Source organism: Coenobita brevimanus, chromosome 76 (genome assembly GCF_032717465.1).
Source record: "Coenobita brevimanus isolate Jiangsu-jjx chromosome 76, ASM3271746v2, whole genome shotgun sequence".
Taxonomy (NCBI): domain Eukaryota; kingdom Metazoa; phylum Arthropoda; class Malacostraca; order Decapoda; family Coenobitidae; genus Coenobita; species Coenobita brevimanus.
The window spans coordinates 5,721,280-5,793,368 of NC_137029.1; the positions used below are offsets into that span (position 1 = coordinate 5,721,280).

The following is a 72,089-nucleotide window of genomic DNA, read 5'->3' on the forward strand; positions in this document are numbered from 1 at the left end:
TGAAGCATTCGTTCATCAATATATGTGTTGTATATGTGTATCTGCGTGTACTTTGTCGCTTATTTCTCTTCTCCAGCGATTCAAAAGGTAAATTATAGAAGAACTAGTTTACCAAGATAGTGGACCACCATTCTCGTGCCAGTGCCTCATGCCACCACACAACATAACACATCACATTATTATCAAAGCCGCTGTGAAAGTGCGTCCATCTCATGAGATCTCTGTGCACCTTCCTACAGCAGTATATTATGGTTCTCTTCCTGGCTTCACATCATCACATCACATAAACAGGAACATATTCGCATGAACTATCTGGTCTATTCCGGTAATGTGAAAAAGTGAGCGGTGCTCAGATCTTCTTGTCTCAATGGCTTAGTTTACCAAGATCATATAATTCTGTTGGTGATGGAAATTTGGGATATATTGTCGAACAAGTGTGGTATATGGACGTACGGATATCCTAAGAGATTTTTTGAAATAATGATATATAACTGCTAGTTACATACTTAGTCTCTCACAGATCACAACCATGTTCGCTGACGACCGGTGTTAAATTGCTCTATAAATTACCTGGTACTCAGTTAATAGCAAGTCATATTTCTCGAAATTACTAACTTCCATTTCAGCTTAACCTAGAATTTTGAAATGCTGTGAAGAGAATACGGTCTGTTTCTACGTATTTCCGTAATTTCCCCAGTGTACAGCGGAGAAGATAACGTCAGGGTGTAGGACGTATTCAGTAACATGACGAGAATATAGCGTGAGGATGAAATTTTGCACTTCGTGGAAAGGATACGGTTTATTCCTGCTGGATAGCGACGCCATGTATTATTCCTTAAATAAAGCCCTTCTCCCTCAGCATTCTCACTTACAGTATATTCATCCAATGCATCACCACCTACCCTTTCATAATGTGACCCAGTTTAAGTTGGCATTATTTAACCTAGCTTACAGCGTAACGTTCAGGGTACGTGGAAATAACTTTGGTGGAGCCATTGTCCTGTCACCGTTAATCCTGCACTGGAGGCACCAACAGCCTTCATGTGGGTGCCAAAACGGATAGCAGGAGGTGGGAAGGAGTGTGTTGAGCAGGTGCAATGGTATCAATGCGAAGCGGACGCTGGAGAAGCACGACCTGGCGAATAAACAAAAGAAGGTTTCAGGAGTTGTAATGATAAATTATACAAATCTTGGGCTGTTTATAAGATCGCATTCTATATACTTTTGTCCTTTATGATACAGCTGTTAAATATAGCTATCAAGCTAGAGAGTATATTAATGTGACAGATGCGAAAAACAAAATGATCTGTGAAAACAGTGAATGTTATGGTTACTTGCTTATCCAGTTAACTGGATGATATCGTTACAAATTTCTCTACAGAAATGCTGAACACAATTATGTAAAAGTTGGAATGTGCCAACTAGGAGAGCGAAGGGTACAAGGTTTCGGAAGAGGGGTGTTTGTATCTGTGGAGATATTACAATGTCGCGTAGAAGCTGGCAATGAACGAACTGAAAATGTAACGCAGGAAATTGATATGGCTGGAAAATGAGGAGCAGAATCGTGCAAGGACTGAAGTATGATAAAATGACGATGCTAGGACGAGAAGTGATTATATGAGGAAGAATAAAGGAGGGGGGAGGGGAAACAAATCGAATTTCTCAGCGAAGCCGCAATATTATACATATACCAGTGTTTCTGGGACCCCGGAAAAGCACGGCCTGAAAAAATATTCGGGACACGCGCCACGAATGGACAATGAAGAAGAGGGTTATGCAAGGACTGAATAAGACAATATGAGAGTACCAAGAGAAAAATGGAGGAGTGTGTGTGTGTGTGTGTGTGTGTGTGTGTGTGTGTGTGTGTGTGTGTGTGTGTGTGTGTGTGTGTGTGTGTGTGTGTGTGTGTGTGTGTGTGTGTGTGTGTGTGTGTGTGTGTGTGTGTGTTTCAGAGGAGTGAGAAAGGTTGGAACAAGCAAAGTGCTATGGCTTCATGTCACTGGGATGGGTACGCTGAAATAGTATGACCTGAAGAAGTAAAAGAATATGTCAGGTGTGGAAAATGCTCGACAGAAGTATGAACAGCCAGGAATAAGATACTTGAGAGTACGAAGGCAGGGAGGAAACAAGGAAAGGGCAGGACACGGGGGGAAGATCTGACCAGGCACAATCGTAAAACTGAGATGGGAGTACAAAAAAGCATGCTCTGACAAAGGAACGCAGGAGGATGCCAAGAGTGGAAAATGGCAGACAGGATTATGCAAGACTATAATATGATACAATGAGGGTGCCAATAGAAGGAGGAGACGGGTGAGGTGTTGGTTAAAGGGGAACTGAACAGCCGGAGTAAAAAGATGGAGTGGGGACACTTAAAATGTATTGCCTGTAGGAGCTATGGAGCAAGGCAAAAGGAATGGAATATGATAGACAGGATTTGGAACAGGATAAAGTGTGAGTTCTAGAAAGGGAAACGGGGGAAGGAAGGGGGATAGAGCATGCAGAGTCGTTCCAGAATAACATTTTTCATATTACATTTTTGTGTCCGATTGCGGGAGCAAATCTGACAGCCCGTGTCTTTAGGCGTAGCAGTCCTTCCACATTTCACACACATTCATAAGGCACCACTTCTGCAGTAATACTATCTATCTATCTATTGCCAGACGCCTCAATCCCGTTTGGGGTGGCCACAAACAAAACGCCTCCACGTCGCCCTGTCCCCCGCCATTTCACTGCCCTGCTCCCAACTCACACACCCCTCTCTCATATACCTCTCCACCTCATCCCTCAATCTCATCATCGGCCTCCCCCTCCCTCTTCCCCCCTCCACCTCACTCACATACACTCTCTTCGTCAGTCTTTCACCCTTCATCCTCTCCACATGGCCAAACCACCTCAGTGTGTTTCTCATAACGCTTCCTATCACATCCACATCCACACCACAACTCTCCTTTATATCTTCATTCGTCAGCCTGTCTCTCCATGTGACTCCACAGGCTCCTCTTAAATAACTCATTTCCACTGCTCTCACTCTTGACTTGTGTCTTTCCAACAACGTCCAAGCTTCACTTCCATACGTTACAGTTGGTATCACAATACTGTCATGTAGTAACTTTTTCACTTCCATGCTCATTTCCCTGTTTCTTATCACTGCTTTCAAGGAACCAGCAACCTTTCTTCCCTGCTGTACCCTTTCAAGCACTTCACCTTCCAAACCTCCATCCTTACTCATCACACTAACCAAGTACCTAAACGTACTCACATTTTCCAATTCCACACCATCCAACCTCGCTGTACATTCACTGATTTCACCTCTCTCAAAGACCATCACTTTACTCTTCCCTACATTCACCTTTAGATTCCGTTTCTTACACACTCTCCCAAACTCATCCACCAAGCCTTGCAGCTCCCCTTCGTCTTCACTCAACAACACAGTATCATCTGAAAACAACAGTACAGGGAGTTTCCAAACACTATCCTCTCTCACCAGGGCCACTCCAACATCCACCACCCTTCCTTGTACCTCTTTTATTACCCCATCCATGTACTGATTGAACAACCATGGAGACATGACACATCCCTGTTTCAACCCAACCTTCAAGGAGAAAAATTCACTTAGTTCACCATTCACACACACTGCAGCCTTAGCACCATCATACATACTCTTCACAGCATTCAACAACTTCCCATCTACTCCATATATTCTTAATACTTTCCACAATCCTTGTCTATCCACCCTGTCATATGTTTTCTCCAAATCCATGAAACCCGCATACAACTTCTTTCCCTTCTCTAGAAACTTTTCCTCTAAAGATCTAAGAAAGAATATGTGATCTACACAACCTCTTCCCTTCCTAAAGCCTCCCTGTTCTTCTCCAACTAATTTCTCTGTTCTTTCTCTAACTCTGTCAATAAGTATCCTACCATACACTTTTCCTATTATACTAAAAAGACAAATGCCCCTATGATTACCACACACTTCTTTTTTCCTTTTAACTTTATACAAGGGAATAATTATACCTGACTTCCAATCCTCCGGGACTCTACCTTCCTCCCAGGCCAATCTGCACATCTTCCACATCCATTCTACCACAATCTCTCCCCCATGCTTCAGCATTTCACCACACACTCCATCAATTCCTGGGGCTTTCCCCGATATAACATTCTTCATTGCTTCCACAACTTCTATCCTACTGATTTCTTCCTGTCTTCTCACCTCCCTCCTTCTCCCAGCCATTCCCCAGCCACTTATACTCGCATTACTTCCATCCTGTATGTTCAACAATTCCTTAAAGTGTTCTCTCCGTCTGCTCACTTTTTCTCCCTTCTCCACTAGTCATCTACCATTTTTATCTTTCACTCCCCTGCTAACCTCACTTCCACCCTGTCTTACTCTCTTCACCTCTTTCCAGAACATTTTCTTACAGTCCCTCCACTTTACACTCAAATTCCTTCCAAATTCCTCATCCACCTTCCATATTTAGTGCAAGCTAGAGATGTCCACACAGGCCTGATATGATGATATTACCTGGAATATCATAACTGGTGGTTCTCTGGAAGTAAAGTAATGTCTGTTATAAAGATTTTCAAGTAACCAAAATGTCATTGCCCAAGTCTGAGACTGAACTAGAATCCTTTCAGGCAACAGAAAATTTCTTTAACCACTAAACCACTATGATAGAAAGACAACAGAAGAAAGTCCAGAGACGAGAAACTACTGAGCAGGCTACTATTAGACGTGGGATTTGAGAGGTAGCAAGGAGAGTAGGCAAAGAGTGGAAAGTATTTAGCTGATTAAAAGGCGACAGTGGAGTCGTCATAACAAATTCATAAATGTGATGGGGACACGGGAAAAGTTTGACCTAAGACTGCAATATGGGAAGCTGAAAGGGTTGAAAATTGATGATAGGATTGAGTAAAGACTGAAATATAATATGCAGATCAAGCAAACACTGAAAACTGACACGGAGGAATGGAGGCGCTGAAAAGTGTAAAGTATGTAAGTGCAGGGAAAATAAAAGCAAAACCATGCATGGAAGGAAAACAGAAGTAAATAAGGACAAGAAAATAATAGGGCATTTATATAACGACTTGAAGATAATATAGTAAATGTATATACGGGCTGGAAAAATAGACAAGGCAATGATAAAACAATGGCTGCAAAGCTTAGACTGTAGATGGTGTGTGCAAAATTAAACAGGTGGAGTAGTGACAGTAGCCCAAAATTGCAGTGCTCAAAGCAGCTGTAACAGGCCAACAAACCTAAGCATGCGCGCGCGCGCGCGCGCGCACGCACACACACACACACACACACACACACACACACACACACACACACACACACACACACACACACACACACACACACACACACACACACACACACTCTCTCTCTCTCTCTCTCTCTCTCTCTCTCTCTCTCATTATTATTATTCTTACTAACTACTCCCTCCCCTCTCTGATTTTTTTCTCATTATTATCCTCAATAAATTCTCTCTCTCTCTCTCTCTCTCTCTCTCTCTCTGTTTTTCCTCATTATTATTCTCACTAAATTTACTCTCTCTCTCTCTCTCTCTCTCTCTCTCTCTCTCTCTCTCTCTCTCTCTCTCTCTCTCTCGGCCTTGTTTATGGAGGAGGAACGCCTCGGGGGAGCTGTGCAGACACTGTCCCGCTCAGATTTATATTTTTTCATATCCAGGAAGTTGTAGCGACAGCCAGAGGGAGGCAGGTTTCTGGCGTCACTGAACCTCAAGCTCCCTCACTCCAGCTTGATTATTGTTCTTCATATTTTGAGAGACGAATTTTTTCTTTCTGTTACATATTTTTTCTGGGTGCTATTCTTTCGTTTTTTTTCTCAGCTATGATATTTTCTGGCAGTATTTCTTTTGTTTGTTTTTTTCTTGTTATATGTCTTTCCTGATTCCTCTTGTTCACTGTTATTCCTGGCTCTGGATAGCCACTTTTCTTTAAAGTTCCTTCTGGATTTTTTGTTATTTAATATTCTTTCGGGATTATGTTTTTCTCCCTGTAATTGTTCTTCAGTTTTTTATATTGTTCCATGAATTCTCTCTGCTATAATGGTTCATGTTTTAAAGATGGAATTTCTCTTTCTGATTTATAATTCTTTTGGATTTTTTTCTAATATTGTTTTCTTTCTAAATTATGATTTTATCCTGCTAATTGTTATTTTCATTTTTCCTTTTTTTTAGGATGTTCTGTTGCATACTTACTATCTATTGGCGTCTGATACATTCTCTGTTAGTTATAAATTAATTCTTTATATGGAGAGAGAGAGAGAGAGAGAGAGAGAGAGAGAGGGAGAGAGAGAGAGAGAGAGAGAGAGAGAGAGAGAGAGAGAGTGTGTGTGTGTGTGTGTGTGTGCATGCGCGCCTATCCCTGATTTACATTTCTTTCAGGGTTATATTCATAATTTGTATTTGATTCCCGTTTCTGTATGATATACTGTCCTCAGTAGTTTGTAAACGATAACAGTGAAATGTTGTTTCCCACTTCGTATTGCGATTTGTGCCCCATGCTCTCTAGACTGATTTTTATTGTTTCTAATTGTATTTCTTTCTGAGCAATGATCTTTTCCAATATAGTTCCTATTTTTTCATTGCTTACTGATTATTATGCCTCCGCCCACATGTGGTTGCGGAGGTATTAGGTAATTGGTGTATACATCAGAGAGGGACAATGGCATAAAATTGTGTAGTGTGCTGCAGCTGATGACTGACGATAATGATTTCCTTTAGGCCCTCCATTACATTGGCATCTTTTTTTTATGTCCTTCCTGCTACTCGTATATCCAAGCAATCTTATTAAGTTCGGGATGGACATTTCGAACAAGAGGTATTAGAAACAGCCTTCATTTATACCTTTACTATTGTGGTGCTCTCCTAAGCGAGATAATATCCCCTGGTACCAGCAAGAGTATAAGAATGGCGACATCAAGCTGACGGGATGAACGACCTAACTAAAATACTAGGCACGGGACAGAAATAGTGTTGCAGTTAAAGGCCAAAATTGGTCGACTATTCATATACACTTTAAAGTTAGGACAAGGCCGCCATTTTTCTTCCTGACGCATCATATAATAATGTTTCACCTGTATACAAAGAACCATACCAAACATCTCTGACTTTAGGAATATAAGACAAGAGAGGGAAGTAAGGATCAGATGCAGTGAAGTAATGGACGAACTTTGTAGGCGACAGTACAAACAACAAAACAATAATCTGTTTTTATTTATTTATTTTCTCCATTAGCACATGAAGGATTAACTCTTGCACACTGGTAGCATTATCTGTGTTTATCTTGCTATGACAGAATAATTTCACGATGCCTAACAGAGACTTTACGAATTAATGGAGTTAGTTACAGTCTTCATTATTTATAGCCTTCATTTACTCAGTTTATATGGCAGACTGTTCCAGAGTTAAATTAAATCGTAAGGTTGTACAAATAAAATAAAAGACGTAATCGTAAAAGAAGTAATAAATAATCTGACGGCAGGGCGTACAGTACATAATAAAAATAGATGAATGAATTTATTAATGAATAAATAAATATAACAAGTGACATATAATGCTTTAATAAACCTGGTATTACAGTAGTGATTATCTGCAGGTAACAGTTGCGTAATACCCTTTGACAACAATTGACACAAAGGTATCGAGTTGCTGTAAGTAAAAATAATAAATCAGCACTGCACTGAAAGGTTTAATCAGTCCACTGACACATTCTTTATTTCATTCTTGTTACCCCTAAATGGTTGTATCTGTTTAGGAGAGGCTCCGAACCGAACCAGAAAGGGAGGAGGGGTTAAATATAGTTCATACTCATTCCCAGTCCACCTCTCGCCCCGGGCAGACGTCTCCATGCCTGACGAACGAGCTACTGTTTCTACTACTGCTCACGCCTACGACCCGTTGAGGGGGGCATCCAGCAGTAGTTCTAAGCCGCAGGGAGCCACGAAGATCACGGGTGCGGTGGTTTGGTTCAACGTGAAATCTGGGTACGGGTTCATCAAGTGCCGGGACACTGGTGCTGATGTTTTCGTACACAGACTTGGGATCGTTGCACCGAATCCCCGGCACTTTCGGCGCTCTCTCGGCGAAGGTGAGACAGTGGAGTTTCGTCTCCATCAGTCTACTAAGGGTCCTGAGGTTGGGGATGTCACTGGGCCAGGGGGTGTTGCTGTGCAGGGCTCTGCCCATGCACGGCGGCACCCTACGGCCCAGAGAAGCCGGCCTCACGGTCCTGTGTGTTCTGGGGAGACGAATCTTGTTTCGATGTGTGTCGCTACGGCACAGGCTTTTAGTGGGGATGACAAGGCTGTTTTGTGCGTTCTCCTTCCTCAGATTTTCGAGGAGAACGGGCTACCTAGCCTTGCCATCCTCCGGAGCTTTGCAGGCGATTCACGTTTAGCCCTTCGTCAGGAGCGTTGTCTCCGGCGGCCACAGCCACAGCAGCAGCCACGGCCACGTCCACCTCGGCCTCGCAGTACACCGCGGAAAAGGCTGCGACTGGATGGTCCCCTCAACAGGGCGACTGGCTCTACTGGCTCCACGATCATCGATCCGGCTCCGACCACGGATATGGAATTGGAAATTATCACCACCGCTGCTGAGGTCCACCTCCTGCCGCCCGCAGCCGACGGGGAAAGGGCTGCCTCACCCATCCCATCCGACCTTTTGGACGTTCAGGGCCCTTCCTCCCCGGTTTCTCCATCTGCTGCTGAGGGTGTGGGCCTCACGCCTGCTGCCGTGCCTTCTGCTTCTCCCCCTACACCTGAAGCTGTCCTTGATCCTTCGCCTCTGCGCCCTGAGCTCGTAACGATCTTGCCTCCTCATCTTGCAGAGGCAGCTGTCGTTGATCCTGCTGCTGCTCGTGAGTTCCTCGCTGCCGAACTCGGACGTGGCTTGTTCAAGATCATAGATCAAATGAAGGAGGCCACTGATCTTGGCTGTCCATCTCGCCTACGTGACTCGGGGGATTTAGAAATCTACGAGGATCTAGATCAGGACTCTGACTATACACATCTTGACGATTCCGATGAGGTCACTTGAGCGGCTTCCATCGTTCTCTAGTCGTTGCGGCTTGTGACCTTGCCCTCTGCCTCCTTTACGCTCGTCCTTCTCTGTCTTGCCGCCTCCTGTTTTTTTTTTTTTTTTTTTTTTACTGTTGTCATTTTAGCTCCGCTTTTCTCTGACGGGCTCTCTGTTTGGCCGTGCCCCACCACGTCGTGGGGTAAATATCAACAACAAAAGCTTTTACTGACCCTTCCACTTCATAAGAGCTCCACTCATGTGACTTAAATTCTCTGGAGAAATCAAGTCTAAACCAAGTGGATGTCACGTTGTTCAAAGAGTTAATAGAGATTTTAACTTCCTCTCTACTACAGAGCTCCATAGGCTCAATAAGATCGTCTTGAGGTTGCCAACTCATCATGTAAAATAGGATATCATTGTAATATGCATAATATGATTTTGTAGTGTGATGAAGTAATTAAGCACTCTAAAGAAAACCTTTTAACCATTATCATCACTCTTGGGAAAAAGTGATGATAATGATGATTATGGTGATGATGAAAAATGGGAAGAAGTACTGTTTACACTTACGATGGACACAGAGAGGTGGGTTTAACAGATAAAAACAGTAAAGCTGAGGACGGAAGATAATGGACAAAAATTCAATACTGTGGGATGTACAGGACGTCTAGTAATGGCGGTGGGAAATGTGGTGGTGGGAGCGACTACAGATAAATGGATACCAGTTGTAACCGGTTGCAAAGAGATCAGAATGAAAAGAATCTGGGTCTGAATAGATCCAGGAGACATGATTTATATGAGCAATATGTGAGAGAGAGAGAGAGAGAGAGAGAGAGAGAGAAAGAGAGAGAGAAGAGAGAAGAGAGAGAGAGAGAGAGAGAGAGAGAGAGAGAGAGAGAGAGCACGATTGCGGAGGAGGTTTTAACAAAAAGTCCCAACAAACTGTCAGAATAAGGCAGACAAGGAGTAACAAGGTAAGATATTAAAGCCAGGAGCTCGTGTGAGAAACAAGCAGGTGTGTTGTCTGGGTTTAGTGTCCTTCAACATAGCGACGTCTTTTATAAACTGTTTTTATTATCGTCTGTCAGTATTACCACTAATGCTACTATGATTCATTCGGTTGAAGAAAGTCATCCGGCGTCAACTACAATGAAATACTATAGAGGACACATGTATGAGAGGGTTAAAGGTGACTATTTATATTCTCAGACTCCTGTGAGACTCACACCTGCATTAAATTGTCTACCATCAGCTGAAATAAACACTAGAAAAGACAACCATTCATTGAACTGAAATTGAATTCATCAAAATTATGGATAAGATAACTTACCTTTGCTCCGTGTAAAATATACATAATTGGCCTCTCTCTCTCTCTCTCTCTCTCTGGAGTATTGTCTTCACTTCTCACTTTCCGGACCATAATTTCAGATTGCAAAAGGATATATCTCGTTTTATTTATTTATTTCCAAATTTCAGACTTACTGAATGGCTTAAGACTCTTTAATGCATATCGTAGCCAGGGATAGTTCGGGCACTGACGAACCATCCCCCTCCTTAACTGTCCGAATCATCCCGAATCTATATAATTAACTGAAAGGGACCCTCAAAATTCACACGAGAGAGTATAACATTCTTTTTTTATAGCAGTATCTTCTACATGTGACACAGATTCACCATAATGATGAATAGTTCGCTGCTTGACACATTCATGGAGGTAGAGCTTTACACTCAAATTACATAGAGGGTAAAAAAAAAAAAATAAATAAAAATAAAATATGACCTGCATCGAAAAGTGTGGCGTATGTAGCTTGAAGGGTCCGTGTGGTCGAAGCAAACAAACTCTTGCAAAAATATATTACCATTGTGCTGGGAATCGAACCCGGGACTCATAGGTGAGAGCCAGGCAGCAATCCACACTGCCACGACAAGGTAAAAGTTATTCCATATAGTCACGATCTTATAGCCAATGTCCATCCGTCCCCACTGAGGGCCAGGCAAGGATGAGATAACCCCATGACACTCGGACAAGTAGATGTTTTAAGCTATCCCAAGTACTTACGGCAAGTCAGCATGAAGAGAGAAACATGTACTTTACACAAGAAAAATCATTCAGTATATTACACTATGCCGAATCCAGGTCTCGCACTTGAGAGCCAGGCAGCAATCCCCTATGCCACGACCAAGTAAAAGTTATCTCACATTGTCACAGTCTTGTAACCAATGTCCTTCCGGCCCCACTGTGAGCCTGACGAGGATGAGATAACCCCCTGGCTCTCGGCCAAGTCCGTCTTTATACCTAGTCTGCATACCCCAAAGAAAGAGGGGTAGCCGAAACAGGACGACACACTCCCAATTTACTCATCCACACACACACACACACACACACACACACACACACACACACACACACACACACACACACATTTATTCGTATTTTTGTCCCAAGGGGAGAAAGGACAGATCCTCACCACACCACACCGCATGAGGGTCAACTGCGCAGTGCAATCAGCGACATCCGCAGCATGGCCAGACAGTAGAGCAGGTTTACCCCTGCCACATCATAATGGAGCCCCCCTACCCGAATGCCAGGGTATTTTCTCGTCCTCTTCAGGCCCGCGGTGGGGACGGAGAGAAATTGGTTACAAGATTGTGACAATGTGGGATAACTTTTACCTGGTCATGGCGTAATGGATTGCTAGTGAGTCCCGGGTTTGATTCCCGATATAGTAGTAATATACTGGATAATTTTTCCCGTGTAAAGTATAGGTTTCTCTCTTCAAACTCTTACACTTTCACACAAGACCTTGTGACCCTAGGTCCCATACCTTTCTCAGGAAATGAACTGTCCGAACCATCCCACTGTCCGAACCATCACCCCTCTGCCCTACGGGAAGAGGGAAAAAATTCATAACTGGTGTGAGTTTGGGAGGAGAATATGTGTAACGCGACAATAAAAGGTGGCAGAAGTACAAAAAAAAACAAAATTTTGAATGATGGAAAAAAAACTACAAAGAAGAGGATATATGTGAAAAAAAAAATCACTCTAATGTACTCGGTGTTATATAAGTAAATACTCATGAATAAGGATTTCAGTCTGGACTGAGAAGGTGTCATGGTTGGATACCCAAGGTGGGCAGTCATTTCCCTGCCACACAATATGTGGTAACCGTAGTTGAAAATTTCTGTCATGTGGAAAGAAAAAAACAGGTTGAGCCTAGCACTGCTAATAAATATAATACTGATACATTACAATGCAACCTACCACCAGTGGATGGGAGACTGACGGATACTTACCTCGAGTACAGGATACTCCCCAGCCCAGATTTTACTGATATATCGAGTTTATTGATTGAGCTCTCTCTCAGGATTACCAAAGAGGATGTGAAACACACCCATGGAAGAAATCAATCACGTTACGTTTGCCAGTGAGACTGCTAGTACAATATTTCAAGCCATGCAATTATACATTTATACTTGAGTGGAACGCCTGGTAAAGGTCAACTGTAACAAGCGATCAAAATATATATTAAACTTATGAAACTGATCCCCAGAAAAGCAAAGAGTTTGAAAAGAGTTTGTGTTTTCCACGAAGATAATTTTCATCTAAAAAGATGCTATGCCTGGAAAATCATTTCGATGACACAACCCCCTCGAAGGCACCCATTTTTTAACGGATTAAGGAAAAATTCTTTTATGTAATATTCCCTTTGCTCGTTGATCTATCAGCCTGCAAAAGTTATTTACTCAGTAACCTCGATATGACACTTGGACTGCAATTAACTGGCCGGAAACTTTTCCTGCAGCCAGCTAACACCGATAGCAAATTTCGGTGTCAAATAAACACCGCCAAATTATGGATCATGTGAATTAAACCCCACAGTTCAGCACTCCTCTCCTTAGGATTTTTTTTAGATATCCTTGTCTGGAAGATGTAGTATTTGAGTTACATTATAAGACAGAAACAGACCAACATGGTGATGGAAAATGTGTGTGTGTGTGGGGGGGGGGGGGGACAATTTTACCAGAGATCTATATGGTAATGATAGATCTACAGGCATCTCAGTCAGAACACTTTAGTTCCAGCACCTTAATCTCTGTGATATCGGCATTCATGTTGGAACTCTGTGCACATCATATAATCAGAGTTCCCGCATATAATCACACAGGTATGCTACACCACATTATAAAGCCTGAAACTCAAAAATGACTTTAATACTGTTGAAGATTTTGCACTGTGGAGGACTGTGTGTACATTCTCCTCTGTACGCGAAAAGTTGCGTGACACTGTGTCCTTACAGAGAGATGCAAACATAGAAAATGAGCTGTCTCCCAGCCCGACCTCAATAACATCAATATTCATTTATTTGGGGACTCACAGTGAAAAAAAAAAAAAAAGAGTGAGCTACAATTGATTCATTCAGGTTGTAAGGGCTTAAAAGTTAAATTATTAATTTCTATAACATTATGAACATTCTGAGAGAGACTATGGGTGGTGAAGTTAAGTTTTGGGATGGTATTTAGCGCAAATGAGGTTGGTGGAATGGACTTAAATACAACCATCGCTGACAAACTGGTACTATTCATAGCTGCTATCTTTCCCAACAACATTTTCTGCTTGGGACATCGGATAGTTTTCTACGTAGATACAAAATTCGAGCAAATCTATGTCTTCCACTCGTATGGGTTGGATCCTCGAGTGTATACGCCTTTCTTTAGATCTTTCGTACATCGTCATCGAAGCTTCAGTCTGTACTATAATTCAAAAAGACTGCAGCAAGAGGACTTGTATATGTGTGGAGGGTATGCAGTGTATGACACGCATGTTTTTACACTCAATGAACTAAGCAATTTTGTATGAGAAATTATGATAAACTATTCATCAAAAAACTTTGGACATAATGATAAAAGGATAGTGAAACTGGGAAATATCCATGTACCTCCTTCATACTGTCACAAAACTGTTTGCCGACACTTTACATTCCGCAATTGCAAGCACTTATCTTGCTAGAGGTTGTCCAGAAGTTACTCCCCACAGGGTGTCTGGAGGTCACACCCACCATTCACTCCACACCAAGCCACACTACTTTCCCCCATATTCTGCCTCCCCGATCTCCTACATCCCAACACGGTGTTTTCCCCACTCTCCTCCCTTCCCATTACCCACTCCCCTGATGATCCGCTATAAATGCAAAGCATGAGGCATCGATGCACGCCAGGGGCCTCAGGTGTCCCCGCCGAGGCACCTCAACTTCAGGCAAGGAAGTAAAGTGATAATTCCTCACAAATGAAAGAGAAAATACCGAGCGTGATGAGAGAACTATTATATAAGCATAAACTCGCAATTCTCTTTTAAATTCGCTTGTGAGCGAGTAATGGTTGCCAGCCTGTGTGTGTGTGTGTGTGTGTGTGTGTGTGTGTGTGTGTGTGTGTGTGTGTGTGTGTGTGTGTGTGTGTGTGTATATATGTGTATGTGTGTGTGTGTGTGTGTGTGTGTGTGTGTGTGTGTGTAGCATAGCCTAAACTGAAAAAAAAAGATTATGATATAACTTGGCTGGATGGTTGCAGTTGAATCAAAGAAAGACCCGTTTCAATCTCATGTCGACTGAAAATTTATGAAGGGTGAATTGGCTCCTAATTGTTTCCATTCGTTTTATATTTGAGCGGCCTGATAAGGCCGTGAAGCACTTGTGTCCTTCCAACAACGTCCAAGCTTCACTTCCACACGTTATCACAATACTGTCAAGTAATAACGTTTTCACTTCCATGCTCACTTCCCTGTTTCTTACCACTGCCTTCAAGGAACCTGCAACCTTTCTTCCTTGTTGTACCCTTTCAAGCACTTCACCCTCCAAACTTCCATCCTTACTCATCACACTCCCCAAGTACTTAAACGTACTCACATTTTCCATATTCTCATCATCCATCCTCACTGTACATTCACTGACTTCACCTCTCTCAAAGACCATAACTTTACTCTTCCCTTCATTCACCTTTAGATTCCTTTTCTTACACACTCTCTCAAACTCATCCACCAAGCCTTTGCTGCTCCCCTTCGTCTTCAGTTAACAACACAGTATCATCTGCAAACAACGGTACAGGGAGTTTCCAAACACTATCCTCTCTCACTAGAGCCACTCCAACATCCACTGCCTTACCTTGTATCTCTTTTATTACTCCATCCATATACAGATTGAACAACCATGGAGACATGACACATCCCTGTTTCAATCCAACCTTCAAATAGAAAAACTCACTCAGTTCACTATCTACACGCACTGCAGTCTTAGCACCCTCATACATACTCTTCACGGTATTCAGCAACTTCCCATCTACTCCATATATTCTTAATACTTTCCACAATCCTTGTCTATCCACCCTGTCGTATGCTTTCTACAAATCCATGAAGGCCGCATACAACTTCTTTCCCTTCTCTAGAAACTTTTCCACTAAAGATCTAAGAATGAATATCTTACCTACACAACCTCTTCCCTTCCTAAAGCCTCCCTGTTTTTCTCCAATAGATTCCTCTGTTACTTCCCTAAGTCTGTCAATAAGTATCCTACTATATACTTTTCCTATTACACTAAGAAGACAAATGCCCCTGTGATTACCACACACTACTTTTTCCCCTTTCCCTTTGTACAAGAGAATAATTATACCTGACTTCCAATCTTCCGGGACTCTACCTTCCTCCCAGGCCAATCTGCACATCTTCCACATCCATTCTACTACTATCTTTCCCCCATGCTTCAGTATTTCACCACACACTCCATCAGTTCCCGGGGCTTTCCCCATTTTGACTTTCTTCAGTGCTTCCACATCTTCCATCCTACTGATTTCTTCCCGTCTTCTCACCTCGCTCATTCTCCCAGCCATTTCCCAGCCACTAATACTCGCATTACTTTCATTCTCTATGTTCAACAGTTCATTAAAGTGTTCTCTCCATCTGCTCACTTTTTCTCCCTTCTCAACTACTAATCTACCATTTTTGTCTTTCACTCCCCTACTAACTTCACTGCCACCCTGTCTGACTCTCTTTACCTCATTCCAAAACACTTTCTTACATTCCCTCCACTTGACACTCAAATTCCTTCCAAATTCCTCGTCCACTTTCTTCTTACTCTCTCATACTAATCTTTTCACCTCTCTCTTCCTTTCTACATATAACTCTCTCTTCCGTCTCTCAACTTCTTCCAGGCCCCTATTTCTCATCCATTCATTATATGCTTTTTTTTCTTTTGTGCCACAGCCTGTCTCAACTCTGCATTCCACCATGCTGTTCCTTGCACCCTTTTTTGTCTTCTTTTCACCCCACACACCACCTCACATGCTACACATATTTCTTCTGTGAATATCTTGCACACACTTTCCACGTCCCCCATCTGCTCCAGTTCATATTTACCCAATCGTTCCTCCACTTCTCTCTTATATTCTGCCTTTTTCTCATCCTGTTGTAACCTTTCCACTCTCACTGAAGTAAATGCAGGCATGTACTGTAGTGCAACATGCAAACGTAGATGTACACCGTGGATGGATATTATAATGCAACATGCGGACGTGGGTGTACACCGTGGTTGGATAATTCACTTCAAACGTCACTCATCGTTTTATAAATCTTTATAATCAATTTTAATTTTCTTTTATAACAGGAAGCTTCTTCAGCTAATTTTGACCCATTTAGCGTCGGAAATTATTTCATATTTAAACTGGCTGCTTATATTGCAGGCATTTTAAAAATAGAAATATACATGTATCAAAATTAGAAGAGCTGTAGATTTACACCATCGGCAGCCAATCAGCAGCCAGGAATCAAACATACCCAACTCTCCCCATACATCTCAGCTGCACAGGTCAATCAAATAGGGTATAGTATTGCGGCCGTAAGAGGGATTGTGTAATACTGCTTCTTCATTCCTTGCAACATAGCCTGAGTATTGAGCTCTGATTTGAATCTACTATAGATGTTGGCTTGTTTCGGGAACCTTAGGATAATTCTGAAAGAAAAGAAGGTGAACTTCAAAAACCATTTACTGTGAAACTGCCTCAAGCTCAGCCTCATTAGCGAGCAGTGGTTGAAAAGCTTTAGAGAAACGGAGTGAAAAGAATTTTGCAAGAGACGAGAGGGTGAAAAGGCGGAATTTACTCCCTCACATGTCATGTTGCTGTGTGACCAACACAGTGGCAATACTGACGGATGCCAGGGACGGGATATAGGGGCACACAAGTGTCACAAGGATGAAGGAATACTGCATGGTAATATTTTGACCGGCAGTGAATATAAGATGTACTATGTTCATTTTTAACCTATTGTTTATATATATATATATATATATATATATATATATATATATATATATATATATATATATATATATATATATATATATATATATATATATATGCTTTACATACTTAGTACCTCTTGCCATTAAGGTCGACAATGCAGTGACCTGGTTCACGTATTCCTCGACAAAGGTGTACACTAGAATAGCAGACTCTTGTGTCTTTGAAAGTATAAGCGGAAAAGTTCCCTTATACAGGAAAGAATTACTGCTTAGCTCCAAAATATTCGACTCTCCACCTTCTGCCAAGGTGTTTTCAGTCATCAGCTGACCGGGGTGTTTGTTTACATTGGCCAGTTGGGCTCAAGAGTGTTTTTACGGGACCAGTTTGGCTTAAGCCAATGAACGAAGCCCGGCTTGAGCCTCAGGCCTCACAAAATCGAGCCTTTATCGCTGATGTACTTCTGTTCAGGGACGAGCATCTGGTCCTTTTTCTCATAAGTATCTGGACTGAACAGCCTAGTCGATGGTTCCTATGTTTCTGATGAGGCAGTACAAAATTAGACGATCAATGGGTAGGATAATCAGCTTTGATTTGGCCGGGTTGGCTAACCTGCATTCGTGTTTCTTACTGCACTATTGTTAGTTCTACAAAGAAATTTTATTCGTCCAAGCATGGATTCCATCTCTGCTGCTGCTGCTGCTGCTGCTCTCTCTCTCTCTCTCTCTCTCTCTCTCTCTCTTTCTGTCTCACACACACACACACACACACACACACACACACACACACACACACACACACACACACACGTTGCATCAATTTACATTTATAGATTATCATTTGAACTCGTTCTTGCGATATTGTGTCTGTCGTATGCAAAGGAGAGAACACAGAAACGGGTAGGCGACTCAGGCAAGAAAGAAATATTCTTGCTGGAAAGTCTCTTGAGTGTGTGGAGGAGCTTTGGTGTCTGGGGGACATGATATATGTTGGAGATGGGGCTCGAGCGAGCTCAGCAGCATTAAGGTTAAGAGTGGCTGAAAAAAAAAAAAATCGGGACGTTGTTACCCCCTTCGACATCGAGAAGGCTCTTAGTCCATGCTAGAGGGTTCTTATGTGTATCATTATTTGGAGTCTAATGCTGTACGGTGGTGAGGTTTGGGCAGCGACGGAGGAGGACATTCGTATGCTCAAACATAAAGAAATAAACATGATTAAATGGAGGTGTAGTGCGTCTTTGAATGACAGGCCTCAGGTGGTTAGGATTGCGAACAAGGAACAGAGAGGTTGGATGGGACTTGAATGTAACAGGGTTGTGATTAGAAGAGGTTGAGTGAGATGGTGTGGACATGTGGAGAGGATGCGGGATGGCAGATCGGTGAGGAGGGTGAGAGGTGTGAACGTGAGGGTAGAGTTGCTAGAGACAGACCGGTAAGACTTTGGACAAAGTCATAGAGTGTGATCTCACAGATAAGGGAGTGAAAAGAGAGGCTGCTATTAATCGAGCAGCGTTGACAGCCTCCATTAGGTTACCAAGGCCGGCGCATGCAATCATGTATGATCTTTTAAACGAACGAAAGAACTAACTACTCAATATTTTTTTTATGTTACAAAACTGGTCGATCTGCATTTTCCATTCTATATGATTAGGAACATTGACCTGCGAAGGTACACAAGCCTAGCTGCTTAACATGTGTAACTTTTTTTTTATATGCTCGGTCTCACTTGCTACAGCAGTGTGGCGTCCCAAAACAGGAGACAGCCGCCTCATTCACTTAGTCCCTTACCTGTCATTTTTAACGGTATACAACAGGACAAGGTTGTATTCACAGTTTTCACAACCAGACCCTGTGGTTATTTTTCAGTTTACCATGATCACTACAGTTCCTGCCTGTTATAAAATAAAGACAGAATGTCATCCAACAACACACCGTTTCATTCCTGTGTGGTCTGTAACATCACGTACCTTTTATTCAAAATCTTCACAGAATCCTTCCACATCATCTTTGGCCTCCCTCTCCCTCCCTCTGCTTTCGATCTGTAGGATGCATCATCTTGATCAGTCTTCCATCACCCATTCCTTAATACAATCTACTGTAGTTGGCCCATTCTACCCTTCTGCGCCTACATCCACACTTTTCTATTACCGTGCCATCTCTCGTCAAACCACATTGTCACATCATCCCGCCTTCGTATTCAGTAGACATTTCATTTCTTTTACTTCCATCCTCTTCCAGTCCTAGGGCATATGTGCTTATCTGTAACCCAAGAGCCCAGGCGACACTGCTGTAATTTCATACATACCCAATCATGTCTGATCAGACATTGTTATTTTTTTTATGTATTTGTTTTATAATTTGCCTGATGAGTTATGGACCTTACATTGTTTGAATATGACGGAGCTGTAGACATTCGTGAACTCCCACTGTCAGTTACTTATTTCCATGCGTACTCTACATAAATGTAAAGTTTCGTCATATGATAATGATATACTGTACTTTGTCATCAACACGGGTATTTTAAACAACAAAAATGAATTACAAGCTTCCCTTTCTTAATCTGTAATACTTCTTATCTTGTCCCATCCATTCCTTGGAGAAGTTCATCTGAGCGACATAACCACTATGAAACAAAACATGATGTCCACTAACTGCTTCTATGTTCAGTTGGACGAAGAGTAAGTGATATGTGAGAGGAAGTGAGGATGTGAGGAAGGGTGTTTGTAACCAGAAACAGTTCCCAAGCAGTGTCAGTTGGGTGGGATAAAGAGTCACTGAATATACAGGGATGCTCACAGTGGAGTTTGAGCTGCCACCTAGTTTGATCACGAACTCTGTACAGATCTCACCACTCGTACAGAATTACCACTTAGAATCTTAACCTGTCACTTGCTACCCTAATAATTACCAAAAGATCACTGCAAAGGGAATATCATACAGATCAGATCAGCACCTTAAGTGATGTGTGATAATATTAGTCATGGACGAAAAACCACGTTAGTCAGCTTATATTTAGACGTCAGAAAGTTTCATATTAACAAATTAGACCATCTAGCGAGTATGACAGATAAATCGTCATCTGGTACGATAGCACGAGGAGTCTTTTTTTATATATTTTTTTTAAATAACAGAACAGGGGAGGGAAAAACAAATGAATAGAACAAATAATAATCCATACACCAGATTACTGGCGTCCTCCATTCATAAAATATCTGTAACAGTTGGACTTAAACAGCTGCAAGTTGAAGTTTGGGGGGAAACAACTCCGGGGAGGCGAGCTCTAGAGAGATGCATTTCGGGGAATAAAAGAATTCTGATAGGCAGAAGTTCTACAATATGGCTGTGTGCCATTCCAGTCATTAGCGCTGCCAGATGCCCGTGTAGCACGAGGGAAGGCATGGAAAGGTGGCACAATGGACGCAACTTCGTCTGAGCATTTGCCATAAAAATATCTGTAAAATAATGCAAGGGATGCAACATTCCTTCTTATTTGTAGGGGAGATAGTTTATTCATAATAGCAGGGTTATTAATAATTCCAACAGTTTTTTTTCTGAATTTTGTTTCAGAGATGGCCTGTTGCGTACATGAAGGACTGGGAGAAACGGTTAACGCTTGTATCAGAGAGCTGGACAGAAAAAGGATGAGGATTTGTTGCCTGACCGGTGCTACGCTCCCGCCGCAGTAGTGAAGTTGTACAAGCGCAGTTCAGAGGAGCAGTGACAATATATATATATATATATATATATATATATATATATATATATATTCTAATCCAATGCTGTCCATGAGGAGCGAAGGAGTCCAGGGCTAGGCAAGTTTATCCTGACATTGAAGATGAGAGTGACCAGCTTTACGCATCCCTGAGTGGCATTACGTGGACAGTGAACCCCAACCACTCCTTGGATATAACCTGCACAGACTCAATCCGACAGGAGCGCCTTAATTGCCCACTAAACCACAAGGCGCCATAATTTGGTTATATGGTTACAACTCAGGATAGTAAATGGCTTCTTGGAGAACAGGAATCCTTTTGGCATGTTCCTCAGTGTAGGGTCACCCGTAGACAGAAGGAGGAGGAAAGAATTAAGAAAAGAAAGACAGAAGAACTAGAATGCAACGATGGAAGTGAGGAAAGGGCAGGCACCCGAGAGCAGCACTACTGTACATCGAGTGAGTAAATGCTGAGTTCCCCCACCTACCAATTAATATATATATATATATATATATATATATATATATATATATATATATATATATATATATATATATATATATATATATATATATATATATATATATATATATATAACTCTGTTCTTGCTTTATCTACAGTAGTTTAAAGAAACTAATGACTTGTTTAACGAAGTCTGTATCTATGCCTTCAAGTAAAAAAAACAAAAAGTCTCAGATCTTACTAAATCATCTGTTGACAGGAAGAATTTATTGAAAATAATCATCGTACTGAAAGACTTACTGTAATCATGGTACCCCAGTAATGTACAGTATTCCTTTTTCCGTTCATGCTATCTCCAGACGATTTACTTCCGTTCAAGAGAGACTTCAACTGCAGTGTTTCAAATAGCATTCGCTGCCCCCATCACTACAAAAGGTCTCACCCAGGATGAAGACAATCGGCTGGAGCCAGCACGCATAAACCAGTAGAATACATCACAACATGTTAATCTCATCAGTCCAACGACATATATTAACTTCATTCTTGCTGCCTCTGAACGATTTAATTCAGGTTTGGAAACACGTCTCACACTAAATGGTTTAAGGAAAGCTATATCCGTCCCATTTCGAAACATTTCTCCGGAGTGGAATAAAATTGTCCAACGATAGCAGGAATAAAAAATTGAAGCAGTCACTTGGTAATTCGGCGAGGATGAGGTGTTTTGAAATCGGCCAGGCCAGCATGAATGCAGCCCTAAGCCTCACTTCCAAAGTTTCCGTAACTCCTCGAGGAATTAAGTGACTTTAGTCTTACCAAACTTTTGTAATACCATTAGCGGCTTCCTTGCCTTCCTGGTCTTGCTTTTCTGTCCTAACCTGCTTAATTCCATCCCTACAGTGCAGTGTTCTTCATTTAACCACTTTACTCTGACGACGTACTTTGCTTAGTATTCTCGCGCTATTCAAATGTTAATCATCTTAGGAGACACTTTTAAAACTAAAGAAGTTAAATATAGCCTTCATTAACCCCAGAACTTCTACTATTGGGTATAAAGTTGAATAAAGTCATTTGTATCAGTGGCGTAGCCATTGGGGGGGTAGGGGGGATAGTTTGCCCCCCTGGGAAAATTTGGGGCAAATGCTGAAAGGGATTTTTGGCATAGTTCTTGTATGACAGTACAGTTTTCGTCATAAGGTGATCCACCGGTATACATGGAGAGTAATGAGGAGGATGGATGGTGAACTTGTTGAACGAAAGGCAATGATAGACTACGTGTGTGTGGATGAGCGAATGAGAAGACAAGTGTTGGATGCAAGGGTGTGGAGAGGGTGGGGGAATGGAGTCTCGGACCATCACTTAGTGATGGCCAAGGTAGAGCTGCAAAGAAAGTGGTTGAGGAGGCGAAGGGGAAGACAGGAGGAAGCAGCTCCTGTGAGAAGAGTGGAGAAATTGCAAGATAGTGAGAAGAGGACAGAGTATAAGAGCATAGTGGAAGAAAGATTGGGAAGGTATGAGCTAGAGCAGATGGAAGGGGTGGAAGACGTATGTAAGATATTCACGGAAGAGATAAGCGCAGCATGTGAGGCGGTTTGTGGAGTGAGGAGGAGATGCAAGGGTGTGCAAGGGACAGCATGGTGGAATGATGAGGTGAAACGAGCTGTGGAACAAAAGAAGAAGGCATATGGTGAATGGTTGGCGAGTAGAGGTAGGGGAGAAGATGAGAGAGAGAAGAGAGAGGTATATGTGAGCAGGAGAAGGGACGTTAAGAGACTGGTGAAGGAGAGTAAGAAGAAAGTGGATGAAGAGTTTGGGAGGAATCTGAGTGTGAAATGGAGGGAGAGTAAGAAATTGTTTTGGAAGGAGGTAAAGAAAGTAAGGCAGTGTGAAAGGGGAAATAGTAGGGGAGTGAAAGATAGGAATAACAGATTGTTGGTGGAGAAGAGAGAGAAATTGAGGAGATGGAAGGAGCACTTTGAGGATTTGTTGAATGTAGAGAGTGAGAGCAGTGTGAGTATAAGTGGTTGGGGAATGGCTGGGAGAAGAAGAGATGAGAGGAGGGAGGAAGAGATCAGTAGGTCGGAAGTAGTGGAAGCAATGAAGAAGATTAAGCTGGGAAAGGCCCCAGGAATTGATGGAGTGTGTGGTGAAATGCTTAGGTATGGGGGTGAGATTGTTGTGGAGTGGATATGGAAGTTGTGTAGATTGGCTTGGGAAGAGGGAAGGGTTCCAGAGGACTGGAAATCAGGTATAATTGTTCCTCTGTACAAAGGAAAAGGGGAGAGAGAAGTATGTGGTAACCATAGGGGTATTTGCCTTCTTAGTGTGACTGGTAAAATATATGGTAGAATACTCATTGATAGGGTTAGGCATATGACAGAGGAGCTAGTTGGAGAAGAACAAGGGGGATTTAGGAAGGGAAAAGGGTGTGTAGATCAGATATTTGTTCTAAGATGTTTAGTGGAGAAGTATCTAGAGAAGGGAAGGAAAGTGTACGCTGCCTTCATGGACTTGGAGAAAGCTTATGACAGAATAGATAGGAAAGGTATGTGGAAGGTACTAAGAATATATGGAGTGGAGGGGAAATTGTTGAGTGCTGTGAAGAGTATGTACGAGGGAGCTAGGGCTACGGTGCGAGTGGATGGTGAGTTGAGTGAGTTCTTTGATCTCAATGTGGGACTGAAACAGGGGTGTGTAATGTCTCCATGGCTGTTTAATATATATATGGATGGGGTCGTAAAGGAGGTACAAGGTAGGGCAGTGGATGTGGGGGGGGCCCTAATGAATGAGGGTGAGATTTGGAAGCTTCCGGTGTTGCTGTTTGCTGATGATACAGTATTGTTGAGTGAAGATGAATGGGAGTTGCAAGGTTTGGTGAATGAATTTGGGACAGTGTGTAGGAGGAGGAAGCTGAAAGTTAATGTAAACAAAAGTAAAGTTATGGTGTTTGAGAGGAATGAAGTCACAGAGTGTGCAGTGAGGTTGGATGGTGAGGATATGGAGAATGTGAGTGCATTCAAGTACTTGGGGTAGTGTGATGAGTAAGGATGGAACTTTGGGGGATGAAGTACGTGAAAGGGTACAGCAGGGAAGGAAGGTTGTTGACACACTGAAAGCAGTGATGAGAAATAGGGAGGTGAGTATGGAAGTTAAGAAGTCACTGCATGATGGTATTGTGATCCCTACCCTGACGTATGGAAGCGAGGCGTGGACCTTGCAAGAGGGGAACAAGTCAAGAGTGAGAGCAGTGGAAATGAGTTACTTGAGAGGAGCATGTGGAGTGACATGGAGGGACAGGTTGACGAATGAAGAAGTGAAGGAACGTTGTGGGGTAGATGTGGATGTGGTTGAAAAGATTAGGAGAAATACACTGAGGTGGTTTGGACATGTGGAGAGGATGGAGAATGAAAGACTGACTAAGAGGGTGTATGTAGGTGAGGTGGAGGGAGGGAGAGGGAGGGGTAGACCGAGGATGAGGTGGAGGGATGGAGTTGAGAGGTATATGAGAGAGGGGGGGTGAGTTGGGGGGAGGGGAGTCAAATGGTGGGTGACAGAGTGACTTGGAGGCGTTTTGTCTGCGGCCACCCTTTGCGGGATTAGGGCGTCGGGCTATAGATAGATAGATAGATAGTATATTAAACAATATTATCCATTTCCAAAAATATTTATTTGGGAGAAATATTTTCCTTTGAAACTGAGCGCTAGACTATATATAAAACCCTTGAGAAAAAATGACCGGTTATAACTAACGATTTCCCCTATCACCGTAGATTATGTGGTTAATATTAGAGCTCTAATGATGTTTTGCATTTGAATCCTGATGAGGTGTAAAAATGGCCTTCCTTTCCCCTCAGCCACATCCTCTCACCCTGCAGCCATATCCTCTCACCCTGCAGCCAGTTGCAAACAAACACTGCACAATTATTGTTACAAACAACTGAAACAAGCAGAATATTTGAAGACTGCATGAAACCATTTTGATCATCTGACTACATTTTAGAAGGTCAGCAGATATAGATATGTGCGCCAGGGGCCTCGTTTGGGTGGGGGACAGGGGGACGTGTCACCCCTACTTTTTGGAGCCTGGGGGACAGGGTATCTTTTGTTCCTCCCACTTTTCCAGATGAAAATTTTCAGGATGAATAGCTTTACGCCGTTTTTCATTTTTTTTTCTTCTCCTTAATGGAAAAGTCCTTTCTATACAGTACATACAGTTCAGCCCCGCTGAGCGGGGCAGGTCGAGTGATAACCTGAGTCAAGGATTAAGAGAGGTTAATCCCACCAAATGTATTTACTCCTACTTACTATGCGTTTCAGGGGCCTTGACCCATCGTTTTTCGCAAATATCTGCGAAACAAACAGTCGGATCAGTATGGCATATTACCACGGCCTGTTTCACACCCTGCCCTAATTTTAGACACTATAGTGCATTGCCAAATGTACTTGATTACGGCGTTTACTCTTGACTGTGATAACGTCGTATCCTTCAGCCGACACGGCATTCGAACAGGTGAGGCGTGACTCTGTTGTGACGTCACCAAATACACTACCCCTCCTTCCCCACCGTCCCCCCTCCCTCCCCTCTCTCTCTCTCTCTCTCTCTCTCTCTCTCTCTCTCTCTCTCTCTCTCTCTCTCTCTCTCTCTCTCTCTCAATTGCGGTTTTACAACCACAACGACAACGTAACATGTTGGACATGGCAGTGACGAGGCAAGTTTCTTCATAGAATGCGGGAATAAGCCTAATGCTGCCCACTGCCCGTGGCTCACCATGTTAATGTATACCGTACGTGGAGGGAAGAGGGAGGAGGGTGAGGAAGGAGGGGTAGTGTATTTGACGATATATATATATATATGTATATGTAAATATCGTCAAAGAATAATGGTATTATCCGCAGTTGCAATCAATAACGTTTGCATGTTGGCAGTAATTAACCGGAGCTTCCGTCTACCGAACCAGTAGATGCAGTTTACTGATCCCACCAGCACATATGCCTGTCTCCGGCTACAACCTCTATGTGCCATCTGGTCTACCAATTTTCCACGTATTTTCACCTCATTGACTCATGTTTCTCTGTGGATTTATTTTCCTCCTTAGACCACCTTTCCCCATTGCACCTATATCCTTTGTGGACTTTTTTTTTTTTTTACCCAATGAGCCTATATTCCTCCAGTGATGTGTTTTCCCTCATAGACTTTTTGTTCTAATGGACCTACTCTCTCCCACGGATCTTTCTCCCACTGATCCTTATTACCCCTACCTTCTTCTTTTTCCTATGGACCTAGTTTCCCCAATGACTTATTTTCCTCATGGACTTATTTAATTCCATGGCCCTACGTTCTTCCATGGACCTATCGTCTGGAAGAGACTCATTTTTTCCTCAATGGACTTTGCATCTCGGATATGACTAGTTTCCTCATGGATCAGTTTAACCTTTCAAGTCCCTATATTCTTCACGGGCCTTTATTTTATTTATTTTTTTTTACTGACCTACTTACCCTTCAAGAAGATATAGGTACACCAGATCCCCAGATGAATGTATTTTCATCCACGGACATACTTCATTCATGGATCAATTATAATAGTTGAACCTATGTTTCCACTTGGACCCACTTCCTTCAAGGACACATCCCTGTGGAGTCATTTTAACTATGGGCCAATTTACCCCATAGATATTTTCTCCAGTAGAACTATTTTCGCCCAATTACTCACCCACCAACTCAACAACCATCCCACACATATACCTGCTCATTTTCCAAGTGTAAGAAGGCCATCTCCTGGTTTCTCCTCTGGAAACCTACACGCGCAGTCACCAACCCGCCTCACACTACTGGGCACCACACCCCCTTTGCCCAAGCCACCCACTTCGTTCACCACACCCACCAGTCCCACCTATCCACTCCATCAACACCACCTGCCCACCTAACCAACGCACCCATGCCACCAACCCCTGTCCACCAAGCTACACACCCGGCTACCAAGCTCGGATCACCACAAGATGACTTGCAGCTCATCCCTTTCCTCCCACATACACACACAGGGACGCTCGCGCAAACAGGAAAAGCGGCTTTTATGGTACAGAGCTTGTGAATCGATCAAATGATATGAAAGAGTAGGACTGGACAATCGGGGCGCTACTATAGTTAGCATTACCCATGCACTACAGAATATCATACTGTGCACCGCTATCAATATTTTGAAAAGGATATGGAGCTTCATACCTCAAGGTGCATGGCAAGATTCAGAACAGCTGGTGCGCACACGATACTGTGCTGCCAATCAAAGGTTACTTATAACCCTACACGATACGTCAGGTTCCAGTTCACTTCATACATCGAGGTGTTTCAAAGCAGTAAACTGGCAATGAGAAAATGCAAATACCAGCCATTCACTGTCACACACAACCCCCCCTCCCCACACACACACACACACCGGTGGCTCAGTTGATAGTAAGGTGGCCTGCAGTTCTACCGGACCCAGGTTCAAGTCCCCAACGGGGCAGGGAACAGTTTAAGGATTTTGAATTTCATAATAACAGACTTTCCTGATCTACCAGAAGTCCCGCCATGTCGTAAAAATACCTCCGCTAATACCAACACACCAGTCCTGTATGAGACGGCCCTAGCACGTATTCAGTATGGATGGTGGGTGTTAGTGCCGAAGTGGTGACATGTAAAGGTGTATGGTATGTAGGAGGACTACTGGGCCTTGGGAGCAGGCTGTGAAGTCTATGCCCAGAGTCGGACACATAAAACACACACACACACACACACACACACACACACACACACACACACACACACACACACACACACACACACACACACACACACAAAAGCACACACTCGCGCATGCTCGCCAATTAATACATTAAACGTTCACCGATGTTAGTCTGTTTTCGAACAATAAATTCATTAGTGGTACATGGCAAAGGAGACATTCACCACTCATGTAAAAGAGCTCCTCCCTACAACTAATTAAATAGTCGAGTCATAACAAGAATTAATTAATACTACAAAAACAACAGGAAGGCATATATTCAAAATCCCAATCTAATGAGCTGAAGCGTCATGGAGGGCAACTATGGCGGATAGTGATCTGGGGTGTGAAGCGGAGTGTAAAGAGTGAGAGGAATAATACACCGTAAGAGTAGAAAACAAAGGAAAAATAAAGAGACCCAAGGAATGTACCGCGAATATTTATTAAATAGACTAAACTATTTAGGTTTGGCACATGTACGGTGTAGATGGTAAGCTGCTAGGTGCCATCAAGAGTTTCTATGATGGTAGCGAAGCAGTGTAAAGGCAAATGGGCATCTAAGTGAATGGTTCACGATCGGTGTGGGCAAGCCACAAGGTTGTATGATGTCCCCATGTTGCTCAATACACTCGTGTGTGTATATAGATAGATTGATAGATTTATATATATTTATCTATCTATGTATCTATATCTATGTCTATCTATCTATCTATCTATCGATATATATATACGGATGGGATGATGAGAGAAGTAAGAATACAAGTAATGGAGAGGGAGATGGCGTTCGTAATGAATGGTGATGGATGGAATACCTCAAATTTGTTTTATGCTGATGATGCAATGCTACTTGCAAATACTGGACAGGAACTTGGTAGGCTAGCGCAGAGTTTTGCTGATGTCTGTGAGCGTCGTGCCTTGAGAACAAATGTAGAAAAGAGTAAAGTGATAGTTACTGAGAGAGACGGTGGCTCCCAGTGTGATGTTACTGTGAATTGAGAGAGACAGGAATTGGTGAGAGAATTGAAATGCCAGGGTACCGTGATAGAAAAGAGAGGAAAATGTGCAAAAGAAGTGGAAAACAGAGTGACACAAGGAAGGAAAGTAGCTGGTGAAGGAAAGTAGCTGGTACAATGAAGGCCTTGATAAGAAACAGCGGCTTTAGTGTTTTAGCTGCCCGAGGCTTGCATGAAGGAGTGTTAGTGCCAACTTTAACAGATGGATGTCAGACCATGGCGTGGCATGGAACTGAAAAGTCAAGAGTGAGAGCAGTGGATATGGGATTGCTGAGGAATGTATGTGGATTACAGAGAGTGGATAGGATACGAAATAATGCGATTCGTGAATCATGTGGAGTGAGGAAGTCTGTGACACAAGAATCAAAGAGAGTGTACTGAGATGGTATGATCATGTGAGGAGAATGGACAACAACCGAGTGGTAAAAAAGATATATCTGAGCGAATTTGAAGGAGAGAGAAGGCGAGGTAGGCCAGAGAGAAGATGTAGGGATATGGTGAATGAGTATGTGAGGAAGAGAGGTTTGGAAGTTGGTGAGGCTAGGGGACTGACAAGAGATCGAGCTGCCTGGATTTATTTTGTAAGAAGCGCATGATCAGGGATTTGGCATCCCTTTTTAACGTGACATCGTCCGGACTGAGTCTATAGGATACGTTTAGGTAAAGCTACAGAACGTGGTGAATGTTTTTGGCGTATCAGATAGAGCCAGGATTCCGAGGGCTTGAATAGTAAGTGAATGGAAGCGTGGTCTATTGGACTGGGCAAGTCTGGGCTGTCTGGACGTTGCTACTCCTTACCCTGCCCTAGGTGGGAAAGGAGGTCCTGATGATGATGATAATGAACAGAATATTGAGTAACGCTTGACCGACGCACTTAACAGAATATTGCATAATACTTGACCGACAGACAGCACAAGTCAGGGTGTCTTCACTAACGACAGTGTTACATTTACTTAAAAATACACAATGTCCTCGGCAATCAAATAGCTTTATTCAAAATACGTTGGTATAAAGACTGTTGTCGATTAACCTGAGAAAAACTTGTTTGTAGAATTATGTGTGTGTGTGTGTGTGTGTGTGTGTGTGTAGATGGGGATCATCGCTAGGAAATTTTAAATGCACTGTGTCGTCCTCACAGGAGATTTTTGTGGTGGCTGTCTTGATGGTGGATAGTCACGTATTTGGCAGTGTTTGGTTTCAGGGATAAGAAATAAAATTCAGTAAATTTTCAAATGTATGGTTTATATGATACGGAAAAAAAGGTAAAAAACACAAATTTATCGACAAGAAACAAGTTATACAGTGGGTTTTCTGCCTCATACTCACCACAATAGTGCCCCTCTTATGAACTCCTTCACTAAGATGAAGCATTAGTTCGTTTGTTACCTGCAGACGGTTCTATTCACCTCAAGGGAGATCTATTGAAGTGAAAGGACTATTGATGGCTGCACCAAACCCCTCCATTTCGAAAAGCCTCCCTTAACCTGAATAAAGTCGCCCAAAGGAAGAAAGAAAACTACGTCATCAGGCTGAAGTAGTTAAACCTAAGTGCATGAGGTAGCAGGCAAGCCCCTGTGTTTACTCGTATATGGGTCAGTTTTTAAAACACGTGTGAAAAGTGGAATACTTAGCTTGCATCACACCTGGTTTATACAACCCAAGTACCAATGGTGTAGGAAAGTCTTGCCTTTAAATACTATGTCAGCAACAGGGACTAACTTTGACCTTCGCGATCTCAGGTTTAATAATGTGCTTTTTGGTTTTCCTGGTTCTCTTGCTAGGTAACGATATTCAACTGATACCCAGCTTGATGGCTCGTGAGGTGCTTTCAATGCTATGGGAAAGAACACAAATTAATTAAAAATATTCAAGTCTTGCACCAGGCATTAGGTTTTTTCACTGACATATTATGGTAGCATTGGTGTATTTGGCGTTTTGGGGTATTCCTCATTCATTTACCAAGTAAGACTATTTACCTCAACACCAACTGCATGATTCTCCATGGGCAAGAAATTAAACATAACGAGACTTAGAGTTAGGCGCACTTCTCTTGCTGACTGTTGTGATTATGAGATGATGTCTTGGCTGTAGAGAGTTAAGGTCTACAAGAACAAACATATGATCATTTCCTTCTTTATTATAAGACGATTTTTTTTTCCAGGAAAAAGGAGAGACACACCAAATTCCTGTAGACTGCGTTCCTTGTACTTACTGCAAAGTAATACAATAGTTTTTTTTTTTTTCTCCTTTTCCTTTTTTTTTTTTTTGTCTCCTTTTCCTTTTTTTTTTTTTTTTTTTTTTTTTTTTTTTTTTTTTACCTGGATCCAGGTCTTTGTCTTTCATTGCACGGTCCTCTTTGTAGGTGATGATGTTCAGTTGTGTGGATCCAAATGGTTTTCTCAGTTAACCAAGCCTTGCTTTTCTGAATTTATATTGCTTACATTCGCCACTGCTTAAAACTGAAGAAATCATGTTTTTTTGTCTTAATCTCTACAGTATATCTTAAGTTAATACTTATACACAGAATACACACATACTGTTTATTTGGGGATATATATATAGCGTGTTATCCGTTTATTTTTAACTGGATCGATTAATATCGTACAAAATTTATTCTTACTTAACTTCGAAACATTAATATTAGGGTAAACTTGAGCGTTGCATTATGAAGTCATCCTATGTACCTTATCCAACGTGTTCTCTCTGTTCAAAAGCAAGTTCTTGAACTCCTTCGTTACAGCAGTTAGCCACTTACGTGTATTGTGAAGAAATGTTTGTAACCGATGGATCACTCCTTTTTCAAACAGTTCACCTCACAAAATATACACTTATCACCGGAACATATAAGGACTCAGTGTCCCCGCAAGTTAGTGACACAGTGAGGACGCGAGGTCAAGTCCTGGTGTTGGGCTCACTGTAGCAGTTTGTACTCCGCGTGACTCCACTCAGATGGGAGAAGCAGGGTGTGGAGACGGAACAGTGAGTGAGACAGCACGTTACTCAGCCAGATATCTACATCATCAAGTTCCTAAGCATTCCAATAAGTATTGAACGCTAAACAGAAGTAGCTGCGTCCACATCATGTGCAAAAACGTGACCCCACTGACATTTCCAAGACAGCTGCTGCCGGAACCCAGCCTTCGGATGGCCTCAGTTTTATCACCTGTGTGTAGAAGAAACGTATTTCTAAGGGCCTTGTCACACTAAGGTCGGAATCGAACATGCTTTGATGTTGAGATAGAAGCTGGAAGAAGAATACCTCCTCTAATATACCCACGTTCCAGCCATTCCGTTTCTCACTGTCTCCTAAATTATGTCTGGGACTGAAAGGTGGAATGGCCAGAATGTGGTCCAGTGAAGCTGGGTGTTCTTCCAGCGTTTACCCCGATCTACACTATCGAATAGTTTGCGTCAAAATATATCCGTTTCCGATATCAGTTAACAATACACCAGATATACAGTACACATACAATGCACCAAAGCAACCTATTTATCAGCATCAATTAACAGTACACTAGATATACGCATACAGTGCATCAAAGCAACCTATCTATTATCAATCCGAAACAGTGGTACTGTAAAATGTAGTGACAAACATTTGCTTCTTTCTATTTAATTATTACAACATTTTTGGCACATCCGATTGCTTCACATTTCAGTATGAAACACATATGAGAGATACCTTGAGAGACAAAGACTGTGACGGAATCCGGCTGAGTGTTTACGGCACTGCAAGTGTAGTTGCCCGAGTCCCTGCTGGTGGTGCCGTTGATGGTCAGGCGGGAGGTGGTGGGGTCCTGGTTGTCCATGGTGACCGTGGTGCCGCCGCGGCTCTGGTCGTAGTTCACCATGTGGTTGTTGTGGTACCAAAAAATGATCTGTGGCAACTCCAGTCCCTAAATAGCAAAGAAAAATATTTTGTGTGTGTTATAGAGCGTTTATAAAAAAAAAAAATGATCAGTGGCATCACCAACACCAGAACAGTGAAAGAATATTTTTTGTGTGAAAGAAAATGTTGCTAGTAGTTGCTCTTTTTGTACCAATGATAAATTGCGGAAACTCCAGGCCTTGAGCACTGAGAGAATAGTTTTATGCGTAAGAGTGTGTTGGTAGCATTCAGAGTGTGTTTCATGGGTATTTCACTGCACGCTATCCTTATTATGTCAGGCATGTCTACCAAAATTTCGCAACAATATCCACACATCTGGTATTGTACGCTGAGAAACTGGCAAAGAAGGTTTCAAGGTTGAAAGGGATACTAATAGACAATAATTCTTATATAATTTACAGAAAAAAACAACGACCTTTAAACATTAGTGGGTACTCCTGTGGAAGATTTTGTTGGGTTGATAGATGTAAGAACGGAGTCTTTGATGCATTAAAAACAAGATTATTTTTACCCCAGTCAGTGATACGAGCCAAGTCAGACATTAGGTGTCCCATTGCCTTATCCCTTGTTTATTGAAGTAACTGCTGAGATGGACGTTGCGGGAAGCGAATGGAAAAGTGAAGGGTGGAATCATCAGCGAATATAATTTATCTGTAATATATATATATATATATATATATATATATATATATATATATATATATATATATATATATATATATATATATATATATCTGAGCAGCATATGTGAGAGAGAATGGTGCACTTAGTGAGAGGTTCACCTTAACTGTTGATTTGAACCAGAGACGTGTAATATCTTCAATGAAGATTAAAATGTATACTGATATAGGAATTACAAAGGTCAAACTGAGAACACTTGTTAAGGGCGAGTCCACACGTGTGCTCGAACAAGTGCCGGCAACATGTAAGCAACACAGTAACGAACACGCTGCAAACATATTGGGAACAGCAGCGTCCAGATCATGTTGGCAAAATCATGAAGTCACAGCTGCCTGGTATGGTCACACTTATCTCATCGCCTCTGCTGTCACTGTTCGAAGCTGCATTGAAACATGTTTGCATACATCTGTCCAAATGCTGCTGCAAACATGTTCCCGAACATGTTGCCTGCGGTGTTGCCAACATATGTTCGACAGTACTTGTGGACGCGCCCTTAGGGAACGGACCTGAAGAAAGGGGGTAAGGAGTCGGAGCTTCCTGACTTCCTGCACTTACATTTGGAGATGACGCAGGAAAATGCTGAAAAGTTAACGAGTCTGGTTTAAAACTTTGATATTGTGAGTGAATGACGAAAGTGACAGCATCTGAAGGGAAACGGAATGAACTGTAGCTGTAGCCTGATACTGAATGGAATACCCGTATATATGAGTAAAATAAAAGTGTGAGTGTTCAAGAGCATAAGTAATGTTGTGAATAATTCCAGCAGTGAGGAAGGTAAATTGCTGCTTTTCACTAATAAGCTGAATGGTGGAGTAAGACAATACTACGGCTCTGTATCCTTTCCACAGCACTACTTCGTTATCAGCATCACATTCTGGCAATAATTTCTTGCAAAATCCCAGACCTGAAGTTGGAGAAATGGATATGTAAGACCAGTTTAACACTAAATGAATATAGGTAGATAGGCGTCAGAATCGGAAAGCCGTGCTCTGGCTTTCATTCTTTTCAGTTTATGTTCAGAGGTCCTCAGTATCTATTTTTGCATGTCAGCCCACTGTGATTTAAGTTCTGTAACGAGAAACCCCTTCTGAAAACAAACAAATGCTTTAAATCTCTCTGTCTCCCCGTTCCCCCCCCCCCTTCTCTCTCTCTCTCTAAGCAACTAACTTACCCCGTGAATGACGCATAGGAGTGAGATGGTGGATCCTGCCTGGACGTGCCTCTCTGGTGATCCTGAAATGACAGCCTCGGGCACCACCACAGCCAGGTTCACCAGGTACCCGTATCGACCCGTCACCGTCGACACCTGCAGCAGAGAGGAGGAGTTGTTCACACCTTAGCATCGGTTCAAGGATGACTACATTTATTTACTTATCTAGGACCTCGAATCCGAAGCCACTGTACAGTATAGTGCTATTCTTGCTCTTTAGGAATATATCAAGTGTAGGAGCAATTTTTCCGTACTGAAGAGATTAGATGTACTCTATCCTCTCCGTTATGTGCATGAGATCTTAAGTTGAATACAGTCATCTGAAGGAAGCAAGCAATCAAAAAATGTCTTCTGGTTAAAGAAGTTGGCTTCTTTAATATGGTAATATTTTTTCTTTTATTACGTACACTACTGCCGCGTCACCGTCGACACCAGCTGGAGTGACACAATACTGCAACTCAGTCACAGTACCAGGATGGTTGTGCTTAATAGCCTCTGCAATGCGGTGACACCGTTATTCTCGTATTTTACCACGAAGTCGTACAATTTTGGCACTTTAATGGCAGTAAAAACATGGTTATATTATATACGCTTAAAGGCTTCCTTCGGCGGCCTCCGATCTATATCGAGTCAATTTCCATCTTCAGTTGAGAGGTAACAGAAATTTGAATTACTCATGCCGTGAGAGAGACGGGGTGAGGATCTTTTCCTTATCTTAATCCTGCTGGGACACCCGTTGAGAAGAGAGAGAGAGAGAGAGAGAGAGAGAGAGAGAGAGAGAGAGAGAGAGAGAGAGAGAGATTCTGGCAGTAAATTGTTGCACCAGTCGCCAAGGCGGTACTCCCAAGGTCGATGGAAAGCTGATAATAGGGAGAGCTGGAGCTCTCGTTTCATCAGCCCCCGGAATCTGCTTTTGACTATTCCTCTTTGCTGAAAGTTTTAAGCATCTCAGTAACATAGAGTGTAGGCCAGCATAATCTCTTGTACAAATGCTCCGTCAACACCAAGCTACATGCATATTACTCACCAAACTTTCAATTCGAAATTCAGAAAACAGGGCATCTCGGTATCCAGCTCCAGAGTCCCCTGGGAGCCCCCTCGATCCGCCCCTCTCCTGGTGACGGCCAAGTGAGATGCATGGAACCACTATCTGACTCACTCCAAGTTCATTTCTGCATCATTCGTGGCCTTTCCTCTAATTTTCTCTGTTGAACACCATCTCCTCATCTAAGCCTCACCTCTTCCTCACTGAGACTCAGCTGTCTGAGGCGACTGATAGCAAACCCTCCTCTGTATCCTCCTACTTTATAATCACTCCAAGAAAAAGGTGGGTGTTGTGTATATGTATGCAACAGCATATCTTGTCCTCGTGTTCCAGAACCTGAAACTTCTTAATTCTCAACTCTTTGGCTTCTGCTGTCCTGCCATTCACTGACTAAATTTATCTGTGTTGCATACAATTCTCTACTCTCTGGATTCGGCTATCCTGTCATTCTATGACAATATATCTGTGCTGTGTACTTATCCCCTAATTCTACTGGCCATGAAAAATTCTTTGCCTGTCTTACTTCTAAGATGGAACACATCCTGTCAATTTCTCTTTTCGATGAAATCTCCATTCTAGGGTATTTCAACGTTCACCACAACCTTTGGCTCTCCAATCCTTTCACCGACGACACTGGTGAAGAAGCCTGCATGTTTTCTATCCTTAATGACATTGAGCAGTTTGTATAGAACTTTATCCATATCCCTGATTCTCTTGGAGAGGGTTCCAACATACATGACCTCTTCCTTACAACTAATCCTTCTGCTTATGCTGTTATTTTTTTTTCTCTCCATTGGGCTTCTCCGATTACACCCATTTTACCTTAACCTGTCCTATGGCTCCAGCAAGGCCTGCTGACCCTCCCAAGAAGCAGAGGCTGAGGCACTTTGGAGCTGCTGATTGGGATGTCCTCAGGCAGTACTTCTTTAATTATCCCTGGAATATTATTGCTTCCATGGCCGAATGCCTTCTGAGTGTGAATCACACATTATGGAGATTATTCTTTTGGCATGGAAGTATATATTCCTTTCTTTTATCCTATGCCCGGTGCAAGTATTCTTGGTTTAGCCACGCATGTTCTAATGTTGTCCACAACAAGAAGTTCTAAGCCAACATACCCCTGAATCTCATGTCTTTTATGTCTGTCCGAAACAATGCTAAATCTTTTCCTTGGTCTGCCAAGAAGAATTTCATTCATACTAAATGCTCTAAACTCTGACTCAAATTCTTTCCGCTCCTTTTGGCACCTTGGTAGAAACCTTTCTAACAACTTTACTTAATCATCCTTTCCTCCTCTTCTCCACGCCTGTGCCTGTTTCTTCTACTCGTACTGCAAAAGCAGAACTCTTTGCTCAGACCTTCTACTCTAGTTCCACCTTGGACGTTTCTGGTGCTTTTCCTCCACCACTCCCCCCCCCCACCCGTCTTCCTCATGCCTTACATTAAATGTCTTCATCTGATATACTTTCTGGCATCTCTGGCCTCAGTACTAACAAGTGTACCTGATGGGGTCTCTCCTGCCGTCCTCAAACGGTGCATCTGGGCCACCATGCCTAGTTAAACTGTTTAGTCTTTGTCAGCTTGTACCTTTCCTTCTTGCTGGCAGTTTGCTATCTTTCAGCACATCCCAAAGAAGAGTGACCATTCATAGCCGTCTAACTATCGTCCAATTACTTTAACATCCTGTATTTCTAAAGCTCTTGAAACTATTTGACAAAAAAAAAAAAAAACATCTTTTCTATCATAACCTTGTAGAGTCTCTCTGTCGTTATATTACTAATCAAGATGCCACCAAAAGTAATAATCAACAGAAGAATGTAATTATATTTCATAGTAAAGTTATATAGTTCTTATGAAATTTCATTTCGATAAAATTCTTTGAAACATCTAGGGGCGTTAACGGTACAGAACATTGAGAAAGACCATCAATTGTGATGAATTTGTAACGTCTCACTGAAACTTTATTGGATTAATGGTAAAGAATTATTAATTCAAGCAACATCTTCCTTAAGCCCCCTTGTGGTCTTTGTAAAATATATTTTTATATATCCTGCTGTTTTTGATTCATAAATGAGTCTCTTGCAAATATATATGCTTTACTGTGGGTTACAAAGGCTAATCTATGGTACTCAGTGAGATGGCACTTACAGTCATGCAGGCAAAAGCATCTACTGAAGCTGGTTAGCTTTACCTTTTTTGTGTCTACATCAGTATTTCCGAGGCTAGTTGACAGGGTTTTCTTATTACATTCATAAATCTGATGATCAGGTTAATATATTTTATTTTTTCTTTTCTCAAACTTAAATCCATTATCGAGAGGAATTCATTATTGTTGATTAATTTCGGTTTGAATCTCTCTTTACATAACAGTTTGCATTTGTTTTTAGTATCGCTTATTACAGTATGTAACAGTTCATTCAGTTTCAGATAAACCGTTTTTTACCTTTCAAAGGTATTAGTGGTTTCTATTCTGTATGACAGTTCGTATTCGATGTGACACAAACACTGTAGTTCGTATTAGCGGTCGTTAATTTATATGATTGTTCGTACTCGATTTCACACAAACATTGCGGCTCATTAGTCTTCACTTAACATAGATTTTCGTCCTTTAGCATTTCTTTCCCACTCCCCTCAGTGACAAAAATAACGTCATTATGGCTATACATTTTTACCCTCCACCTGACAAAGTCAGAGAAGGGTGCTGTTGGCACTGGGATCAGTAGGTGTCCGTCCGTAGAGTTGGGTGGCGTGGAGGCTGGCTGGGGGTAGGGATTTAGGTTCCAGGCAACAACTCAGAAAGCATGCACTATGGAGTCACGAAATTTCATAAAGTAATGTGTCCTTTAGTATTGCGGTACCTTGTGGTAGATACAATGCTGTGTCTTTAAGTAGCTTTTTCTAAATAATAAAAAAGAAAAATAATAATAATAATAAGTAATTCTCCAGATATTTCAATGCGACTTGCACAAGGAATCTGAAGGGCCCAGGTTGTGTCCTCAACGCGTTCTCCATACACCCACCTTTAAAAGAAAAGGTTGCTTGGGAGGGGTGAAAGCCGTTCGTTTTGCGCTTGGTTAGGTGTGCAGATAGGTGAAGGGGGAGGGTATGTGCTTGGTCAGCTGAAGGGTTGCAACAGCGTAGTGTTGCCTATGATTTCCATGCCATTTCTTCGCGATTGGTATACTCTAATCTTTTGTTACAGTTCAGCATTGAAAAAGGAGACTGCGTTTCAAAGTTAAAAGAGGGAGATCATGGACAAACGTATTTCAGTTTCAGTGTTGGTCACTGGAAAAGTGGGTTTCTTGCTCTGAGAATCTCAAGAAGTAGTCGGCCATTTCTGAATATATTACTAGAGACAGTATCCGTCGACCACAGTAAAATGCCATGGTATGACAAAAACCAGGGAAGGATGTATGATATACTGAATATAAAGGTGTAAAACCAGGATTTGGGTGGACTTCAACACTCTTCAGTGATATAATTTGGCTTTAACTTAAAAACAAAAAAAGTTGACAACACATAGGAAAGTAATAAGGAGATAGCTGTTAAGTAGATCATTTGAAAAATATCAGGCATACAACATTCATGAAAATTTTTCACAACCATAATGTTTCATCGCAAAGCTGGGCTCATCCTTTCTATCTTTTATCATCCCTTTTTAATGGCCAAACCTGACAGTTATATATAACTGACACTCCGATGAGGACGAAGGGCAAACCGAACTGGTTATTAAATTAACCTTACAACTGGACAATCAAGTTTAATTATTGTAATAAAAGTGATTGATATTCCTTTGCCACCCAGGTTACACCACTGTACAGTTTCCACCCACCTGACACTCGTAGGCGCCTTCGTCCCGCTGCTGAACGAATTTAATCTGCAGAGCCCAGTCATCGGCGTCTTCAGGACGAACCACACCAAAACGCTGGTCTGTACTGTACGTGTGCAGACCAGAGGTGAGCAGGTGATAGTCCCGCCGCCTGATCCACGACACCTAGTAAAAGATTTGCAAAAATTTTCAGTAATTAATTCACCATTGGCCAGTGAGAATAGAGGGGCAAGAGGAACAGAATGAATCAGTAGGATGGAGATGTGTGATGCACTGAAGAAAATCAAAATGGGTAAAACATCAACAACTGATGAAGTTTGTGCTGAAATGCTGAAATCTATGGGCGAGATAAAGATTGAATGAATCTGGAAAATGTGCAGGCTGGTCTGGAAGAACGTTGATGTGCTATTGGACTTGAAGTCAGGTATAAATGTTCCCTATTATAATGGGAAAGAACAAAAAAGAAATGTGTGGCAATCATGGGGATATTTATCTTCGTGAATTGGGAAAGATATACGGTAGAATACGTTTTTACACAATTTTAGGGGGAAACCGAAGAATAGGTTGGAGTTGTAGGAGGTTTAAGAAGGGGAATGAGTGTGTATACTAGATGTTTTGTCTAGGACATGTAATTGAAAATGTACAGAAGGAAAAGAATCCGTATTATGTCTTCGTAGACCTGGAATATGCACATGTCGAAGTAAACAGATAAGGATTGTAGAAGTTGCCGAGAGTATATGGGGTAGCTGGAGAACTGCTGAATGCTGTTAAGAATATATGTGGGCGAGAAGACGTCATTTTATGAGAAAAGTCAACAGTGTTCCCTGATCTATATGCTGAAGTGAAATAGTAGTGTCATGTCTCCTAGTTTATACACAGTGCATACGTTTAGTAATATGGAGGAAATATCAGGTAGAGTAGTGATTGCTGGAGTCCATAGTAAGAGAGAGTGGGTTTTGGAAAAATGCACATACTGTTTTGTGATGATGATATTGCTCTAATAAGATGAGCAGGGCTTGTAAGATTGGTATAATAGTTTGGAAGTGCATGTGTAATAAACGAAATTTGAAAACGAATGTATCTAACATAAAAAGGTATGCTTTTATATGTTTGAGGCTACGAGGCACACAGTGAAAGTGGATGGTTAGAGAGTGGAGAGCACGAGAGCCTTCAAATATTTACGTAATGTGACGAAGAAGGACGGGAGCTGAGATGAAGTGCGAGAAAAGATAAAAGAGGGAATGCTGGTTTGCAGGTCCACTGAAGGCACACGTAAGGAACAGGTAGATGGGCATGGAACTAAAGACGTCGTTGCACAACAATACAGTAACTAGATCTCCAGTGTAATGTGTGGAAATGATGCTTGGATTTTGCTGGAAAGACACAAGTCAGGAGTAAAAGTTGTGGATTTGAGTTATGGGAGAGACACATTTGAAAGTACGTGAACAGACATAAAAATGTAGAAGTTCGAAAGCACTGTGGTGTTGATGTCGGTATGTTGGAAAGTGTTAGATGTACCCTGAAATAATTTGGCCATATGAGGAGAACGGATAATGAGAGGTTGACAAGGAAAGTGAATGGAGGGGGAGAGGGGGAAAGGGGAGCCGAGGATGAGGCGTGGGGACGGAGTGGAGAGGTATATGAATTAGGGATATGTGGGTTGTAGGGAAGGTTGTCTGATGGCGCAGGACAGTGTAATATGGAGGCAATTTTTCTCGCACCCAACCCTCCGGAGTTAACCATATGACATACGAAGCTAGAAGTCATATTTGCAATATACATACAGTTATTCATAAACCGACAAAAATTTAGGTTTCATTGCAACCAATAAGTAAACTATCTTTAAGTAAAGCAACACCTGTTCTCACTGGTGAGAGAAAATGAATATGATCCTACGCTCCTCATGGGGCAACATAGGAGTGGATGATGGATGAATGGATATTCTTGTAAATCCATTTTTTCAAAAATATGGTAAAAACACTATAAATTTACTTGCTTTAGACACAGACACTATATATTGGTACAAAATACGTCAGATCATTGTAGCGAAAAACAGCTTACCGTAATGGGTTAATGAGTAAATGCGGTGCCTACTGGTGAAATGAACAGAAGTTAAAAAGATTAACGGCTTCACACACTGAAGGTTAAAGCATTCCGCCGAGGAAGGATAACAGATCTGTAAAGGCTTCCGAGAGAGCTTGTGGCCCACGTCAAAATAACCTCTTTTCCTCGGGTGATAAAAAACTTATGGCGACGTATATGGTGGTGTGCGAGAGATCCTGCGTGGCGGAGATCCTGCAACTGACATATAAAGTGGATTTCTTAGTGCTTCTGGAGTGGACCGGGCATTTGCGAGGGTAATACAGGATGGGGAGGACGAGGAGAGGAAAGGAGTTCTTGTGATTCAGGAGAGAGAGAGAGAGAGAGAGAGAGAGAGAGTGACTGCAACGAACAAATAAAGGCTGGAAGGCATCAGTGAGGGTAAGGAAACTGATGAAATGCAAAGCCTGCCACTCTAACTTCTTAAAAAAGAAGTTGTATGTAATACCCCCCCACACACACACACACACACACACACACACACACACACACACACACACACACTTATATACTGGCGAGAGGGCAGAGAGAGGACACAGGTCACTACGCTCCGCACTGGCCACTGCTGGCCAGTATATGCCACACCTAATAGTATCTTTATATGAGTCAAGTTCTGCTCTAGGCTAAATTAAGTGATGTTCTAGTATAGCAGAGAAAGTATACGCAAAAAAAGGTGTTGTCCAAATAACAGATTACATCCAAGGCAGCGCATTCAAAGGAATCCGTTGATACAACGTAAACATCAGCTGGGCGTCGTCATTATCACCAGACTGGTAGCAAGGAGATGCAAATTTGTAAGTAAAGGTTAACTTTCTAAGTAAGAATTATCTTTCAATAAGATGAGTACTATCTTTAGCAAAATGAATATGGAAGGAGTTAAGAGAAGGGATAAAGGTAGAAAACAGAATAATGATTTCTCCCTGGACTAGCTGAAATTGAAACATAAAATAAATTAGTAGAGAAAGTGAATACACTGAAGAAAACTTTTCAAAGAGGAATAGATGAAATTAAGAAGGAGCTATTCATGCAGAAGGATGAAAACGAAAAATTAATACAGGAATTATACAAAAAAGACATAACAGATGAGCTGTTTGTTGAGGTAGTTTCACTTAGAAAGAAGCCTAGTGAAATGTCTAGTACAGTTGTCAACCATGAGAGTGAGTATTATGGAGGTGATCAGAAATGATAGAGACAATTAGGCAAGCAACCAGTCTGATAGACCAAAGCAGTGATATTGCAAAGAAATAACACAAGTGAACGAAATGATGAGAAATTGCAAAGATGAAGTACACACTACGTATGCTGAAATGGTAAAAGTAAGAAAAGACTTAGAAACAAGAGTTGAAGAAAAATGCATTGGAAAGGAAGTGAAAGAAATCATTAAAAATAATCCAAAACTGGTCAAAGAATCAGCAGATATCAACAAATCTCTCGTAATCACTGGCATAAACAAACAAAAAAATAAAAAAAAATGCAGAATCTCCAGAGAGAAAAAGGAGATGGTAAATATTATAAGCATACTGAAGGAAGTATCAGAGGCTATCTGTGATAAAGATAAAGAGGAACACAAAAGGCTAGGGAAATGCTATAGAAATAAGTCAAGGCCCCTGGAAGCAACTTCCAAAGTGTGAACACCGTAGAAGAAATATTGAAAAATACTTATAAACTCATGGAAAACACGAATTTAAAAAAAGTATGGATTAAAAAAATTGCCTAACTCAGGAGGAATGGGGATTACTAAAGGAAAAAAGGGAAGAAGCAAAAACAAAAAATGAGGAAAGATCAGAGGAAGAGAGGAGATTTTTTTTTTTTTTATAAAGTAGTGGGATTACAAGTAAGAAAATGGTACATAAACAACAGGGACTAAGAAAAAGGAAGGAAGTAGGCTAAATGTCAAATATGTATTCAACAAGCTTAAGTTGATGTACTCAAATGTAGATGGAATGTTATCCAAATTATTAGAGACAAAAGACTATACCAAAGAAATGGAACCTCATATTATTTGCCTAACCGAAACAAAATTAATCCTAAGGATATCAAACGACACCCTAAGCTTTGAGGATTACAATATAAGGAGAAGAGATAAAAATTTGAAAAAAAGAAGTTCTGGTATTAACAAAGAAACATCTACAAGCCAAAGAGATACAAATAGATATACTATCACAAGTACATCTGATTGCATCAGAGACTGACACATCTGAAAGGAAAATAATTGTAGCAAATTTATACACGCCACCCAAACTAAACACCTGGGAAAGGGGAAAGAGGCAAACATGAAGACCTGACAGAAAGTACAATTCAGAGTTTAAGAGCCCTACTACATAGAATGGAAGAGAAATCTGAACGAATTATATTTACTAGAGGCTTCAGTACAAATATAAATTTGAATACTCTAGATGTAAGAAGCTAAGAAGGTTGTTGCGATCAAAAGCTCCTAGATCTTGTAAAGGAGTTTTTCTTAACACAAAATGTAAAGGAAAACACCAGAAAAAGGGGACTTGATGATCCATCGTTTCTAGATCTTATATTTGCTACGCAAGATAATGATATCAACAACATACCGGTAATGTATGACCCTCCATTCGGCAAAAGCGACCATGTAATATTAAATTTCAACTTCAAAACTGTAAATGATATAATTTGCAGTAATGAAAGTTACAGAAAGAGCCTAAACTACAAAAAAGGCACCTACAATGACCAAAAGAAGTACTTCATAGAAATAGGTTGGGAAAAGGAGCTTAGAGGATAAGATATCAATGACATATATAGAAAATTCTGTGAATTATATGAAACAGGAGTCCAAAATTATATCCCTCAGCAAAAAGCAACAAAAACAAGGATTAAGAAATTGTTTAACGCAGAATGTAAAAAGCCAAAAGAGGAAAGAGACATGGTGTGGAATAGATACAGAAGGCCTGGTTGTACCAAACGCATAAGCCCTGCCGCGACTCCTAGAGAGGCCCTACCTCACTGATCACCAGTACCACCATCGCTACCACCACCACCAGAGGCTGCCGCCTCACCTACCTCTTCTTCGACTCCCGATTCTGCACAAGTACTTGCCCTTCATGAAGCTGTTGCCTTTCTGATGTCTCAGTGCGCAGTGCTTACAGCACGCTTTGATGCCACTGCGGCATGCATTGATGACCTGGTTAGTAAGCACACCAACACTGAAAACACACTCGCTTCTCTTCCTGAATCTCAGCATGATTTTCATTACTACTGTCACCACTCTCACAGCGAAGCTGGATGCTATCGCCTCGCCCTGAGAGGATCAGTGACCTATCAGCAAAGGACCTTTCACATACTACACCACAAAACAGTGCTCATGCAACATCCTCATCCCCGCCTGACTCCTGGAAACCAGAACGAAAAATTCGTTAAACGAATGCTGCTTCATGTTATCTCTTGGAATGCCTGTGGAGTAAGAAGTCATTGAAAATTTATTGCACTCAAGAGGTATGTATGTCGCTATCACCTTCATGTTCTATATATATATATATATATATATATATATATATATATATATATATATATATATATATATATATATATAATGTTTATATATTCAACAAGCTTTCGTTGGTCTTCCTCTACCTGGGGAAGAGGCATCCTCACTTACTGGCAACATTTCTTTTGTTTACCTCGCCACGAATTGTCTCAATGGTTACATTCATTTTTCCATACCACAACAACTTCTCTGCAGCTTTGTAGACCATGATATGACCTTTCAGCTTTTTGAGGACACAATGGGCAGTAGTAGGATCCGTTTATGAAACGACTATTCAACTCCCGGAAGGATTAATCTCCTTGCCTTCTCTAGTTCAGCAATTCGTGGCATGATCTTCATGGGTGAATTGAATGCCTGACATCCTGCTCTGGGTGATGTCTCCCCTACTCACAATCGCAATGGGCTTCTACTCTAAAAAATACATCCTCCTCTACCAACTCGCTAAGACACTGGTGGTGCCATGCACACTAGTTGTGGCGCTCTTGATCACATCATAACATCCGGGCTAGTGCCTTCCAACATCAGATGCTCTTCCATCCCTCTCCATATCTCAGACCACAATGCCCTCAGCCTCCACTATTCCCCTCCTGCTGGACTTTTCCCTCCTCACACTCACCTGCATTACCATTCTTCCTAAGTACTGCCCTATGTACATCTTATACATTTCCAACCTCTTCCCCAGATCTGATTTAAAATCACCTGACAACTTATACTCCTTCCTGGTAGTCTTCGCCCATGACTTTCACAGCCACTGTGTTACAAGACCACACCAAAGAAGTCCCCATGAAGCTCATACTTGGACACTTGATCAGCGCATCCTCCAAGCAGAAAGGAAGTTGGTGGAAGATGGTCTCTCTTTCCAAAGGCAACCAACATTTGACTGTCTGCGCCAATACCAGGTGTCAAGAGATGATCTAATTGCCCCGCAGCAATGCATCCATGCTGAATCCTGAAGGAAGTTGAAAGATGGCATCAACCATCAGACAAGTGTTTGATCGATGTGCATCTGATAAACAAGGTTGTCAGGAAAAAGTCCTCCATAGCTCACCACCACAGTCTGGCTGAGTCCGCAGAAGATCTTATTGATACGTGGTCTGAACAATCACAAGCATGCAACCTAACTACACATATTCAAGATGCACTCTCCTCCCAGCAAAATGTCTTTACTTTCCGTCTGATGGCTGCATTACTGAAGGCAGGCGATGTTGATGACGTGCTGATAACTGAGGACGAATTGTGACGTGCTTTCATTAGGAGTAAGGCAACAGCCCCCGAGGATGATGGCATCACTTACCTCGTCCTTTGCCTACTACTGAAAGTCCCTGGCAGCCCCCTGCTTCAGCTCTACTATCTTTTCTTCTTTAACCCCCAAACCCCGGGGTATTTTTAATTCGGTCATCATCTCACTATGGGCAATTTTCCAGAACTGCTGAAAATTGCTGGTTTTCACACCTTAATGTCTCAGAAGGTATAGAACTTAGGGAAACGAATTAATTATCATTTTGCTCATCAATTCTTCCTCTTGCGAAAGAAAGTATCCCCAGGTCTGTAGGTCTTGTGTTGATGAGTAATTGCTTGAGGAAGAGAACTAATTTTTGGCACGAGAGCAGGATGCGTTCGTGTGTCTGCCAGCGACACCGGCTATGGCTTTGCTCTCAGCGTGATAATTTCTCCATTACTAGATAAACTAAACACTGTTGTATCCAATGCTTGCCTTATGATACTATCCATATTCTTTTATTTTTAATGAATGGGACTGAGCTGGTCCGTTAAACATAGTTTTTTTCTTCATAGCCACTTCTAAGCCTACCTTCAAACCCACCCTGTTTGCATCGCCTAATGTACAGTATCTTCTAGTAATGATAAGTCCCACTTCATTCCAATAAAAGTTTGAGAAAGTTTTTATTGAGGCATGTTGTTAATATAATAACTTTAGCGAAATTTTATCTCCCAGTCTAACAACTCACTCACCTAGTATTTTCTGACTGTCTGATGGAGTTTTATTATGGTGGTGCTATTTTTATTGCATTGTTAACTTTATGATAGTGATGGAGAGAGAGAGAGAGGGGGGGGGGCTTTTTTGCAATTTGTCCTTAAAAGTGTTTTTTTTTTTTTTTTTTTTTTTTAACATTCACTTTAGCTTATAAAATTCATGGTAACTGTATGGGTGATGATAAAAGAATACAGTAACAAGGAATCTTATATGCAACTTGAGTTCAAGAATGTTAGTAAATACAGTCCCAGAAACTCAAGCTTGGTGAATACACCGAAGTACACCATCATGTACACTTAGCCTCTGACAGACCTTAATGTATCACTATACCATATTCCTCTTAACCATGGCCAAGTGCGTCATCCGCTCTCTCACATTACTCCCTCCATTGGGCAGCACTCAAGAACTCACCGTCTGGAGAGCAAAAGTCAAAAGTTCGTTGCATTCAACCATTCTGTTGACGTTATTTAAAACTCCGAACCTCCAAATAAAACCGCAGTCTTTGCATTCACAATCCCTGTCAAACTAATAGCTTGAATTCAGCGTTTAGTTGAGATTCATGACCGTATAGGGGGTGCTTTAGAGATTTTTGGTCCAGTGATTGTGTGTCCCCTGCGGGGCAAGTCCGTGTAGAATACCGTAGTTGTCCCGAATTTGAAAGGGTTAATGACAGTATAAACACTTACAGTTTTATACTCACTCACTAGTGCAGTGGTTCCCAAACTGGGGGCCATGGCCCCCTTGGGGGCCATATATCAGATGTAGGGGGCCATAACCTGAACCGAAGGAGTTTAGTGAGTAGGTAGTCAGTGGAGAGAACTTACACTGAGTGGAATGGGGATTCAAATGAAGGAAAAATGAACCTGGCACGAATGTTCAGAAGCAAATGGTCTGGGAGGAGGTGGGTGTGTCGCAACTGAAGGTCATGGTCATGGCAGATAATTATGACTCACTATGATAGCATATCATTTCAGAATTATAAAGTTATCAGATTTGTAAAATTCAAAGATCAGATCAAATTGCGTGGGATTAATACACTTTTTCACTCCAGTGATTTTTTTAAATTGCTGAATCAGCTTTTCGCAATAATGCAATTTTTAATTACTCTAAGTATGGATTTTTTTAATGTGCATTTTATTATTCCTCTAGTACCATTTCAATAATTATATATATATATATATATATATATATATATATATACATATATATATATATATATATATATATATATATATATATATATATATATATATATGATTCAGCTAAGACAAAATACACATATCTATATTAATACTTAACAAAGGAGAAAATAAAAAATGGAATCAATAAAATTACAGGATTTGCTAGAATGATTTTTATATGGACATGATGAGAGTAGGACTGTAGTGTAGACAGTCACTGTAGTCATGGGTTATGGTTGGAGAAGGGGGGCCATGGACAAGGATCATGTATGAAATGTGGGTAACGACCAGAAAAAGTTTGGGAACCACTGCACTAGTGAATCAACTCATCTGTCATTAGATGGAACAGAGAACTGAAGGTGTTTCGACTCTCATGCTCCTATACTCACTCTCAACCGATGAAAAAATTTGGTGATAGCAGGAATAGAGCAGTAGACTTACCCGATGAGACTTAATTTACTTTTCATACTTAAACCTATTTGTATTTTCTTGTTCTGTTCTGATTTCTACCAAACAATTCTATTCAGTTAAAAGAGAGACTGTCTGAACGGGCTATAGCTCGTCTCATTATATCCCATTCAGATCCGTTTATCATATTAGATTCTGTTCACCGCCAAACGATGTTCTTCAAATGCAAGTAGAGCCACTGTTCTGAATGGGACTCAGAAATGTTCAAAATAGATAATTTGGGACAAAAACACTAGTGCAGTTGCAATCGTGCAAAACGAATGTTGGTTTCGGTGCATTAATTCAGACTGCTGTGCGCCAGATGGAAATATAATGGTCTCATTTATTCCGAGAGTATCCGAGGGTTTGTCAAAGCTACTCCTCATTTTTAGATATAGGTGTTTGAGACGCAATGATTTACCTGCTTCTTTCGCCTTAATAATGCAGTTTTTGTTTCGCCCGTTGTCATGGAATACATAACATAAGGAACACTTCATGAGTCATACTGCTCATGTGGAAGTAAAAAAAAATGTCATAAATCATAAAAACTGCAAAAAATGATACTGTAAGATGGGGAGCGCAGTTCTCTTGTTTAGTATTATCTCAAATTATTCACTGATAGTTGTAAAAGTAGGATTGACTCTTCCATTGATAACTGAGAGAGAGAGAGAGAGAGAGAGAGAGAGAGAGAGAGAGAGAGAGAGAGAGAGAGAGACCCACATAATTCCTCGTGAATGTAAAGGGCAACTAAAAGATATTGGTGTATAAGGCTGGGTACCCCTCCTCCTTGTTTGTGTGCGTGAGTGCATGGGGATATGAGGATGTCGTCATCCACTACTCATGCTGTTTGCGGCTCTTGCCGTATGGGGGGAAAAGGAAGATTGTATCCGGAGTTTTCTTATTCATCTGAGTCAAAGATCCATGTGAAAGGGAATAACTGGGACAGTATGAGTGACATTTAGTTCATCATGCACGATGGTTCGTTTTTTTTTTTTTTTTTTTTTTTTTATGCGAGGAAGAAGGAACCAAAGGCCATGAGCCCGCAGTAACAGTTCCCTCCAAGAGAAAAACAAAATACAATAGAGAGCCAAATTCAAGATCCGATCATTTTGAGATGCCTGGACACACTACGTTTGAAAGACTGGAGATCATAGGCAGCAGGAAATACAGACAGAGGGAGACAGTTCCAGAGCTGACCTGTTGCATAAATGAAAGACTGGGAGTAACGGTTAACTCTTGCATTAGAGAGTTGGACAGAAAAGGGATGAGAGTTTGCTGCCAGACGGGTGCTACGCGCCCGTCGTAGAGGTGGAGGAATGCAAGCAGACAGTTCAGAGGAGCAGTGACCATTAAAGTAGCGATAGAAAAGAGATAAAGATGCAACAGTGCGGCGAAGAGACAGAGGTTGAAGGGAGTCAGTAAGAGGAGGGGAGTTAATAAGACGAAAAGCCTTTGACTCCACCCTATTGAGAAGAGCTGTATGTGGGGAGCCTCCCCACACATGAGAGTTGCACTCCACACAGGGGCGGATAAAACCCCTGTATAGAGTCAACAATTGTGCAGGGGTAAAGAAAGAGCGGAGTCGGCTTAGCACACCCAATCTCTTGGAAGCAGATTTTACAAGAGATGTAATATGATCTTTTCAAGATAAGACCCGAGCAAATGAAACCCCAAGCATGTTCAAGGATGATGCAGGATTAAGCTGAATATTATTAAACATTAGTGGGTATACCTGTGGAAGATTTTGTCGGGTTGATAGGTGCAAGAACTGAGTCTTAGATGCATTAAAGACAACCATATTATTTTTACCCCAGTCAGAGATACGAGCCAAGTCAGACATTAGGTGTGCCATAGCCTCATCCCTTGTTTGTTGAAGTAACTGTTGAGATGGGCGTTGCGGGAACCGAATGGAAAGGTGAAGGGTGGAGTCATCAGCGTATGAGTGGATAGGGTTAGATGTACAGCTTAGAAGATCATTGATGAATAAAAGGAAGAGAGTTGGTGATAGGACAGAGCCCTGAGGAACACCACTGTTGATAGATCTAGGAGAAGAACGATGGCCGTCTACAGCAGCGGCTATAGAACGACCAGAAAGGAAGCTAGCGACGAAGGCACAGATAGAAGGATAGAAACCGTAGGAGGGCAGTTTGGAAATTAAAGATTTATGCCAGACTCGATCGAAAGCCTTTGAGATGTCAAGTGCAATGGCAAAGCTTTCGCCAAAGTCCCGAAAGGAGGATGACCAGGAGTCTGAAAGGTAGGTGAGGAGATCGCCAGTGGAGCGTCCCTGACGGAACCCATACTGACGATCGGAAAGAAGGTTGTGATAGGAAAGATGCCTTAAAATTTTTCTATTGAGAATTGACTCGAAAACTTTTGAAATACAGGACGTTAAAGCAATTGGACGATAGTTGGAGGGTTGGGTATGGTCACCCTTCTTTGGGACTGGCTGAATGAGAGCAAACTTCCAACAAGAAGGAAAGGTACAAGTTGACAGACAAAGGCGAAATAGTTTGCCTAGGCAGGGTGTAAGCACAGAAGCACAGTTCTTGAGAACAACAGGAGGGACCCCATCAGGCCCATATGCCTTGTTAGTACTGAGGCCAGTGATGGCAGAAAATACATCAACTGAAGAAGTTTTAATGTCAGCCATGAGGAAGTCAGAGTGGGGAAGTGATGGAGGAACAGCACCGGAACCGTCTAAGGTGGAATTGGAGGAGAAAGTCTGTGCGAAGAGATCTGCTTAATCAGTAGAAGAAATAGCTACAGAACCATCGGAGTAGAAAAGAGGAGGGAAGGATGATGAGGTAAAGTTGTTAGAAAGATTTTTGGCAAGGTGCCAGAAGGAGCGGGAAGAATTCGAGTTGGAGAGTTGAGAGCATTTAGTATGGATGAAATTATTTTTAGTAGAGCGAAGAACAAACTTAGCACGATTCCGGGCAGAAACATAAAGATTATGTGATTCAGGGGTGGGTTGGCTCCGGTACCTTTTGTAGGCCTTCTCCTTGTTGCGGACAGCATTAGAACAAGCGTGATTAAACCAAGGCTTTCTTGCGTTAGTCAAAGGATATGAGAAAGGAATGTATGCTTCCATGCCCGAGAGAATAACCTCCGTAATGTGCAAGGCACACTGAGATGGCTCACGGCCATGGAAGCAATAATCATTCCAGGGAAAATCAAAGAAGTACTGCCTGAGGGCCTCCCAGTCCGCAGCTCCAAAATGCCACAGACGACGTTTCCCTGGAGGGTCCACAGGCCGTACTGGAGTGATAGGACAGGTTAAGGTAATAAGGTTGTGATCGGAGGAGCCCAACGGAGAGAAAAGATTAACAGAGTAAGCAGAAGGATTAGTTGTGAGGAAGAGGTCAAGTATGTTGGAGCTCTCACCAAGGCGGTCAGGGATACGGGTAGGGTGCTGTACAAGCTGCTCTAGGTCATTAAGGATAGAAAAGATGTAGGCTTGTTCACCAGGTGGATCCGTGAAAGGAGAGGAGAGCCATTTTTGTTGCATTTATGTTGTGGGTCGAATCAGTCAGCTGGTGTCAATACTGGGGAGATAATATCCACGCCTGTCGAAATGACACAGCCAGTAACAGGGTATATTTGTGCTTATTATAAAGGTTATCAGAGATCGCTGGGAAGCCAAAAAAATGATTCAGTGTAGCCGCACTGGTAACTCTGACTGAACCGTCCCCGCTACATTGGAATATTCACCAGGTGAGTGACAAATGGGCCGCAGTATATGGACCACCCGATATATCGTCAGATACTGGTCATGGCCTATCCATTGGACAGTTGAAACACAAAAGTTTCCAACTCTCTACAGTGTAACACATCATCACTCGTCGCCATTCTAAAATCCTCTTCCAAACGTACTGCAGCTAACAAAATTATTTACTGCATGCCACACGGACGATCTGAGATCACGCAGGGGGAAGGAATACCCTAATTTCTGACGTCAGTAAACAAGCACAAGACAGGGGGAAAATATGTTTGGCCTCTTGACTTCGGTGTTGACTGCATTACTTTATGTAGATACAATCTAGCCACATCATATCCCCAAAGATGTTTTTAAAAGGACTGTCAGAAAATCGGTATATACCTTATTTCGATCTATCAGTCTTATTCTCAGAACAGACGATGTGAAGTTGTAGCATGCCCTCTCAGCTTTTGACAGACACACTTAAAACCAACGGTTAGATAAATATGTATCTGACTTCACTGTCTTGCTGCTGAATGTACACTGTAAATTGGCATGCAGGCTAGCTGCACTTAATGTTCGTATCTTTTCCATAAATAATCATGACGAAGGGTAGTGGAGAAAGGCGGAGGGGCTCAGTTGATTGATCATTGCCACGTTAAATGCGAATTTATTAATTTATGGCTAAACTGTTAAAAGATTTTATTATTATTATTATTATTATTATTATTATTATTACTACTATTATTATAAGTAGTAGTAGTAGTAGTAGTAGTTTTGCTATTGCAGGTTTCACCAAAAAGAATAAAAACTTTTGAAGTTAGCCAAAAAAAAGTATAAATTTAGTATTTCGTAGAAAAGGTGCAAAGATACGAACTCACCACTCATTCCGTCTTATTTAAATGTCATGATACTAGTATGTTCTAAGTTGAATACAGTCGTCTGATAGCAGGCGGAATATAATAATGAAATTTGCTGGTTGAAAAAATTTAAGAAAGGAGCCACTGCACATACGCATTCTGACATTATCAGGGTGCTTCAATCTCAGTATAACTGTCTCGTAAGAGGAAGAATACACTAGAAATGACATGCTTTTCCAAGTACCGACCTGCTGATGTCCGCCGTGATGCACTTGGCAGTGCAGGAAGGCAGTGGATCCCAGCTGCACCGTCTGGTTGGTGACCGTCACATTTTCCAGACCAAAGGCAGCCATACCCTCACCCCCTAGGAGCGAATCACGACCTGGGTCCCACATTCGCTGGGGTCTCGTCACTCCATCTGGTACACAAACAAACTTACCATGAATTCCTTGCCATAACTGTGATTTATTTCTGCAGGACATACTTGACACAACCTTATGATCAAGAACCTGTCAAACTGTAATTTAATTTGTGGGAAGAGGATTGTAGCAGCAAGTGGAAAGCTGATGACAGTTGAGGTTCGTGTTGGAACAGTCATCAGGACTCGAATTCCTTGCCTTATATATCTATATCTTTATCTATTTATCTATATCGTCTATCTGTCTATCTATTCATCAATCTATAAACATAATTATGTTGTATACATAAACTCTCCCTGTGTGTGTGTGTGTGTGTGTGTGTGTGTGTGTGTGTGTGTGTGTGTGTGTGTGTGTGTGTGTGTGGTCAGTAATACTGAGAGTAATCCAGCATGCTCTCATAAACGCATTCTTCTAAATATGCATAATCGTGGTAAAAAAAAAAAAAAATGTTGACTTAGACCCATTCTTGCTACTTGCCAGTCTCTGTAAGATGACGGGCAGGGAAGGGTGTGGAGGTGGGGAGTGGTGGCTACGACGTTATATACAAACGTATAGTGGAAGAAAAGTATGTTATTAAACACAGATCAATTGGGAACATGAGTAATACAGGCTTATTCACTACGCTGAGGCCACAGATTTACCTATGTGTGTTCGTTATTAAAGAACGGACTTTAACCATACTGCGTACTTAAGTAATTACGTCAGTTATATACAGTATTTGAGAAACTCAACTACATTTGCAATAAAAGAGACGTGAACCGAAAATTAAATTCTGATATCTGCCCAGCACAGAGATGAGTGGGCATCAGCCATCCAACCATCCATCAGCATTAACCCAGGAATCATACCATACTTCATAATTACTCGTATAATTCAAATTTTCCTGATTTACTTAAAGATTTTTACCTGGCTTTGGAAACACATTATGGCAATAGGATTCCAAAAAAAACAAGCCTTACACATCTGAGGAAGAATGCAGTCATCCAAGCAGATAACCTGCGCCGAAAAATCACCACTTTTCAACACTGCATTTGATAATGTTTAAATTTAAAAAGAGGCAACCTGCAAAACCTGATGTAACTGTTGATAAATCGTAATGAAATGACAGTAGGTGCCAAATATCCCGTTGATCAGTTTATTAATAACGAAAATATTTAGATACTTCTGTGGCCTCAGAGTATTAGTGTGTTTTAGGCTTTGCATTAAAAGTGCAATATATCTAGCATTGCCACAGGAGATCCTCATTTGGGAAACGATGGTCTACCTAAACTGGGAAACTGTCAGCAAACAACAGACAACGGAACCATTTGTGGCCTAAGAATTAAAAAACTGAAATGGATGCCAGTATCATAAGTTCATATTTTTAATAAACTTCTGAATCATGGGAGTATTATTGCATTTGCCTATTAAATCTTTACGGAATGAGGGACATATTTAGTTGGAAGTTAGGTGTGATGGGGAGTGAATGAACGACGAGGCAAGGTTAGAGGAGGGCTGACAACACAGTCACGTGTGTCTGTGCCTTATCCCTCCCACCTTATTGTTATGTCCCGACACTACCTGTTTAGATTGCAACGGGGCTATCCTTAGTGAAAGTGCTAGTAAAACCCCATAACCTCTTGTTACTGTTAAAATCAGTCTGTGTTGTCCCAGAATGATGCCTTTGTGTGATAACACTTTCTCCTATTGGTGTGGTGATAAAGTAAATAAAGACTATGAATACTTTGAAGTCATTTCGTACATATCTATCACGTCTAATGAACAAAAGAAACGATAACCGAACATAGGAAGGAGAATACGTATTTGATTATGTATATACATTTTCCACTGAATGCAATATTATGGCAACAGAAGACAAAATTTCATTAAGTTTGAAGTGAATCGGTGATGAAAAAAGAAATGATACTAAAATTAAAAGTGTGTAGAGGAGGAAAATGAAGAACAAGAAGAAATAGAGGAAAAGATGAAACTGGGAAAAATATAGTTGTGTTCATATCATGATGTGGAGACAAAAATATATCGGGCATAATCATACCGGAGTTAATCCCTTCATTAAGATGACATTCTATTTTTTTAATATACTTTAGTTTTCTTACCATTAGAAGCTTGAGTCTTTTTAGCCGTGAATCTTAATAATGGAGGGAGTGCTTTTCATTAACCTAACTTAACCCAGCCTAGCCCTTTTCGAGCCTCTTTTTGTGTGTCTGGAGAGTTACTATACTTCGTGTCTGTTTCTTCTTTTTCCACCCCTCCCCTCTTTTTTTTTTTTTTTTACCTGAAATCATTCCTTCATTCCCTTATCAGTTCTCTTCAAAATTAGCACAGTTGTTCCTTGGGCCAAAAGTCTCAGATGTTTTTCTTATTTAGGCCCTTTATCTCCTTCAGTCCAATAGCGTACTTTATATTCAAGTCTTGTTACATCGACACCATACTGTTTAGTTTTGCAAAAACTTGCCGAACTAAATAGGTTAGATACAGCTTTTATTTATCACTTTATTTAGAGAATTTATGGGGTCAGACGTTAAACCCTATAAACACACATTTCGAGACCCAGTGTTTTGTGTGTTCATTAATCATCATGGTAGTTTGCACAGAATAGTGCCAGTGTACTGTTTCACTGGGGAAACCATTTAGCATTCCTCTGTGAATATTGGCAAACTTGCTTTTACTTCTTTTCAGTACCAGGTGATCTGCTTCTGCTTACATGAGATTGCACTTAGTGAGGTGGATAATTCTACAGTTAGGTATAAATATTTTTATACTACGAACTTACATAAAATAACCGTTGAATCACATCACCTATTTTATTAGTAAATCTTTTTGTCATATCACGTTTTTATTCAAATTAGGATAGACTTGTGGAGTTGGAGGGATCAAAAATAGCATTGTATCATTCTTAGCACCGCCAGAGTCAAATGTTTTGTCAGATGGAGGTGGAATTAGGATCAAGTGTTGTGTCAAACGTAGGTAAACACGGTGTCAAAAATGGTCATATGAGTCAGAGGTAATGGAGGCCAATGACATCCACCTCCATTAAACCTCCAGCACAACTTCTGGCCCTAATGGTACTTCATCACAGACTCTCCAAAACAACTTTTGACCCCAGCTGTACAAGAGGTGTTTCCCAATTTGATTTTTTTTTAAGTAAAACACAATTGTTTAGATGCAGGTAAAATTCAATACGTCATCGAAGTGAAGAGGATAAATCACATCTAGTGGTTGCCCTAACAATTTTACTGTAGCCTAAAAACAGAATATCATTCGACACCAAGTCATGATTAATTCACACACAGAGATCGCTCTGCCAAAATATTATGATGATATAGAACGGAATTTCCTGTTCTCTGAAACTTGTAAATATATCACTGTCTTATTATGCAAGTTTATAAAATTGCACTGTATATTGTAGTGACGGCAACAGAAATCAGAAGTCATCGACCGTATAATCCAACTTACCTAGAGCATCAGCTTTACTGTCCACCCTACCCACGTTAGCAGTCACACTATCCAGCATTGCAAAGTCAACAATCTTACCGCCTAACTTGCCTAGGTCTACAACCCATACCGCCCAATTTACCCAGGCCAAGAATCCTACCGCCCAATATACCCAAGACATCAATCCTACTAGCCATCATCCTCACGCCATCAACCTATGGCCAACATACCTAGGCCATCAGCCCTACTGGCCAACATACCCAGGCCATTAACCTTGCTGGTCATCATAACCAGACCATAAACAATACTGTCCAACATACCCAGGCCATCAACTCTACTGCCCAACACACCCAGGCCATTAACCCTATTACCCAACATACCCAGGCCATCAACCCTACTGCCCAACACACCCAGGCCATTAACCCTAGTACCCAACATAACCAGGCCATCAACCCTACTGCCCAACACACCCAGGCCATTAACCTTAGTACTCAACATAACCAGGCCATGAACCGCACTGGACGACATACCCAGGTCATTAACCCTACTGGCCATCATATTCAGGTTATTAACCCTAACGCCCAACTAACCCAGGCCATCAACCCTACGGGCTAACATACCCAGGTCATTAACCCTTCAGGCCAAGCTACCCATGTCGTCAACCCTTCTGGACAACACACCTATGTCATCAACCCTACTGGATAACATACCCAGGTCGTCAGCCCTACCAGCCAACATAACCAGGCCATCAACCCTACTGGCCAACATACCAGGGCCATTAACCTTACTGCCCAACTTACCCAGGCCATCAACCCTACTGGCCAACATACGGTGGCCAACAACCCTTCTGTCCAACTTACCTAGGCACACAAACCTACTGCCCAAAGAACCTGGGCCATCAACGCTACTGTTCAGCTTAGCCAGGCCAACAACCGTACTGCCCAATTTACCAAGGAAACAACCCCCTTGTCCGATCACATTAGCTTACCTGAGGTGTGGTCAGTGGTGGCCACAAGGTGGATGCTGGCCAGGGTCGCCAGCACAGCCACACTTCGTCTGCCTAGGATACCCCTCCTGCAAGTTGCACAGTCAACATGTTATTGATTTGCACTTGTAAGAAATTAGTGTTATGAACTGCTGTCAAATACCTCTGATAGAGATTTAGTACCAATCCTGCAAGAACGCCCCAAAACTAGACGAGCAAATATTACCAGAAAGAAGCTATAACAGCTACACGTAACAATAGGTAATTAACCATGCATCCGAAGGATCCTTCATTTATCTATTTTGGCTAATCTCACCGCTGAATTAATTAATCATAAGTTTTTGTATTATCCACATGGCTATTGAAATCATGTTTGGTCTGAATATCTGAGGCCTGGTACAATTATTCATGACTAAAATAAGTCATATTTTCTTTATACTACTTTTCTGTGTTCAAAGGTACTAAAATAAGGGTAACAACCAGTCCCTTCTTATTTCTTGTGCTGGGCATGGAGTGGTCGGGACGTTGGATGGTTTTAGGTCAGCCATAAGATACCACCCTCTGTCCGTGGCAACATCTCTGTGATAAAAAAAAAAAAAAAAAAAAAAAAAGTCTCTCTGGCCACCTCTTAGATGTGAACTAGGCACGACAGCGGATTTCCTGCAACTCGATAAGAGCACAGCTATTGTAATATCTCAGTCGCATCATAAGCATGGTGCTATTTAATTTCCATTTCAGCACCACATAAGTAACCATCCATAGTTTACTAATAACACAGTTTCCTAAAAAAAAAAAAAAAAAAAAAATTATCTGTTATAGTCAACATCAAAATAAGTTTTACTTACCTTAGCAAGAGCGAAATATGTTGAAGCGCTTAACCCTTCTAACATGATGACGTATTTTCAAATTTCCTGTAGTTATATTGTTAATGAAAGCTGCATCTAACCCCCCCAGGTCTAAGTGTCCTTTCTGAGCTGAATTAAGATGTATGGATATACCAAGAATAATATAAAAAACAGACGTTTTGTCTGAAAAAAAAAAAAATTCAAAGTAACTCTTCATTCATTGTACACATTATTATGTTATTTCACTTCTTTTTTATTCAACTGTCATGGGTTTTAATTACATCAGTCCAATGACGTATTACTTCATTCTCTTTATGTTTAGATGATTTGACTCGGAATAAGAGATGGCTGCACAGGCTGGCATGCGAGGACAAACAATGCCTCCATTCTAGTTTTATCCTCCATACAATCACAAATAGAGCTGAAGAATCAGTCGTCCGCTTCCACCATTGTTCCCAGCAACTATTGTGCCTCGAGCCAGGATGCCAAACAAAAAATAGAATTCGGGGGAGAAGTCGGTTCGATCCGAGTCCCCCCTCCTCTCTCTCTCTCTCTCTCTCTCTCTCTCTCTCTCTCTCTCTCTCTCTCTCTCTCTCTCTCTCTCTCTCTCTCTCTCTCTCTCTCTCGCACACACACACACACACACACACACACACACACACACACGCACACACACACTCATCCACCTGTGCCATCCACCTTCCACGGCATGTTATGTTCTGTATCATATTATAGGACCAATAGTCTCGTCGGTGAAGGAGGCTGTCACGTTAACTCACTCTTTAAAGCAATTTTTGTCAAGATAAAAATGACATGATAATTGATGAGAATAATAAACTGTGATACGTAAAACAGTCTCAATGGAAGAGGTACTACAAAGGCTTATATTGTCGCCGGTCAAGGAAGCTACCTAACACCTCTTTCTTTGTGGTTTATTTTTGAATATGGCTGGTTAATATCCTCTTATACGTTGTTTATGCGGAGTCTGGCAATATTCGAATGGTTTATATTGCACAGAAGAGGACAGTAAGGTGTAACAATGAAAATAAACCGTTTAGGGAAAAGTATTAGGTAGCTTCCTCAGCCGACGAGAATATGGGTCAAAGACTCTGATGGTGACGGGAATACGTGGGTAAATAACACTGTAAGCTTAGAAGCACTTTTTCCTGGCCTCTAGTTGTGTCTATAACATCATGATGTTATCTGTTGTGGTATTTATATATTTTTCAATACCGATATAGTTTACTTCAGTGATGTATAAGAGGATAAAAGGTATGATATGAAAAATAAGCTCTTAAGAAATGCTAAGAAGTCTCCTCTGCTACTTAGAATATGACCCTGATACACTGTTAATCACCTCAGTGTGATGAAGTATTCCTTGGCTTGTGCTTCCTCTCCCCAGGGGATATCTTTTACTCACCATAATGTGAACTTTTCGAACTCACGGAGTTAGATAAATTTACTGCCTTCATTAATCCGTTCAGCCAGATAGATGCCTCCTAAGCAGAATACAATCGTCTATAGACATCAATATTATATTGAACTATACGTCGTCACAGTAATAAGGTAAACAACTTGAGCTAGTTGGAGTATTACTCATTAAAATCTTGCTAAGTTTAGGCGATACTCATTACCATTGGAGAGTCTTTTCGAATTGGATGGGTTAGATATTGCCTTCAATCGCTGTGTGTGTGTGTGTGTGTGTGTGTGTGTGTGTGTGTGTGTGTGTGTGTGTGTGTGTGTGTGTGTGTGTGTGTGTGTGTGTGTGTGTGTGTGTGTGTGTGTGTGTGTGTGTGTGTGTGTGTGTGTGTGTGTGTGTGTGTGTGTGTGTGTGTGTGTGTGTGTGTGTGTGTGTGTGTGTGTGTGTGTGTGTGTGTGTGTGTGTGTGTGTGTGTGTGTGTGTGTGTGTGTGTGTGTGTGTGTGTGTGTGTGTGTGTGTGTGTGTGTGTGTGTGTGTGTGTGTGTGTGTGTGTGTGTGTGTGTGTGTGTGTGTGTGTGTGTGTGTGTGTGTGTGTGTGTGTGTGTGTGTGTGTGTGTGTGTGTGTGTGTGTGTGTGTGTGTGTGTGTGTGTGTGTGTGTGTGTGTGTGTGTGTGTGTGTGTGTGTGTGTGTGTGTGTGTGTGTGTGTGTGTGTGTGTGTGTGTGTGTGTGTGTGTGTGTGTGTGTGTGTGTGTGTGTGTGTGTGTGTGTGTGTGTGTGTGTGTGTGTGTGTGTGTGTGTGTGTGTGTGTGTGTGTGTGTGTGTGTGTGTGTGTGTGTGTGTGTGTGTGTGTGTGTGTGTGTGGTCATTGACCTGGCAATCAATAGTTCTCCTAGGTACGGCATTCCGTCACATGTCATCCTATTGGCGCTAATGTTTACTCTCCTGAATAAATAAATGGCACAGTTGTCTCATTAATGACTGTTGTTATGATACTACCAGAGATGTACTTTTTACCAAATGTTGATGGGTCTTTTAGATCGAATCTCTGTCCCTTCAGATAGGAAACTCTTCATCTAAGCACCTGACCATCACCTTCCCACCACTACGGGCGGCCTTTCTTAAGGTGAACGAAATCGTTTGAAGTATAAATATTAAACTAAGCTAATATGCCATTTTAATGAAGGTGATGTGTATTTTCCACTGAACATATTTACCCCTGGGTCTACGAATATGTTCCGTCCATGAGCTTACTTTTACCGTTGGTCATATATTATCCCCCTGGCCCTATTTTCTATTCACGGATCCCTCTTTTATATTGTCCTTGGACCTATTTTCCTTCTTGGACATATTTTCCACATGGAACTATATTCTCTTATGATCCTACTTTTCCCCCAGTGAAAATACGCAAAATTCACACACACGGTATACCTATTTTCACCTGTGGACCTACTTCCCCATGGATCTATTCTTACCCACTAGAATTATAATTGCATCTGCTTCATTTCTCCCAAACATGTACTATATTCTTCCATGAGCGTATTTTGCCACAAGGACCTATTTACCTAATGAATTTATTCCTCAGTGCACCTTTCTTTGTCTCATTCATCCAGCACTAACCAACATCCCTACATGATTAATGAAGTCTGCTTCAGTAATACCATGATGACTCAGAAAGTTCACACACACACACACACACACACACACACACACACACACACACACACACACACACACACACACACACACACACACACACACACACCTCGCCGGCTCAGTGGTAACGCTCTCACCTAGCATCTGCAAGGATGGGGGTATGCCCCTTGCTAGGAATGCAGAAAGTTCCACTGACGAAGCGGGTGGTCACCATCCTCCTTGAGCAAGAGTATGTTTGTGGGGGTGTGTGAAGGCCAAGGCTTTGCCCTTAGATCAGACTGTATGAGTTCTCAGCTCTCTTCCGGGAGGAAAATGCTGATTGTCACAACCATTACGTGATCCTGACCGACCCCGTGATTTACACACACACACACACACACATACACACACACACACACACACACACACACACACACACACACACACACACACACACACACACACACACACAGAAAGAGAGAGGGAGGGGGACATAGCAGACCTGATATGAAGTGGTTACATGGTAAAGTCAGCTTAAATAGTTTTATTCAGTTTCGCAAAATCTCCTACACTTGGTGTACAGGTTCAAGGCCAGACAAGGATGAAGGAATTCTATTTAAAGCAAAATCAATTAATTGTCACGATCACATAGGGGGATCACGCAGTCAGCCCTATGATAAAAGGTTCTGATTAGATTTAAGCCAAATTAAGTGGAAGGATTTAGGATTTGAGGATGAAGTAAATTAATTTTCAGAACAGTCATTCGAAGATCAAGATCGCAAGATTAAGTTAAACGCTTAGCCCTTGTTCCAACTGCGCGGTACAAGTGTTGGAAGACAAATAAATGACAGAATCAAATTTTTTTTCAAAGTTACTGAAGCTGTAGAAAGTATTATCTTCAGAATCTCTCTGATCATATCAATAAATATTTTAGTTGCAAATGTGTCAAGATAATATTTTCCATTTTTCTAAATCCGTCCCAAATATATATATATATATATATATATATATATATATATATATATATATATATATATATATATATATATATATATATATATATATATATATATATATATATTTATATATATATATATATATATATATATATATATATATATATATATATATATATATATATATATATATATGTGTGTGTGTGTGTGTGTGTGTGTGTGATATAATCTGGCCATTTCCACAGTCCCCTTCACATTGACGGGTGGGACGACAGTGAATGCTCTTTCGTAGCTCGTAAATTTTCATCCCGCAAAATTCCCTGCCGTATGTCTTCTCCCTTTCAGAGCCTCGCGGCCGCAGCTCCGCCTCCAGGAAATCCATTAGTGCCACCTGCTCCTTTCAAACTCACTTCCCAAATTCGGTCGTGTGTCAACCTTTAGTGGAATTTAGCTTTGTGCTCCTACTCTTTCCTTTTTCCATGGGTTTCTTATTATTCCCATTTATGCCTTTGCTGTTTCTTCTTCACGATGTTTCTGCGCTTTATTAAATATGGTTCCTTCGTCACCTTTTCATGGTTTCGTGCTTCATTGTTTTGCACGTGCTTTTTCTTAATCTATTTCTTTATGTTGTTTTTGTCCGTATAGTTTTCCCCGTCTCAGTATGTTTTCTTGTTTCATTTTTTTCAGTATGTTTCATTATGATTTGTTTCAGCATGTTTCCTTTCACTGTTAATTCCTTCATTATTTCAGTAAGTTGTTTCTGTGTTTCTGTATGTTGAATCCTTTTCAAATTTAGACTGTGGGTTTTAGTAATTTTCTACTCGTTTCAATTTGCTTTTTCAGTAACTTGGTACCTTGTTTCAGTATAATATCGCATTGTTATTTACTTCTTTTAGTATGGTGTTTATTAGGTATCCTTATTTTGTTTTACTTTAGAGTGCTATTTCGGGATTTTCATTTTTATATCAGGAAGATATTTTTTTTTCAGTACGTAGTTATCTTTCAGTGTCGGTTTTCTTGTATCAGAATATACTTTCAGTTCTTGTGTGCTATTTTCCTGTTTTCAGTAAGTTTCCTCTTCTTTTTTTTTCAGTGTTGATTTTGTTTCATTATATTTCCTTGTTACAGTATGGTTCTTTGCTTAAGTGTGTTATTTTCTAATTTCTGTGTTTTCAGTAATATTTCTACTTTGGGCATTTACTTGTTTCAGTACATTTCTCATATTTTTAATGTGTTATCATTCAATACCTTGCCTCAGAATCCAGTGCTTCCTTATGTTGCAGCAACATGGTATATTATTTCCACAATCTACTTTTGCTGTTTCCTTGCTTCAGTATGTTGTTACTTATTGCGCTCTTGATATTTCGCTGATTATATATGTTTTAACTATATCCTACCGTTTTTTTCTCCAGTGTAAGGACAATTATTTTATCTGTATTACTACAACGTCTATTTTAATACACTGACTCCACTTTAGCATTTAATATTATAAGTTGTTTTTCTGCTGCTTTAATTTCCGTTTTTATTGTTGTTGTGTCTTTTTTCATTTTGTTATTTTGTGGCGTATTCTGGGAGCTCTTAGGATTATTCCACATATTTTGCTCTTGCTTTGGTTCAGTATATTACTTGTATGTGGTCTTGACGTTTCTATAATTGATTAAGTTTTCATTTCTGCCTTTGTCGTTTCCTTGTCTCAGTTTGCTGACGCTAACTGTTGTGTTGTCATAACTTAATTTCATTTTAATAGAGTTAGTCCTTCCTTTTCTTTCAATTAATACAGCGTGTTCTTTTAATCCTGACTTTTGGAACGTCTAAATATTATGTTGATTTGACTTTCCTTTTGATATAATAAGTTTCAGTGTATTTTATCTCTAAATTTTGCTGTGACCGATTCGTTATGTTAAATTTTTCACAGATTCTTGCTGTTTCTGTACTGGGCAATTCCATGCTAAATTAACCAGGGGGTGGAACCACTGTGTAACTTATTTGTGTGTGTGTGTGTGTGTGTGTGTGTGTGTGTGTGTGTGTGTAAATATATTGCTAGTATTTGCGTGAGAAAAAAAAATAGGGGGGTCAACTCCCACGCTTCTCCTAGTGATAGCCACTTTGAAATCCGGCCCCGGCGTGCACCGTGACGTACCACCCCCCGCCCCTTGTTAACGATTTTCCCTTAAAAACTATACCTATTGTGAAGACGAAACTTGATATATGTATGTATTTTTTCTTATAGCATCACAATCTGCAATCAAAATTGTGATATCTGCAATACTTACCAACATCCGATGCCACTCCCTTTTCCTCCACCTGTACCGAGTTACGGGACCGCAACTGAGTTAGTACTGTATATTCGGCCCCTAGGTCTGCTTGACGTTTTGTGATAAGGTGTAAGATGAAACGGCCAGGCGACCATTGACAGTCCAAATATGGTTCGCATTTCACATCTCGGCCACAATAATTTTCGCGGATCAGTGTTGAGGCTTCGGAATTTACTGGGTTTATTTTTACTGTTATCCCATCCCATGCATATATGAGCTTAAAGACGTCAGGCTAGCCAACCACGAATATGAAACTGTGGTAGACCTCTCATAATGCTTCACGTCTTACACACAACCTTTGAATAAAACCGAGATGCAGTGGTTTGTTTTTGATGGTACCTGTACACACACACACACACACACACTCACACAAATATATATATATTGTATATGTATACTGTATATAATATTATATATATACAGTATATATACAAATATAAATACTGTATACTTATTTATATACATATATATATATATATATATATATATAGGGAAGGGGGGATAGAATACTTCCTCAGTATTCCCTGCTTGTCGTAAGAGACGACTAAAATGGACACTTGTATCTACATTCTTTTTGCTCTCTTTCTTTCCCTTGTACTTTGTCTGTCCAAACCCTCTGCATTTTACTTTCATTTAGTTAATTTCCTCTCTACACTGTGTGGTTCCTGCGAGCCACTGGCATTGGCTCCAGGGTTAAATGTTTTTCTGCCTAAGAAATCTTGATGAACTCTGGTGACGAAGCAATGGCCCTAAGTTCCGTGCAGCCCTTAAGTGGGCAGGGGGTGCTAAGAATCCCACGGTGTAAAAATAAGTTTATACATCCAAAAAGAACCTTAAGAATAGGAAACTGGAATGTTCGGACTCTCATTCAGGCTGGTAAAATGGAAGAGCTTATTTCAGTGTTCAAAGAATACAAGATGGATATTTGTGCTCTTACAGAAACGAGGTTGCTTGGAGTTGATAAAATGAATTTGGAAGATGGTATTACTATGTTGGTTTCTGGTAGGAGTGATGGAAATCATTACCAAGGAGTAGGCTTACTGTTGAGTAGAGATGCTTGTAAGGCAGTATGTGAGTCTGAACCAATTAATGAGCGCTTGCTTTATGGTCGTTTAAAATCTGACCATGGTAATATCAGTATGGTTGTAGGGTACGCTCCGACAAATGAGGCTGCTGATGAAATGAAAGATGACTTTTATGAGAAGCTGCAGGAGGTAGTGAATAGAGTGTAAGACATGATGTGTTAGTTTGCATTGGTGATTTTAATGCGATTATTGGCAGTAGTAGGGATGGCTTTGAAGATTGTATGGGTAAGGAGGGTGATGGTATAAGAAACGAAAATGGTGTGCGCTTTGGAAGCTTTTGTTTGGCAAATGACCTTATAATTGGTGGAACTATCTTTGAGCATAGAAAAATACATAAGACTACTTGGATTTCACCATGTGGTAAATACTGTAACCAGATTGACCACATTGCAATTAGCAGAAGGCATAGGAGTTATTTGCAAGATGTTTGCGTAAGGAAGGGGGCAGATATAGGTAGTGATCATCAACTTGTTGTGTCAAAGATTAAAATAAAACTTAAGAGAAACGTTAATGGTAATTGTACAGGAGGTAATAATTATGATTTGGATGAGCTGAGAAGTGATGAGAGCACGAGGGAAAAGTTTCGGTGGGAATGTACAGCAGGAACAGGTTTCTAGTCCTGCAGACTTTGATGGAATCTGAAGACAATGATATTAATCAAATGTGGAGAGAGGTAAAAGAGGTTTTGCATGAGAGTGCTAAGGTTATTATTAAGGAAAAGGGAAAAGCGAGAAGGAAAAAGTGGATGTCAGATGAAACATGGAATGCATTTCAGAAAAGGAAAGAGGCTAAGTTAAGAAGTGAAGAACAACATGTTGATGGCCAGGTAGTTGAAGTACTTAGAGCAAAGTACTGGAGTTTACATTCTGAAGTAAAAAGACTCGTTAGACGTGATAAGAGGAGGCTATATGATGAAAAGGCGACAGAGACAGAAATTAAATTAAGTAAAAATGACGGTCAGAGCACAAGAGCAGCGTATCAGGCCATAAAGGAGTTAACTGGGACTGAAAAGAGAAGGAAGGAAATACCTGTACGAGATAGAAATGGTAATTTGATGACTAAATATTTGGATATAAAAGGAAGGTGGAAAGAGCACTCTGAATCTGTTCTAAATAGACCAATCCCAGCTGAAGAGGACATTTTGCCAGCCGAGAGAGATTTGCAGATAGAAACAGGGGATATAACTTTGGAAGAGGTAGCAAAATCTATAAAGGAGTTAAAGAATTTTAAGGCCCCAGGAGAGGATGGAATATTCCCTGAAATGCTTAAGGTGGAAAACTTTTTAATGTGGCTTGGGTTAATGGTGGAATTCCAGAAGAGTGGAAAAATGGAGTGATTATAAAAATACAAAAAAAGGGAGATTTAAGCGTGTGTGGCAATTGGAGGGGGATAACTTTGACACCTGTAGTTGCAAAAGTCTTTTCCAAAATCTTGTTGAACAGAATAGAGCCAGTAATTGATAAAATTTTAAGAGAAGTACAAGCGGGATTAAGAAAGGGTCGAGGTTGTAATGATCAGAATTTTATTGTAAGGCATCTAATGCAACAAGCTAATGAGATGAAAATGCCACTGAGTATGTGTTTTGTGGATTTTGAAAAGGCGTTTGATAATGTTTCACGTGGAGCTATGTTGAAAATTATGAGATTCTATGGTATACCAGAAAAGTTTGTAAATATTATCAGAAGCCTGCATGAAGGTACTTTTTGTAAGGTAATGGTGGGTGGTTCTTTGAGTGATCCATTTCAAGTTAGGTCAGGAGTGATTCAAGGAGTTCTTTCGCCATTGCTGTTTATTTTGGTTATGGATTATGTTATGAAAAAGGTTGTAAGGAGAACAGGTGCAGGAATTAACTGGAAAGAAAATAAGAAGCTGATGGGTATGGACTATGCTGATGATAATGTACTGATTTGCGAAAGTATTTACGAGATGCAGAGGGTGCTTGATTGTCTGGTGGAGGAAGGAGAAAAAGTGGGATTGGTTATAAATTGTGGAAAGACTGAAATTATTAATATGAACGTGGAGAACCAAATCGATTGTGTAATTGGGAATAATGTGGTGAAGAATGTAGAAAACTTTAAATATCTGGGAACAATTGTATCATCTAATGGATCATTAAACAATGAAATTGAGGAGAAGATTAGACAGGTTTGGCGAGCTGTTGGAATGTTGAAATCTATTTGGAATAATAATATGCTTTCGGTACATACTAAAGTGAAAATTTACAAGTCCATGGTTAGACCAATTTTAATTTACGGGCATGAGTCATGGTACAGTACAATTGCAACAGATCAGAAAGTATTAGGATTTGAGAATAAAAAACTGAGAAGGATTCTTGGGGTAAAGTGGCAAGACAGAGTTACAAATGCAAGAGTAAGGGATATTACGAGAGTGGAACCAGTTAATGAATATGTGAGACTGTCTCGCTGGAAGTGGCTGGGGCACATATACAGAAAAGAAGGTAGTTTAATATAGGATGTGCCAGAGTGGACTGCTAGAGGAAGAAGAGGTAGAGGTAGGCTGAGGGAAACCTGGTTGAGGACAATGAAAAAAGATGCGGCAGAGGAGTGTTGGTGGGACCTGAAGGAGATGGCAAGAGACAAATATTGGTGGAGAGAGTTCATTGAGCCCCTATGCATCCCGTGGGGTGCCACAGGAAATTATATATATATATATATATATATATATATATATATATTAAACCCGTATTACAGTACTACAATGTGCGCTTGAAAATATTCAATCTTTGTCTAGCCTTGTCTAACCTTGCAAGGGTGTGAGCAAGCATATGAAGACTCTTACAATCCCAGCATTCTTCCAGCACCCATAGGGATGATCCCTCTAGGTTCCCTTTCAGGCGTTGTATACGCTTACAATCAATAGCTTCCATGGAACTGAACCACCAAGGATTGGCCATTCCCTTGAAGACACAAACAACTCACCCTATCTATCGTACCAACGTTTGATAAGTTAAGTGTCTTTGTGCATATAAAGGTTATGAGTTAATATGACTTGTCTTCCTGGTGCCAACCCACCCACCAGTCATCCCACACACACTCTTTGGAGGACCGTTCCTTAGAAGTGAATTGTCTAAGGAGGAAGCCATCCAACCACCAGCCAGTTAATCCACCAAGTGTAGTGTGTATGCAGGATGCTACCCACTCACTCGCCTAAATCAGTGTGTACAGAGGAACCCACAAACCCAAAATAGTGTACCGGTAGAGAATAAACCGTCCACAGTCCCACCCACCCACCCAGGGCAGTGTCTGTGAAGGAATCCATTTTGCCAACTACACACCCACCCACGCGCCCAGTTCACTGTACTATGGGTCACAAAAGTATCGTTGCACAATATGCGTGACACGTTTGGGACAACAGAATGAAAGTCACTGAAATATTAGTGCCCGACCTAACACACGTTGGTAGTCCTGATATCGGGAGGTGTCCTATATCGCCAACTAGCAATATCCTCTTGCAAACGTATAACTTATGTTGAAATTGTATAATCATTGTTCATAGACAATGAGACGATGGTAACGTACGGAGTTGTTCGAATGTTTTCGGTAGGCATCGGACCCTCTGTGCACAAATACTTTTGCGACCCATAGCACATGAAGTAACCTACTCACCCACTGCAGTGTGTCTGGAGATAACACCCACCCATCCACTCTCTTATGCTCTGCCAACAGGGTGACTCACCAAGTTTTTACACAAACAGAAGGACAGCGGCTTTCATAGTGTGTGTGTGTGTGTGTGTGTGTGTGTGTGTGTGTGTGTGTGTGTGTGTGTGTGTGTGTGTGTGTGTGTGTGTGTGTGTGTGTGTGTGTGTGTGTGTGTGTGTGTGTGTGTGTGTGTGTGTGTGTGTGTGTGTGTGTGTGTGTGTGTGTGTGTGTGTGTGTGTAAGAAAGAACATGAATACCAACACTGAGATGAACGTTGTGTTTTTTTAACTGTGGAACGTTTCTGCTTTACACTGGCCATCACTAGCCAAAAGACATTGATAAGTCTTAATTTTAAAATACTAAATACAATAGTTATGCCATAATTTAATATCTCAATCGAGTACAAAAAAATGTAAGAAAACATGTAAGAAATATACCTTTAAAAAGTGGAAAAGGTGTGCCTTCCCTCTCAGTACATATAGCTAGCAGTGGTGAGGCACATTATTTCATCCTTTTTAACTGTAATTTTTTTCTTATACATTTTCTTGCATTTCCTCACGCGATTAAGAAATGACACTATCTCATAACTTTTGTATTTTACATTTTAAAGTAAGATATTTATCATGTTTTTTGACTGATGATGTGTACTGTTAAGCCAAAACGTTCCATAGTTAGAATAAAACAAGATGTTCATCCTAGAATTGGTATTCATCTACCTTTTTAGACTTAGCCTCCCATCTGGAGAATGCATTGCTACTATATACAAAGCCCAACTACACACACAAACATTTTATATATATATATATATATATATATATATATATATATATATATATATATATATATATATATATATATATATATATATATATATATATATACAGTATATATATATATATATATATATATATATATATATATATCATCCAGTCCTATGTGGCCCCATGAGGAGCGTATGAGCCCGAGGCTAGGCAAGTTGCTCCTGACATTTATGATGAGAGTGACCAGCCTCACTCATCTCTGAGTGGCATAATGTGAGCAATAAACCCCAGCCATCCCTTGGATATAAACCTACACAGGCTCAATCCTATTGGAGTGCCTTCATTACTCACCAAACTACCAGGCGCCAAAATTTGGTTAAATGGTTACCACACGGCGAGTAAATGGTTTCCTGGTGTACAGGAAACCATCGGGCTTGTCACTCAGTGTAGAGTCACCCATAGGCAGAAGGAAGAGAGAAGAATGAAAGAAAGAAATATATATATATATATATATATATATATATATATATATATATATATATATATATATATATATATATATATATATATATATTTATAGGTAGGTAAATAGGTAGATAGATATAGATATAGATGTATAGACAGAGATAGATACATGAAATAGCTGCAGATCGATCAAATTAACTAGTTCCAGTAACTCACACACAAAACTGGGAAAAATATACTTTAAGATAAATATTAAATTAGTAGTGTAAGACCATCACGTTTCCCCCCTCCATCTCTCTCTCTCTCTCTCTCTCTCTCTCTCTCTCTCTCTCTCTCTCTCTCTCTCTCTAGTTTTACGTGTTTTTAAGTATTTATAAAGCTTGTCCAAAC

At 41.0% G+C, this 72,089-nt stretch overlaps 1 protein-coding gene across 1 annotated transcript; it reads right to left on the reverse strand.

Annotated features, from left to right (window-relative positions):
• Positions 1-31,066: 31,066 nt before the first annotated feature.
• On the reverse strand, positions 31,067-54,116 carry LOC145408264 (opioid-binding protein/cell adhesion molecule homolog). The gene is made up of 6 exons (XM_080279033.1): positions 53,970-54,116; positions 39,933-40,094; positions 35,017-35,151; positions 32,958-33,171; positions 32,336-32,438; positions 31,067-31,109 (listed from the first exon to the last, which is right to left on the reverse strand). The coding sequence occupies exons 1-6, from the start codon at positions 54,114-54,116 to the stop codon at positions 31,067-31,069; spliced, it is 804 nt and encodes a 267-aa protein (XP_080135159.1).
• Positions 54,117-72,089: the final 17,973 nt, after the last annotated feature.

Excerpts from the sequence above, each read along its gene's own strand:
- LOC145408264 (XM_080279033.1), bottom strand. The coding sequence starts at position 54,116 with ATGTGGGACCCAGGTCGTGATTCGCTCCTAGGGGGTGAGGGTATGGCT. Across the intron at positions 33,172-35,016 it reads TCCTATGCGTCATTCACGGG|GGACTGGAGTTGCCACAGAT; the intron begins GTAAGTTAGTTG and ends TTTGCTATTTAG. Across the intron at positions 31,110-32,335 it reads ATGTGGACGCAGCTACTTCT|CATTGAAAGCACCTCACGAG; the intron begins GTTTAGCGTTCA and ends TCTTTCCCATAG.